A 72,089-nucleotide genomic window follows, 5' to 3' on the forward strand; every position below is an offset into this window, starting at 1 on the left:
ATGTAAATTAATTCCAAGGGCTAACAGGATATCCGTCGCTGCCAGGTTCCGTATTAACATGAATAAACTTCCCTTAAACTGAGCTGGAAATCGGCGAATGGCGATGAGTATAAGCGAATTGCCAAAGAACGTTGTTAGTGAGACAATAATGCCCACAATGACTGACGTCACGAAAATAGCAGGTTATCTGGTACACTGAATAAGATGCAGGTACTGGTTATAAGTACTATTAGTCACATTAACGATGCTGGTTGTTCCATTTCCTTTCTTTTGTTTCCTTCTGTTACATATAGGATTTTAGCAATCGACCTCAAACACAGCACGTAATTTGTCTTCAAAGCACTCTCAAAATGTCCAATAAGTCGTGTTATGGTTCGTGTATTGTCTCTTGTCTCTTTCCTACCATTGAGTAATTTAATGTTAATTAAATTGAATGCGTTTTAATATGCCCTTTTATTCTTGATAAATTTGAGTAACAATGCTATGAGATTATATTTTATTTACACTTAAATGTATCATGAATCTTGCTGGGCCAAGTGTGAGGTTGAGCGCTCTAAAACCGGTTTTAACCCCTAATGCTTTGCATTGACCGTTCTAAGGCGGTGATCCCAGCTTTATTCTTTTATGTGTTATGTACAATGTATGTGGTTTTGTATTGTGCTGTTTTGTGCTGATTTGTACTGTTTTGGCAATTGGTCACTTTCCTTAAATAAAGGACCAACTAATTGTATATAATGATAATTTAATACTGCTCAAGCAGCTTGAGTATCACTTCTATATACTTAATACAGGAACCATTATCTGAAATGCTTGTTTATTGCGGCATACAGACACCAATCAAAACAACTCAAACAGGCTCCAGTGACATATCAATTCTAGCCAGATTATTAATTGTGCTGTTAGTAAACAAGATAATCAACATTGTTATCGTCTAACCGACTGCTACTCAGGAAAAGGATCGCGTGATGTCGTTAGAGATATAAATCATCACTATTCATTCAGCTCTGAGCTCAATGGTCATCAGATTGTTTCGCACTCCTGATCCACAGACAATGTTTTCCATAAATCAATATCTTGCGGAGGAGTCCGGGAAAAGCCGATGTATCACGATTGATTGTTTCGCTGAAAGGCGTGATATTCCGAGTAAATTTGAATTCTATACTACTTAAAGTAGGCACATAATCGAGAATCATGTTGTGTCGCTGAAAGGCATGATATTTCGAGCTATTTTGAATTCAATACCATTAAAAGTAGGCACATAATCGACTATGATGTTTATTATATATTCTTTTGTTCAGATAATTTATAATGTAATTTTTCCCTTTATCATAATATTTATACAACTTCGTATGTACTGTTTAATCGGTCAAACGGAGATACTATTAAAGTATAACAGCGAATAACTTGAACTTATTCTTGTCATACAACGCAATTATAAATCGACAAATTATTCCAAAAGCTTTCCGTAATTCTTAAATGCCTCATTTATATATTGTGCATCGTTGAAAGTCCATTTGAATGCAATTTCCATTGTTTGTTAAATCACAAAAATATGCCGCTATGGCAAGTGCTTTCGTATGTGCTTGTATGTATGTAAATACTTATATAATGTTTCAACTATTCTTATTAGTACACAGACATGTCCGCATATTTACATTATTATCCCGCCATTCCGATAAAACCCATTCGCAAGGTATACGTTTCAATAATTTGTCATGGACCCCTGTATTTTTTCGGCTATCACATTTCATGAATGGTTGGCGAAAGTACACAAACTGGGGCAGAGTGTTACACCAACAGTATTACAATTGGCTCATTACCTGTTGCAAACCATACGGCCTTAACGATATCAAACATCGGCGTTAATGCTTTGGTTCTGGTGGTAAAAATATATCGGCCTATTAAGATAACAAGTTTTATTTATGTCAATTGTTAACAAATTTGTAGCGTCGAATAATTTGCATATCGAGGGCTGAACGGAAAACTGTCGTTTCTCCTTATTTATTTAATATGAGTTACAACAGTTTCCGTTCATATATGTTTGATAATAACCTTCCTCTAAAAATAAATTTTATTTTGGCCTGAATTTGACGGAATAATAACGAAATTGGCTTTTAAAGTTTTGAGCAACTGGGTCCTGTTACATTTGCTGCAATAACTGATTAGACTGCCCTGGTTGCGATTTACATATATATATGTTCATACTGTTTGCGTGTTTTTCTTAATAACAAGAAAATGCCATTAAGCAATATATATCTCTGAAGCTTTTTAGAACCACTAGTCACTGTTAAAGTGGGCTGCCTTTATTGAAATTTATCTTCTTTTGTCAAACGTGTATTACTAGTTTTTATAATTTGCGATTGCGATTGAAACCAGTAATTTATATGATTCTTTTGATAAACAAAGAGCTATGTAAAAAAACAATTGGCGTGCTTGTTTTTGATGACAGAATGCCGTTTCATACAACAAAACTCATTTGAAATTTCTCGAGATCTATTTCCTCCATTACACAGTATGCAAATCCATAGATTTAAAAATTCGAACTCGTCATACGTTTACAAATGCACACATTTTTTGGACTCAACATGTCATGTTTGTTAACATGAAACACAATATCAAATGTCATAGTAGCATTTAAATTTTGAAAAAGAAGCACACGAACGATTTTTGTTTATTCTACGTATTTCCTAGTGCCGTGGTATTCTGCATATACAAAAAAAAATACAGAACATATTTCCGAACAATTCAGGATTCTCAGAAATTTTCAGCAATTGCCTTAACCTTTTTTAAACCTTTTACATCACCATTTAATAACAAGTCTCATTCTTATTAACATAGATATTGATCAAGCAAGACTTTTTATACAGAAGTGCATTATATATACATCTATATATACATCACTGGGGCGCAAACAGTAGAACAATGAAAATATAAGCACACCAGCGTGTTATCTCTTCACAGAAAACTAGAAAATTACCAATATCTAATCAAGGTCATTTTAAAAACAATTTGAAAATAATTATGACGAATTATTGATATTGTACATATAAATCTAATATAATTTATCCTTTATCGAAAGAGTAAAACAGTATGGCTTCACCGTACACAGGTGAAGTTTCAGCTTTACTTAAAATGATTCCCTAGTTTAAAAAAAATAACTTGCCTTAACAATGATGCAGTTTATAATTGTATATGTTGCATACCCGTTCATAACTTTTCGTTTTTATATACAACTATAATACACTGCTTATTAGTGTGATTAACATGTAGTACATCGTTTGTAAAATCAAGAAGTCGGGTCTGAACTAATTCATATCGCTCAGTTCATATTGCTCACCTGAGTATTACAAGGTGTCCATATAAAATAGATAAATTTGGAAAACGTGTGTTAAAATATGAGAATTTGGTTAAAGTTAATACTCAATTTAAAATCGTAAAAAAAACAATAAATAAACCTGATGACTAAACATCCCTGGAAGGAATTACGCAACTTAACATTTGAATACTTAACACTAAAATGTCATTGTATGTGTTTTTAAGCACTATTGGGAATTGTCTGACATAATTATATGGCAAACAGTTCGTTTTTATTTAGTTAGTGGATATATTGTCAAACAAATCAACAACTTAATTGTACTGAGCAATCAAGAGTTCTTTCCGAAAAAAAGAGATTTATGATTGACTCGAGCGAGTATTTCATCATCTGATTAGTAATGTTTGCAACGGTTACACATTGCAAAGCAAAACGTTTTGTAAATTATTTTGACGCACTTGACAATCTGATTTTAACACAAAATGTGCACAACTGTTCAAAAGTGTGTTAAATTAGTGTGTATGATATACATGTAAATATGCATTTCAACAGTTTTATTTGAGCAATAATATTATTTGTAGTGCTTTGAAAAAAAAGAAACAGTTACGGGTTACCGTTAAACAATTGATATATGTTTACATTTCCTAAAATTATTAATTTACCCTATTCGATTGGCCTTGAATGTTTACTCTGCATACATTATTGCAAGAAGTATTGGTGATAGAGCTTAGGCAGCAACGCCGAAAAAAATCTACATGAAATAACAAATTCTAAATATATAACACGCTACAATGAGCAGGAACCTTTCTAACTTTAACCTTAAATTGTTTTAAGTCATATTGAGTATACATTTCTATACAACCTACAACACCGGCATGGTATGGTGTTCTTGTATACATTTTGGCCAATAAATTGTGATTGTAGTCCCTATTAGAGTGACTGAAACCTTCAAAATTCCCTGCCTTTGTGGTCTGATGTACAGCCACTAGTGTATCGGTAGCGTCTATGACAGTGTATTTCATTTTTCTCGCATTATACACAAGCCAGTTGTCATACGCCCTCCGCCCTATCACAACCTCCGCTACCTTATTCCATGAATAGGACGGCGTAGTAATAAAGTAGTCCTCCGCCCAACCTCCAAACAATTTGCCTCTTCTTTTTGAAATGCGGGTAATATTTTCCCAGTGTAAGCCTTCCTCAAACGTGACGTTTTCGACGTTAGTTCTCTGTCCAACAATTAAAACAGGCTTACTCAAATTTCCCGTTGTAGAGTGAATCATATGAGCTAACGTGCGTATCAATGTATCTGTGAAAAGTATATCGCCGTTACTGAACGCATAGAATGACGTATTGAAATGGTCCATTGCGTCACGAAACATATACTTTAGCACGGGAATGCCGTCTGCTGCAACATTTGAAAGCGGCAACGTCGTGACTCCCGCCTTGTTACACTCGTTGATAACTGAGCTCTCATTAGTAAAAACCACGGGAATCACGTAAGGGTGCAATGACCGCCAGTTTATGAGAGTAAGGTTATGAACAAGATGTTTTTCTTGATTTTCATTCCATGAGGTAAAGAGTGTAAGTAATGGCAATGTTGAGTTTGAGAGAATCCTTGATTTAAACGTCCCCAATAGAGTATTGTCGTCGTTTTCGATGACCAGTGAATGCTTTTTTGGTTGGGTCCAATTCGAAGCCCTTGAGGCGGCGGCGATGGTTTCATTGGTGGCAGGAACTTCCGTGACGCTGTCTGTTTTCTGGCTTCTGTCCTGCTTGAGGCTGTGTGATACGGACACGAACTGGTCATGCAACACAAACTACAAGCACACATATGCATAATGTTAATAATCGGTAGCGTCCCTAGTGAAGAATAATATTTGTATATCTCGAAGTTGTTGCATTTACAATCAATCACAAGGACGGCAGTTAAACATGTCTACATAAAATACATCGTAAGAAGTCTGAAACTGTCACTAGATACCTCAAGGCACATCCTGTTAATCCAAATATAATTTGAGGCTTACTAACGGAATTAAGAGCTAAATGTGCATTGTTTAACGTTATGCAATACATAATGAGTCGTTCAAAACAACTACTTTCTAACATACCGATGCTAAAAAACCCATGTGTTAACTACAACATAATGTATACATTACCTTCGATTCAACCACTTGAAAGTCTTGAACCGCTTCTTTGTATACAACGTTCCCTCGTATTGCTCCGAGGTACCCAGGAGCGTAGAAGTACAAGCAGATGTACATGGAGATACATATCAGTAGAAGATACAACATCTTCCAAACAAAGCATTTTTTGTTGCATTCCAACATTGTAGACCCTGAAATGAAAGTTCAAAAAAAAAATAATGTTAACGATATTCCTGCAACGAGGGGTGTAAACTTTAATGTTAGAGATAAATATGCAGTGAGTGTCATAATTTTATTGTAAAAGATAAAAATGCAATGAGAGTTTAAACGTTAATGTAACAACTATTCATAACATTCAGAGAATTAAAACTTAAATATAAGAGATTATCCTTCCATTGAGATACAACTTGTAAAAGTTAATCCTGGAATGGCAATAAACAATTATTTCTTGAAAAATGCCTGCAATTCGAGTTACAACTTCGATGTTGTATGTAATACTGCGACAAGAGCCTTAATTTTTCCCCAATTAATATTGTGAATACGGGTCCTGGGAGTTGTTTATCAATACTTACAATGTTTCTTCGATCACAATATATGTATCGAGATTAATTAAGTCGTTTACCACTTAATTTGTATTTTCTTTCATCAATGAAATCGTAAATCGTATTTCCTAACCGATCAAATGAATTACACTGTCTGAAAAGAATTCAAAATTGAAACATTGAAATCCTTATTTTTTACGGTCGGTATGATGTTTTATCAGAACAACATGTTGCTTGAGGGACCTTTTGTTTTATACATTTTCTGAGATTTTTATCAGAATAAAATATTGCTTGAGGGACATTGTTATGATAATTGTGTGAGATTTGTGATTAACTTTTGAATATTTACTTTAATACAGCATCAATGCAATTGAAAAGATGGTGAATGAGCCGAAACGCAAATAAGTGTGTATTTTGTTTCATTCATTTGTAATAAATACATTTTATTTTCAATGATAGAAATATATAAACAACATTTTAACCCCAATGTTATTTTTACTAGTCCAAATACCTTTCAATAGGTTATATGATTAAAAAATCCGTTAATTACTGATAGAACTAATTGTAATATTTCTTAATTAAAATGTTATATTTATTTAAGCGCTACAAGGGCAAGAAACAAGCATTTCAATAGAGAACCAGGGCGAATCGGTGGTTGATCAACAACCGATCCATTGACAGCACTGAGAGAAAATGTAGATTTTAATTGTAATTTGTCAATGTTTTACAACGAATTTTATTTTAGACAAATATTGCAAATCATAAATGTTGATACCATTAGATGATTATCCGATACTTCACATTAAAAAAACAAAATATATTTTGTCATGACTGTTTTCCCTCTATATTAAAGCAATTTAAGAATCTACTACTATAGATTACACATTGGTAATATATTATCATATATGTAATTGTATTGATAATTGCTTGTATGAAATAGTTATGGTAATTACAGGGTTTATGTTCTCAAACATGAAACATTCAAACAAGTAGTCAACCATTTTCGGGGTCTGAAGTTTAAACGTTGCGGCCTTTTTTGTCTCACCTCTAGTTCGCAAATCAATTTTAAACCTAAATTAATATCCTTTGAAAAGAGATTTTTATTTTCTATTGCAGGTATGCACATTTCTGGTGCTGACTGTCATACTTTCAATAATAGGGATCGATATTAACTTCACCATCCATTTTTTTGAACCGCACTAGTGCCACCAAATTTCACTTGTCACGGCAAAAAGGTTTACTGTCCTGACTGATATTGTAAACTAACTGGTTTCTCTACTATAGATCAAATAAACAATAATGTAACACTTGTCATACGGTATTACTAGTTTCACGGATTATAAAATGTCAAACAAACATTCTCGTTTCTGAAGAAACACATTTGAGTATTACTGTAAACATTGTATGCAAAACATCTTACTACAATAAACCGCAAAAGAGTATAACATTGTTTAAACATATAGTGGAACTAAATGCAACAATGTTTTGGATTGAACTTTTCGACTTTACTTCCTTGTTTACAGCACATTAAAGTGTATTTTAGTTCTTAATGCTTTGTAAAAGTTTGTTTGTAAATTTCAAATGGCTGGATTTGTTACTTGTTTTTATGTGTTAAGTCGGAACAACAGATAATTTTTTTACGTGTCCAAGTCTATATTTTGGTTGTCCAGGACAATCGAACTACCGTTAATGTCAAATGTCAATGTTAAACACCCCAATTCTAAAGCGGGCGCTTACTTCCTAGAGGTCAGTGTTGTTTTGTAGCAACATTAGGCATAAATATCAATTGTAAGGATTGCGTAAACAAGTCCCCGAGAAAAAACGTGAAAGGTTTGTGTGAATGATACTTACGACACCCTGAAATAAATTATTCCATCGATAATTTTTTATACGTTTCTGTTCATGAAGCTTTTATAACAAGGTATCCTTGTCTTGAATTGAAACCACTCTCAAGGAAAACGCACTAAACTAATAATGTGTTTTTTTCCAAATTATTGTCGGATTGTCGCGGTTTACAAACAGTTAGCCTAATGTCTTCAATCTAGTACTGTGCCTCAATATGTGTTTAGTGCAGTTTTCGCGTAGTTATCCTTTTCAAATGATGTTTATACCTTTTAGGCTAATTTATTGTGTGAATAAGTAATGTCCTTGGTTGTAAAAAACTTTCCGCTTACACAAATGGTTCATAAAATTCCTCGCTGTGTAAACTTTTCTTACTTTTATCGGATATATTTATGAACACAAAGAGCTAATTTAATGGTATCTTTATTTTAATGTGGAGATTATATTAATGAATCATTAAACATATCAATTCATCCAAAATTTGACGATAAGCACTGAATATTGAGAATCTAAGTCTAGTAGGAACGGAGGTCCGCGGTGCATGATTTGAGCTTTCTTTTAAATATGCTTTTGACGTTCTACATTGTATTGGGTAAAATATTTTTTGTTTCGAAGAAAAATGTTATGCCCACGGGGTCTAAGTCCAAGATGTCAGCCAAGATGGCCGACCAAAAACATAGGAAATATTTTTTTTTTCGCAAATGACACAAACAACATAAATTTTCCATTACTTTTGTAAGCTTTTTAATTTAAGCAATTGGGAGCATATTATTTTTATTTAACCAATAAGGTTTTTGGTGAATATTAAACACACTATGAAAAAATGACTATATCAATGAAAAATATGTACAAAACACATGCTATTTGTGCTTAAGACATGTTTCAAGCTGTACCTGAAAAACAAAGACTTAGATACAATTATCATCCCAACTATATTTATACATACCTATGGTACTAAGGAATGTAAATATATAATAAATCAAGTGAATATGATCAATAATTGTGATATATAAGACAAGAAAAATGGGTGGCGCAAATAACAAATATAATGAAAACTAGATATGAGTTTGTGAAACACAATGCCCCTTATTTTTGACAAAAATATATTTCAATTAGTAAAATGAAAGCAATTTCGATGTTATTATCATACAAACTACATTGATAAACAACAAAGCGACTGAGGAATAATATTATATATTCTTTTATACCTAATGATAAAATATGACATTTCTGCAGTGAAATAACAGCAGTGAAAATAAACAACGGAACTACTTTTTCTATTTTAAGATTATCATATCAAGATTTACTTCAAGATTTATATATATTTTTTATGATGACCAGTGCATTGAAAACAATATTACATCGAATCAAACAAATTTTCTTTTTATTTTATGCTTTTTTCACCGTTTATTTTAATTGTAAAAGAGTTTAGCCGGAGAAGTTTCGCTGGTAATGACGTCATTTTGCGTATTGAGATGTATTGAGGCACGCCACGGGACAAAAGGTAACTTTTCAGCGAAAGGGAAACAGCTGTTAATTATTTTCTTGAAAAAGGGGCATAAAAGAAACAGGAAATTTGTTCATGTCAGTGTAAGACCGTTTGATATTTCACTCGTGATCATAGATCGTGCGCCACTCGTGAAAATATATTTTCTATGATTACTTCTCAAATAACAAACGATCTTACACTGACATGAGCGAATATCCTCTCTTTATTAAATGTGAAAATTATTGTTATATATACAACTGGAAAAGTGGGTAAATGACAAAATTGAAATTTGATTTAAAAAAGGTCTAGTGAGTTAATTAAGTAGAAGTTATGGAACCGACTCCGGGTCCACACATTATTCAGCCTCAGGCGCGGAAGGACCTCGTTAACTTGAAAAAAATAACACACAAAAAACACATGCACGCACACAATGTTTTGGTTGCTCAACGTAATTAGATTTATAATTTACTTACTTGATTGAATGCAATATGTTTCCTATACACACATGGAAAGGAAATTATACGTTACAAGAACAATATAGAAACTTCATAATTAAGTAAAGCAGTTTTTTTTAATAAAAATAACAACGTTTATTTCGAAACAAGTATGTTTTATTTGATAATTTAATATCTTACAACAGTGTGTGCTATTTGAGGGTCTTTAATGCGCAAGCTAAGTGCATACAATTAGATGATCATGTTTTCCTATGTGTATGAACAATACTGTTATGATTTTGTGGAATTAGATTCTAATAACATGCAAGGTCCATGCAAGGTACATGCTCTTATCAGAACGAAAACAAATTAGTATATCCGTGAATATTTCAGGTTTAAAAAGGATCCATTATCTTAAAATATATCTACATGCACATTAGGCAATTTTTGTTCAGATTGCCATTTTACCGATCCACTTGTCTTTTCTTGTATATAATAATCATGGATGATATTCACATAAATAATATATCATTGTATTCTTAAATCTCTTTGTGGTTTGTAAATTACATGTCCTACGCAAAAAACAACATTTTTTTGTACCGATTTAACGTGTATTCAATCATTTTGTTATTACATTAATTATATTTCATCAAAAACAGTGAATTGTTTTTTTAATAATATGTTATACATTGCATAGATTTAAAAGCTAACCAAATGGTCGAAATGATATGTTGTTTATGCAATTTGTGAAAAGAAAAGTATTTGATAGGTTTATGGGCAGCCATCTTGTTAGCCATCTTGGCTTTATACCCCATGTGATCAATAAGTTTCGTGGGAACAGAAACAATCTTTTACCCAAGAAAATGTAGATTATCATCAGCATTTTCAAAGAAAATCTTAGAATCATGCAGCGCGAGCCCCTAATACTAGTAGAGCTCAATGCGAGAGATTTTATACCCGTCTTACCCTTATATCTTTCCTTTGACTAGTATACATGTAATTAAAAGAAATGTTTTTTAATGTTTAAAAACAATGAGCATGCACATTAAACTATAAAAAAAGATCCAAGCACATACATAACAAGCCTAGTATATATCAAAATATAGCAATATGCACATTAGGCTTTTTTCTTTATATATGTCATTAAGCCCACCCACTTTTCTTTTCTTACAAATCACAATTATTGATCATATTCACATGAAATATTATATATTTACATTCCTTAGTCCCATAGCTGTGTATAAATGTAGTTAAGATGATAATTGTATCTAAATTGTTTTTCAGGTACACATTGAATAATGTCATTAGCACAAAACACATATATGTTTTAAATTGCTCAAATTAAAAGCTTACCGAAATCATGGAGAATATATGTTTTCTGGGTCATTTGCAATAAATGATTTATAGATTTATAAGAATAAAACGGTGAATCAAAATTATATACGCCTCAACTTCAACCATTTTGCAACCTCTGAAGATTCCTAAAACATCATTAATCCTAACTTTATTCAATTGTTACCGGTATATTAAGTTTTGTTTAAAAATTCTACTCACGAGGTATTATCTTAGATATGATATTAGAAATGCGTATTACAGAATGTATGTCGGAAATTGAAAATGAATATTTACTACCTACATATAAATATACTTCAAGAACAAACGCAAAGTACATGAATCACTATTACTTTTCGCCACTTTACTAAATAGGTCATACATAAAAGCAAGTTACACTAGACACAACATCTCGATATAATGAAGATTCTGGAATGCGTTTTTGTTATGCAACAATCATAAGTATAAAACGCGACAGAAAACAGACACGTTATCAAACCAATTAAGCATTTATATAACTGCGTAAAGCTTTACAGCTAGTACATTATTCAAACATCCACTAGTAGGTCCCTAAACTTTAGAGTCGAACCACTAATTAAACTAACAAAAACATGTCCAAAGATAAAGCAATTACGTGTTTACACAATATCAACCAAGGCTTTACGCGCAGGAAGTCACACGAGATTTGATGATGAAAAAATGGTGTCAAATTTAAACGACTTTTACTATTCTTTTATGGTTTTGGTAGGACTATCGAGTTTGCGCGACTTCGTAAGTTGCTAATGTATTCAGTACGCGACATTATTATACATGAATGATCACAAAAAGGGCCAAAGACGCATAACAAAAACATGAATGGCCCGTTTAAATAAGTATTGACCCCGGATACTTTTGCGAACAGCTCTAAGTTATCAGTCCTCGGCCCTTCTGTCATCTTTTATTCATATTATTTTAAACTTTGATATACACTTATTAATTATTCTGTTAGATGTGTTAAATGCATAAAATGAAGAGACAGATTTAGTACATAGTAAGATGCCATTTCACATTTTACATGTTGTTTTAACTTTTACTTAATTGTATTTGTGTGCAATAGTACTTTGCTTTAACAGGTCTTTTAAGTGGAATTTTAAAGCGACAACGTTTGACACACGTAAACAAGTTTGATTAAATTTGATATTCAATAACAAAACTATATCAACACAATACTAATATTCATGCTAACGATATTTATTTTTAGCTTTCTCACTAAAGCTCTGAGTATACAAGGCCTTGCTGCTCTAGCTTTTTTTAAAGAAATCTCACGAAAAGTGTTGGAATCTTTTATCACACACATTGCATGAACTAAGATGTAACATGGCATGAAGTGTTTTTCATTCAAAAACAGTTTATGATGTCGACAATAGTATATGCAACATCCGTAATTTTTTTTGACTCGTTAACAAGCTCGTATCAAATCTTTGCCACACAACGTGATGATTATAACAATATATGACTTTAAATCGTTATTTGTTAGTTTACAAAATGATTTTGTACAGGTTAACAATGGCCAGTTTTGTTGAAAATTGCAACGGTTTTCAATAAAACAGAAAAACATGCAAACCATTAATCCTATCCATAATTTTAGAATTTACTTGTACTTATGGATACAGTTTATATCGTTAACCTGGTAGTTAACGCTACCATTGCGACAGGTCGCATGAAATGAAGTATGTTGTAATAATTCTAACTTTTCGGACATACTTAATTTTCGGACCCCAACTTTTAAGCCCAAGTTATTGTATTTTGTATCTCTTATTTGTCGGTCACACAGATTTCCCCAAAATATAAATGACTAAATTTTCGAATAGTTGCTTTAAAAAAGTATATTTGCGTTGATCCGTTGACACAATTTCTAAGTGTTTTTACAATCGGATGATCATAAAACCTGACACATGATTGCAAAATGTCAGTACACCGTTCATTTGCTTATGTTTTGGTATACAGTATATAATAAATGAAATCTCAAGTGCGAAAGGACCTCATAATCTTTGAAATTAAATAACATACGGAACATAATGTTTAATCCGTAAGTTTTCAGTTGAAATGATCGTTGTAAGGAACGTATAAGCTGTGCTTAATGTATTTCACAGTTGTCGCTGTGTATCGCTTAGGGAATAACTTCAAAACTTTATCATACGGATAGATGTTGGAAGTCATAATACCGAAGATTGAATGAAACTATATTTTGTTCTTGTTGGTAAAAGAAAAAACACTTGCTACTCTTCTCTTAAAAACATCATAAATATAGAATGGTTTTTAATCGATTGCAAAAATATCCTGAATAATTCAGTACATCTTAATGCGGTATTTACTTACACACGATCATATTTCAACACATGCCGACGTAAACAAGAATATTAAAACGTCGATGCAATATGTAAATCTTAAGGCGGGCTCCAACATTCCGAACTCTGACTTATTAGAACATTTGTATGTATATATTTTTTATACGTGAAACAATGTTATCATTTTGCACCGTCCAAAAACATAGAGAACGATAATTACGGTAATATGGAGAAAAAACAACGCAATATATATTTAGTTGGAAACAAAGGCTGGCTTATTTACCGAATTCTCGGACTCGTTTTTATAAAATATGGTATGAAAAAACAACTATTTTCACTTTTATATTCATATTCTTGTAACACTATAAGAATTTCTATCCTTACGTTATATAATGTAAAACTTTCAACTGGAGTAAAAAAATCAAAATGTTACCTTTCTCAAATCTATTTTTAAAGACCATTCTAACCTGAATGCATTTAATCAAGTTAAGTAACGTTATTTGTAATTAAGAACCCTGTACATATCAACGTTCACTGTTTTCTAACATTTTAAATGCTACTTTTGTTGATTGAAATCCATCTTCACGCAAGTTCCTCATTTAAGTCTCCGATCTCAAAACATAATAATAATTTCTAAGTGGCCATCCATTGTTTCCCTGCATACATGTAGAGAGCAGAATATAATAACGGTTGTAATAAATTGTATACATGTCTCAAATTAAATCAAAATATTTGTATATACCGTTTACCTTTGCATATATCAATTAGTTAGAGTAATATAACATATAGGCACACAGTAAGAGGTAAACTAATTGTTGTTTCCACTAATCCGACCGACCAAAAACTTTTAGTTTTGGTATTTCTTGTTTTGTTTTCGATAATGTTTGATAAAGTCGCTTATATTCACTATATTAGATTTTACGTATTCGATAATATTGGAAACATTCGATCGTATTCGCAATAAATAATTGTTATTTACAAAAAAGTACAAAAAAACTTAAACAGGACTATTCAATAAAGATTGAAACGAATTCTGCTTGCGTGTTATTGATATTCTTATTAAAAAGGGGACTCTTTAAAAAAGTCAACGAAAAAAAGTATCTGATTTACCAACCCTGTATGTTTTTGGTGATATTAGTGGAAACATATGTCCTATTTATTTTGACCTACTTTGCCATGATACACTCTTTATGTACAACTCAAACGAGAGTTAAAGCAAAAAATGACATTTCCATGTTATGTTAAGGCGGGTAAATTAAAACGAAAAGTGAAGCCTTACTAATACCTGCTACAATCATAACTATACCATTACATCACATGTAACGCCTCACCTGTTCTAATGATAATTGCTATTTTGGGTGTTTCATTAAAATATGTTGGGTCAAATACTATGATATGAACTAAACATATTGTGCTGTTTGTTTGCGATGGTATACTGTTTTTTTATGATAATATGCGTAGCGTGTTTAAGTCTGCACTATGTGTTTATGATAATATAATCTTTGTGTGTAATGGAACGATATATATATATGTTTAGTTTCCTGTGTTTATGATTAATAGATATGTTTGTAACTTTATGCTGTATGTTTAGTGTCATATGAGATTTGTTTGTAATGATGTGATGTTTGCTATAATTAAGTGATATAAATGATGAAAACATTTTCTGTGTTCTTATGATATGCTGTGCGTTTATGATACTGTTATTCGTGTTTATGATGATATGCTATGCGTTTGTAATTATGCTGTTTTTTGACGATTTTGTGATTATTTATGCTGTTTATACTTAAATGAAAAATTCAGATTGACTGCACAATTTAATTCGAATGTATGAATAAGCGACTTTGTAATTGACAAGTCTGTATACCAAGACGAGTAACTCACTAATTTCCGACCAAAACAAACCAGACCGGACCGGACCGGACCGGACCGGACCGGACCGACAGACAGACAGACAGACAGACACAGGCAGGCAGGCAGGCAGGCAGGCAGGCAGGCAGACAGACAGACAGACAGACAGACAGACAGACAGACAGACAGACAGACAGACAGACAGACAGACAGACAGACAGACAGACAGACAGACAGACAGACAGACAGACAGACAGACAGACAGACAGACAGACAGACAGACAGACAGACAGACAGACAGACAGACAGACAGACAGACAGACAGACAGACAGACAGACAGGTAGGCATGCAGGCAGCTAGGCAGGCAGGCAGGCAGGCAGGCAGGCAGGCAGGCAGGCAGGCAGGCAGGCAGGCAGGCAGGCAGGCAGGCAGGCAGGCAGGCAGACAAGGCAGACAGACAGACAGACAGACAGACAGACAGACAGACAGACAGACAGACAGACAGACAGACAGACAGACAGACAGACAGACAGACAGACAGACAGACAGACAGACAGACAGACAGACAGACAGACAGACAGACAGACAGACAGACAGACAGACAGACAGACAGACAGACAGACAGACAGACAGACAGACAGACAGACAGACAGACAGACAGACAGACAGACAGACAGACAGACAGACAGACAGACAGACAGACAGACAGACAGACAGACAGACAGACAGACAGACAGACAGACAGACAGACAGACAGACAGACAGACAGACAGACAGACAGACAGACAGACAGACAGACAGACAGACAGACAGACAGACAGACAGACAGACAGACAGACAGACAGACAGACAGACAGACAGACAGACAGACAGACAGACAGACAGACAGACAGACAGACAGACAGACAGACAGACAGACAGACAGACAGACAGACAGACAGACAGACAGACAGACAGACAGACAGACAGACAGACAGACAGACAGACAGACAGACAGACAGACAGACAGACAGACAGACAGACAGACAGACAGACAGACAGACAGACAGACAGACAGACAGAGAGTTTATTTATGCTTATACAACAGTACATCGTCTGCATGCTAAAATATACAAATTATTTTAGGTCACGTGAATAGGAAAAGCAACATAATATTAAAGTAACGATTACGCAAAAAAAAATAAACCTAATCCACACAAAAATCTTTGTTACTTTTAGCAAAATGCAACATTTCAACGTTAGATGTTGTCTGGTAACATTGATACAAACTGCTCGTTTTTTGTGTGTGTCACAAATAATTCCATTTTTATTTCTCGCGAAATATCCGAACATTTACGGGCGAACGCGAGATTAGATTCGGTCAGCGTCGGAAGCATGACGGCAGCAGATTTCTGAATTGCTTGTATAAATTATGCAAATGAACGCAACCCGAATGAATCCGATCCTGACTCAAAATCAACCATCAAACGAAAGTAGATGACGTCGTGAAACGATATTTAGATGCTTAAAAGTTGCCGAATGTTTGTAATTTAACGTGTTTACACCAATGTTACTTATTTAAGGGTCTTCCTATTGTAAATAACCATCATATGGTACTGTTTGTTGTTGAATTTTTTATATAGCATAATACAGTACGTATGTAGTATTGACGAGCGTGATAGTGGCTTTAAAAATAATAATGTTAGAAAAAAAATTACACATACAATAAAATTTTTACAGATACAATAAAGCCATATATGGAAGAACACGTAAGTTCTATCGAGCGATGGTTAAATCTATTTAATAGTATTACATAGGATCGTATTTCTTATAACTAAAGCTTCCTTTATGTATTTACAAATATTTGAAATAATTAATCAATCACATAAAACTAAAAATGTTTCAGCTGATAATATCTACCCCGTTTGCAAATAAACATTATTTTAGTTTTGTCAGTATTAAGCTTTAATCCCCAGCATTTACAGTAATTTGATAAAAGAACCAAGTGTTTCTGTACTTCCCCGGGTGATTTACCGATAATGGCCATATAATCTGCAAAAAGCAACAGTATCAATACAATGTCATCAATACTTAGTCCAGAATATGGGTAATTCTGTAAAACAATTCTAAGTCCTCTACAAAAAGGGAAAACAACAAAGGGGACATAACTTCACCTTGCCGTAATCCCACAGCATAGTTAAAATATTACGAGTAGGATGAGCAATGCGTTGTACATGACTTAACATTTACATACATATTTTTTTATTATTCTAAGTAATTTACCTTCTATGCCGGCTTCGTATATTTTAAACCATAATGCATTTCGATAAACGGTATCAAAGCATTGTATCATGTCAACGTATATAACATAAAGTCTTTTATTTTCATGTAGATATTATTTAACCAAATAAATTATAATGTATAAAGCGTCAATTTTGAGCGCCCTTTTCGGAATCCGAATCGGACGTCCAAAATGATATTAAAGTTACTACAAAAAATGTCTAATCAATTGTGAACAACTTAAGTAAATAGCTTATAGAAACAACTTAAGAGAGTAATGGAAAATGAACAGACTTCAGCACAGCATTAAACAAATCTAGTTCGGTGAAACGCGAATTCGGCAAACCATGTGAAATTATTTGTTTTAGAGTATTTCCCAAATTCTTTTAACCTACGATTCGTTAAGCTTTCAATCTCATTGGCCTTATTCCTTAAATTTTGTTTTGGAAACATAGCGACCGTGTGCCGTTTGACATTCCACATCAAACCAATTGGCATGCCTAACAGCGCTACACTGTTCAAACTTGGATATATTTGTTATTAAATATTCTTTAGAAAATAATGGATCAGCAACATTACGTATCACATCAGTAAATGTTATAGAGTCACAACTTGAACAATCTAAATCGTCTACAATTCCGGTAAACAAAGGTAGGTTGCGAATACTACCCGATCTAAATTGGTTAGGCAATTTATCGTCCCATTTAAACTTCGTTTCAGTGTATGACAATTGATCAACTGTTTTGTTGTTACAATATATTGTTAACGATAACGGTGTGTGGTCACTGAATTCAATAAAACGTGTATCACAAATGCTTAAATAAGTGCGAAATTTCGTTCATGGTAAACCAAATATCAATTGTAGATAAACCGTTATGAGAGAAGTATGCAACCTGACTCCTATAACCTATTCTGCCATTGTCAACACGACAATTTGAGGATTTACATTGATCAAGCAGTTAAATTTCGCGAATATTGTGAGATCTGTCAACGGAGGCTCTGACAGAGTACATATCTGAGTCATAATCAACATCATATATAAAACGTTTTACAACATCATGAATACAAAATAAGATAATCACCTAATCTTACCTAATCTTACTATTGAAGTCACCACAAATTAAAACACGTCCTTTATTTACATAAATAGAAATATCATTGTCGAGTAAATACAAAAATCTACACTTATGATATTGTATGCAGGTAAATCTTTGCACCAAACATAACATCCACAAATATAAATATCTTCATTCAAATAAAAAAATGTCGATCTAATTTTAACCAGATATTTTACTCATGGCGATTTATAGTACTGTAAATACCATCTTTTAAATATTCTTTAAAACATAAAACTACCCCACCACTACATCTACGTGCGTTCTTTTTCTGGAATTTTCTATACAAATTGTGAGAAATATATCCATTTAAAGAAATGTACTTTGAAGAATTGGTCCAAGTTTCGAACAAAAAAAAAAATCATATTTTAACAAAACATCAACAAATGAAGGATCGTCAATCCTTGATTGCGACAGAACATCCACATTCCACGACAGGATCGCTAGTTGTCATCCATCCTGCCCCTTTCCGTTTACCATACCACTCTTGTTTAAATTATCAACAAGTCTGCATCTAAACTCTCTAACAAAACTGTTTACTTTCACAACGTTTGGATTTTCAAATACATAACCAGATCCATAATTATTTAACATGTTCTAAACATTTGTGGCCCAATTTTTATAACCTTTCTTACAATCGTTTAAAGCTTGTTTGTAAACAGCATTGCATAATACTATTTTCATTGTATATAATTTTAAACCAAAACTTTTTAATTGTAACATACCTTTTTACAAACAATGGATATCTACCTATTTTTCCATTAACACAAACATTACATGCATTTATCTTAACCTGTAGAATGCGTTTGCACAATTATAAATGTATGCGTTCAATGTCATCTGCTGCATGAAATCCCATACTACAGAAGCAAAATCTCATATTGAACCAACAAATGAGTCAAACAACTGACATGATATGTTTGTTTTAATATCAAATTCATTACTTTTTATCAATAATGTATTCAATGCTTTAAGTATTATCCAACAAACTGTTCTTGGTTGAACAGAAAACGTCCAGTATATTTAACACCGTGCCTAAATAATTAAAGTTATCATCAACTTCAATATCATTACTATTGTATGATCATTTTTTATTGTCTTTTAATCCTGCTCTTTTCCGGAAAACCAGTATTTTAGGTTTTGCAGTGTCAACATTTAGCACCCAAGCATTGCAGTATAGATATAATTTATCTCAATGTGAATGAAATCGGCAGGTGACTTGCCTAAAATAGCCATATCATCAGCAAATAATAATACAATCAACAGAATGTCATCTTTACTAAAACTAGAGTAAAGGTTAGCATGTAGGTAAAGTTCAAGATCTTCAACAAATAAAGAAACAAAATCGGCGACATAACTTCCCCTTGCCTCAATCCAACCGCATAACTAACATAATCTGAATAACATGAACATGATTTTTCAGTGACTTAAAATTCGCATACATATCCTTCACTATTCTAAATAATTTACACCTTTATACCATACTTAAACATGTTCAGCCAATATGCATTGCGGTATATGTTATCAAAACATTTAAACATATCGACGTATATAACATACATACGTTTATTTTCAATTAAATAATTTGGTACAACCGACATTAAATTATAAAAAGCATTATTAGTTGAATACCCTTTCCTAAATCCGAACTGCGCATCCGAAATAATATTACTTTCATTGCAAAAAGTTCAATGCGCGTGTTTAAAATCGTAGTGAATAGTTTTGAAAAGCAACTAACTGAGGTAATCCCTCTATAATTACTAACATCGTTAACAGCACATTTTGTTATGCAAAGGGATTATAGTCCCTTCTGTCCTTTATCAAGAAAAAGACCGATTCACAAATACCGTTAAACACATCGCACAAATGTGAAGACACAATATATACAATACATTCAAGAAAATATTCATTCAATATACAATCACAACCCAATGATTCATTTCAATGCTTAATTGCTTTGCGAGTTCCCTCAACAGTTATAGGAACGTCAAGTTATGGGAATAAAGACTTTTCTAAATTGCTTATTATTTTAACAAAATACTTTTGCATCATTATTACAAAAATCAGAAATATTGCTACAGAGGTTTAAATAAAACCATTGTGGATACTTCTAAGGATATTTTATTTGTTAAGGCATAAGTTATAGATTTGAAAAATCGCAAAAGTCTCTTGGTTTGTGTGTTCTTAAGTTTTCAATCTTAAGCATTTTGTGACTACTGCAACATGCTTTCTTTTTGCGGATTTAGTCCTTATAATACTTTTTACGTGTACATCAATGTCATCTGTTTAACTGTTTTACTGTTTATAATACATAAAGCGTCGTGGTACAATGTGTGTGCATCATTGAATTCATGATAAAACCATTCTGCATTCTTTATTCAACTATTTACATGAAAACTAGGATCGGTTTTATAAACACATGTTTTTGAAAATAACAAGTCAGCAACACTGCGAACAGTTTCAGTCAATCTAATCAACACTTCATTTATTTACATTCTACTTTACTTATCAATATGTTGTACAATATTGTTAAAAACAGGTTAGCATACAAATAATCCCTGAACGAAATTGCCCACATAACTAATCATTCAATTTATATTTTATATCGATGTAAGACTGCTACTGAGTCGATGAATTGTTACATAATACGGTAAACTTTATCGGGTCATGATCACTAAATACTTTTAATCCGTGCACGGTAAAATCTGCTATAGATGAAAAGTTGTATTCGTTTGTTAATAAGTAATCAATGACAATAATACCGTTATACGAATAAAAAGTTAACTAACAGCTGTTACCAACTGTACCATTAACAAAACGTAGGCGTGTGGATTTACATAAATCAAGTAGAATCAAGGGAATATCTGGATAGTTATCAGTATCATCATTAAAGTATCAATTTTATCATGCACAATATAATCGCATTTATTACTAGCTCTACTATTGAGATCGCAAGCATCACACACTTTACCAAATTCAGAAAAGTAAGAAATATCATTTTCTTAAAATTCAAACAAATCTACATTGAATAACCATCTCAAACCTGATAGTGTCCACAGTTTCCTGTACAATTTTGAGGGCATCGCTTAGATGTTTCTCTGAATCTTCTCGGTGGTCTCAGGGTGACTCGTTCCCTGTTTCCGCTTCACCAGTAAATACAAGGTTATTCCTCATATTTTGAGCGTTCATGTACGTCAAATCGTTACGCTCAATATCGTGTAATCTTCTGGTTAACTGTGCGGCTGCAATATCCGTCCCCTCGGAGATACGTTCGTGCTTGGAAACGCGCTCTGTAACTGTTTTGACACTAAGAGCCAACTACAGAGTTTTCATGTCTCCAATTCTCCAATACTGCCATTCGGTGGTCCATTGCGTCTAGACATTGTAGTTGGTGTTCGACTGCGGAGAGTCGTCCACCTATGCCTTCTAGCAGACTCATTACGTCATGTAACGTTGGCTGCGCTGTCGCCATGGTGTTTACCTTCGGCGGATCGTGTTTGCTCGCAAAAACACTAGTATTCGTTACTTCACCGTCTTCCTCGCCGTATAACACAGAGTTTGTAAGTCCGAGTAAGTCTTAAACGGAGAAAGAAGTGTTCGAAATCTTGCTCTTACTGGACGGGTCTTTTTGTTTTTGTATCTTTTAATTTTTCGTATTTACACTGTCATTTACACTACTGTTCCTTTATTTTCGTTTACTATTTCTATTTCTCATGCAACGGTACATAAGACATCGTATACTGATATTTTAATGTCTTGATTGCCGAATTAAGTTATTCCAAAGACGACTCACCACATACGGCGCTACATACGACATCGACTAATCATATTTTTTTGAATACATTTCGCGGATGTGTTGTTTAACTGTGATGCGCTAATTTGCAATAAAGTACAGCCGTTTGAACAAATTTATGTCACAGATCTTTCATGTTTTCATCAGTCGCTGATCACTACGATCAACAATCTAACACGTAAGACGCGACGATTCCGCGATATTATTTTCTAATATAGAGTCGTGAGTTGCTTATCAGTGCCGTGTGTCGCGGAATTGAGTCACACAGTGTGTGTTGTTGAATATTGCCGTATTCGAAGCCATTATCGACCCTCGTCGCCATGGAAGCGCGACAGGCGATGTGATGAAATACGTTTATAGACTCCATTTGCACGTCCCAGAGCAGTGCAAAGCTTAAATTATAGAGAAGAGAGTTAGGGCTCCGAATTTTGGAACAATAACAAGCATTTCGAATTAAAAAAATATCAAATAAAAGGACAGCGAATGAAGTGATCTGCATGTCGTTGCAAAAAGTAATCATGCTAGCGAGACTAGCGCGATTATAAGTAAAACAACAGCGAAATGTCGTAACAACACAGCTGTCGATTATACAAGTACATCAACAAACTAAAATTTACTTATTTTTATAAAAACAGCATACTACTATAATAAACACAAATTATGTCATATTTAGCACACACAATATATTAAACACACGGCATTTTTTTAAATCATACATCATGTTAATTAAATATACTGCATATAATCACAAACACAAAGGATATCCTCACACATGTAATAACACGGTGTGTCTTAATTATTTATAAACACACAGCATAGTATTACAAACAGACAGCATTTCATAACGAACACTTATCACGTCATTAGGAGCATTTATCATAATACACACTATAATAACACACTCAAATGTTACAAGCGATCATCATACTAGTTCCAACACGCACAATGATATGATAAGCACTCACCCTACAGTTACGAACACACAACATACGATTGGAAGCTCAAATCAAACTATTGCTAGCACTCAGATAGCTATGATAAACTCAGATCATATTTTTGAATCTTTACATCATTTCCATTAAACACAGTATATAAACGATAAAACAAAGACAGTCGACGGGTCCATTTACTCTTACAATCCATAACTCCACACTCTTTGAACACCTGGGATATTGCGTCTCCTGAAATATTGACATCTTGCCTAACAACAACTCAACATGTTCAATAATATATATTAGACAACGTCAGACCCACTTTTCTTTTATATATTAAGTTATTGAGTTATTAAATCAAACTTCAAATAATGGCTTATTTGAAAAAAATACAACAAAGAAAAACAACACAACAACGCAAGCAAAACAGGAAATAATCTCCATCAGGGTACACTGAAGTCGCAACTTGTCGCATAGACGGTTAAACATTAACGTATATATGTCCACACAGTTTTAATTTTAATTTTTGTTGCTATTTAAACTTAAACACAACCGTTTTTAAAAGTCAACATAATAGTTCATCAACAAGGATAGATGCGAGACCCTACACGGACCTCGCCTGCGACAACAAGACATTGTTGTCTAGCGTGTACTGACTTTCTATTTAATACATACAGTGACTGGTTAAATACCCATGATACAGTAGTATTAAAGATCAGGACAAATCAGCTAAATCGCGAAGGAGTTTAAGTAATAAATTGCATTTTCCTATTGGATTGATAGTACATCTGGAAGACATATAGGTAAAATATTAAATAACTTGAAATAAGGCAACCTTGAGGGCATTAGGCCAAAACGTAAAATTGCTAGTTTTTGTCAATAAATTATTTTCCACAATTTTAACTAGATTATGCTATTAAGTCACAAAATTCGTTATCGATGTATTATGCAACATGTTGTTAAAGCATTAATTTACAATTGTTTTGCGTTTATAACCCGCCTGGGATGTCAATCGACGTAACCGCATTGCATTACTTCGTACTTCGTCAAAATGTAATACATACGACGTGATTTTATGGAGGTAGTTTCAGATGCCCTTTTTAAGATCATCTTTGGTCTGGTAGTGAACCTTTTTTGGGATTATATATTTCTTAAGCTTTTGTAAGAATTAAATACCTGTTCAATAAAGTTTCTCCGAATTCTATCCCAACGTTTATTTGATTTATTTTCTTGATTTCAAATCGTATGGAGTAATGAACTGACTGTATTTATCTCAGGTTTTATAACGTAGATGGTTGCACTATTTTCACATTTCCTATCCCATCTTCAAAAACATTCGTGGAAACCCCCATTATGTCTGTATAAGATCTAGGCCCTAATTGAAAGGGGTCCACGTCCATTAAGGTTGCTAAACGATTAACAAATGATGCGCGAATTCTTCACTTTATTTGTCAACTTATGAATTGTTAAATTAGCGTTATCAAAAATGAATAAAGACATAAAGATTCCCCATGCATTTTAAAGCTATTTAATTGAATTAAAAGCGCCCACTTTTTACATGCCACTAATTTCCTATTTGGATTGTTTGATTGTTCTTGGTTGATAATTTTAAGTAATTTCCATTAAACAACGAACTCATATTACTACATACTGAGCATGAACGATTACCTGCATATACTAGTTATGAAATGTATACATGTAAGTGCACATCAGTCTTGTCTATTTAATGTAAATTTGCATTGATTATAGTCAGTCGATTGGAAATGCAGTCGAAACTGAGATGCAGGTAACAAATTTAACATATTTAAAATATAAGTTTAAACAACTAAATCTTATTCTTGTTGAAACATTTGATGTACTAGGCATGCTTTCTTTTTATATGGCAACACATATTTTTGTATATTTTATGATATGGGCTATTTCTTTTATCTTAAGGAAAAGTAGATACATTTTATACTTAGCATATATGACTTGCTACTTGTTAATACTCTAGTAAATTCACTTATAATTATGTTGAAAATAACCATATGCTAACTGGTTTTTATCGTGTATATAGCATGCAAATTAGGCGAGACAAAGTGAAAATCCAGAAACATAATTATGAGATAAATTATTGTCCGCTCATCTTTGATGTAAGGCTAATGACCAATTGCCTATACACTACACGACCATACGGTAATGAACATAACGTCGAGTTATGCTTTGTCACCGCATTGGATCGGTCGAAAACAATTAGGAGTTTAAACAGGTTCATGGAATGTTATTAATAAATACCAGTGCAACATAATTTCAACATTTAGGCACTTTTAAGAAATACTTATCCGTATTAGCTGAATGCTTTTGTGTTAAATACCCCGTTACGAAGCTAAGACGTATATGCAAAATATTTATATAATCCGAACCGAACGTGTATTTAATAGCGTACTTAATAGATAACTCTGAACAAATCAAAAGGACATCACAAAGCATCGTGCATTTACCCGCTATCTAAAAATTCCAAATATTCTGTGCAGATCTATTCATACGACACATTCATGCATGCAAAGTGTTTGTACGCGAAAAAACGATTAAAGTGCAATGGAGTATGTCGTGTTTGGTTTATGCGTATCGTAATGGTACGTATTAAAGTATTACAGATGTTTCGCTACCACTTGATTATTTTCCTTAATTAATGGTGTTTACTTCTCATGAACAGAGAAAGCATAGCATATGAAAATAATCAAGATAAACAACTTTAAGTCAAGAGTATTATTAAGTATAGACGAGTTAAACCCTTCGATCGTTTTAAATGTAGCAGTTTATCAATAACGTTTTAGTATCCGTTTTGGCATATTTATAATTTTCAAAATATCACTGTAAAATGATGGATGAGAGATACCATTTAATAATAACGATGTTTAGGAAACATCATATTTAAAAACCAAAGTATCGTATTGGTGTAAATCTTATTACACTTTCAGCGTAGTTCATGGGAACGCAGCTTATTTGCATACAATATTGTGACATAATGTTTGCTTAACAGAAAGGCTTGTAAATATAACTGGCATGTGAAAGCACCATCTGTTGTTTTCCCGTTAATCGCATATCAATCGAGCATGTTTATGACAGAACAATTTGTGTAAATAGTAAAAAAATGTTAGATCAATCTAAATGCCCTCTACATGGTGATGTTTGTATAAGCATACAACTGTCTTGGTTTAAAGAATTTCGCTCCGCATTATGTAACCTTTAAGCGAACCCAGAATTATTCTTGAGAACAACAAGCTACACGATAATCAATTTTATCTAAAGAGACAAATCTATTAGAGATAAAGAATTTCTAAATTAACATTGTTAATTAATCTTACATTTTTTATTATTCTATTCAAATTGCGATGAGCAGAGGATATACAATTTGCAAATACATCAACTGCATTTGATGTATTCAAAAAATCCAACAAAATGATATCAATATCGTTTTATTTTGTCTGAATATAACTTAAGGACGTGTGTTTACTAATAAATAAACATATCACGTAATTAGTCTGTAAGGAGAGCGAGATGCCTTTGAAACTGCACAACGCAGAATCTGTTTAAAAGCTTCCCTAAACCTGTTATTTGCCAATCCATAAACAATCCAATTCAATCCGGAATTGATAAAACCCAGATGCAATGAATATTCTCGAATGCAACTGTATCGTATTCTTTTCTCTATTGAAACATCTGTCTCGAGCAGGAGCGTGGTGGTTATGAAAGGAAACCAGCAAATTGCAAATATAACATACACTTTCGCCATCAGTTTTGACTTTGAAGAAATTGTTGAACCTTTGGAATTGGTTGTCGCGTGTTTTTTGGCAATCCAGATATCCTTTTGTTCGTTTGAGTAACGCACCTTCAAAATTACGGCGATGAAAAGTACGGAGTTAAATATCACCTGTAACAGCAGAAACCCCACTGCTCCAAGCGCAGCATCTCTAGGTACGGTTGTACCAAATCTACACAGCACCGGACCATGTGAGTTCGTTACCATACTGTTCATGGTTGGAAAGGCCATTGTTGCTATAGAAATAACCCACGTCATACTGATCGCGGTCCATATCTTCTTACGCCGATGCCGTATCATATGACGTAACGGAAATACGATGGCGCAAAATCGATCCAATGATACCAACATCAGCGTTAAGCCGGAGCAAACCAGTGACGAGGACACAATGCTTTTTTTGATCGCGCAAAATATCACATTTTCACTCGTATTCCATGCATTGAAACATATTCCGACTAAATGTAAATTCATTCCAAAGGCTAACAGAATATCCGCCGCGGCCAGGTTCCGTATTAACATGAATAAACTTCCCTTAAACTGAGCTGGAAATCGGCGAATGGCGATTAGTATAAGCGCATTGCCAAAGAACGTAGTTAGTGAGACAATTATGCCCACAATAACTGACGTCACGAAAAAAGCAGGGTATCTTGTACACTGAATTAGATCCAGGTCCTGGTTATAAGACACATTCGTCACATTATTCAAGAATGCTGGTTGTTCCATTTCCTTTCTTTTGTTTTCTTCCTTTTCATATAGAATTTTAGCAATCGACCTCAAACACAACACGTGATTTGTGTTCAAAGAACTCTCTAGAAACGTCCCAAAGTCGTGCTATGGTTCGTGTAGTGCCCTTAATAAAGGAACCATTATCTGAAATGCTTTTTTATGGTGGCATACAGACACCAATCAATACAACACAAACAGTCACAAGTGGAATATCAATTCTAGCCAGATAAAATGAAATGTGCTGTTAGTAAACAATTACAGGTATTCAACATCGTTATCGTCTAATCGACTGCTCCTCCGGAAAAGGATCGCGTGATGTCGTTATTGATATTCAGCTCTGAGCTCAATGGTCATCAGATTGTTTCGCACTCTGAAACCGAACACGATTTATTCCTTAAATCAATATCTTTCGGAGCAGTCCGGGGATAGCCGATGTATCGCGATTAATTGTTTCGCTGAAAGGCGTGATATTCCGCGTTATATTGAATTTTATACCATTTAAAGTAAGCACATAAATTGAGTAATCAAGTATCATGTTTATTATTTATCCCTTTGTTCAGATAATATGTTATGTAAGGTTTTCCTTTATTATAATATTAATACAACTTAATCGTATGTACTTTTTAATCTGTTAAACGGAGATACTATTAAAGTATAAACAGCGAATTGCTTGAACATATTCATGCCATACAACGCAATTATACATTGACTTATTCATAAAAAAATTATTCGTAATTCGTAAACACCTCATTTATATATTTTGCATCGTTGAAAGTCCATTCGAATGTATTTTCCATTGTTTGTTATATGACAATAATATGCCGAAATGGCAAGTGCTTGTGTATGTGCTTTAATGTATTTAAATACGTATATAGTGTTTCAACTATTCTTATTAGTGAACAGTCATTTCGGCACAGTTACGTTATTTTCACGCCATTCTGATAAGACACATTCGCGAGGTATAAGTTTCAATTCTTTTTCCTGCAACCCCTGTATTTTTTCCGGCTATCACATTTCGAACGAGCATCAAAAGTCGGCGAAAGTACACAAACTGGGACAGCTTGTTACAACAACAGTATTACAATTGGCTCATTACCTGACTTATGTGAAGTTAGCCTATTTAGCCTATTTAGCCTATTTAGTACATAGGTGGAAACAAACATCATATTTAGCCTATTTAGCCAGTTTAACAACCTCTTAAGCCTTTTTAGTCTATCTTAGCCTATTTAGCCTATTTAGTAAAAAGGTTGAAACATACATCCTATTTAGCCTATTTTACAGCATTTTCAGCCTATTTAGTACATTAGTTGAAACATACATCCTATTTAGCCTATTTAGTCAATTTAACAGCCAATTTAGAAAGTTAAGTTCATAGGCAATGTGTTTAGCCTATTTTGCCTATATAACAGCCTTTTCTGCATATTTAGCACATGGCTATTTAGCATATTTAACATCCTTTTCAGCCTATTTAGCATATTTAGTACATAGGTTGAAACATACATCCTATTTAGCCTTTTCAGCCTATTTAACTTATTTAGTACATAGGTTGAGAAATACATCATATTTAGCCTATTTAACAGCATTGTAAGCATATTTAGCCTATTTAGTACATAGGTTGAAACATACATCCAATTTAGCCTATTTAGCCAATTTAACAGCCTCTTCGACTTTTTAGCCTATTTAGCCTATTTAGTAAATAGGTTAAAACATACATCCTATTAAGCCTATTTAACAGCATTTTCAGCCTATTTAGCCTATTTACTACATTAGTTGAAACATACATCCTATTTAGCCTATTTAACAGCCTTTTCATCCTATTTAGCTTATTTAGTACATAGGCTGAAGAATACATCCTATTTAGCCTATTTAAAAGCATTTTCGGCATATTTAGCCTATTTAGTACACAGGTTAAAACATACATCCTATTTAGCTTATTTTATCCAATTTAACAGCATTTTAGCCTATTTAGGCCCTTTAGCCTATTAAACAGCCTTTTCTGCTTATTTGAGTTCAAAGATTGTAACATACATCCTATTTAGCCTATTTAGTCTTTTTAACAGCATTTTCAGCATATTCAGCCGATTAAGTACATAGGTTGAAAAATACGTTCTATTGAGCCTATTTAACAGTCTTTTCAGCCTATTTAGTAAATAGTTTAGCCTATTTAGCCTATTTAACTCCCTTTTCAGGCTATTTAGCCTATTTAGTACATAGGTTGAAATAGACACCCTATTTAGCCTATTTAACATGCTTTTCAACCTATTTTGCCTATTTAGTACATAGGTTGAAACATACATTCTATTTAGCCTAGTAACAGCCTTTTCAGCCTATTTAGCCTATTTAGTAAATTGGTTGAAACATACATTCTATTTAGCCTATTTAGCCTATTTAACAGCATTTTCAACCTATTTAGGCTATATAGTACATAGGTTGAAACAGACACCCTATTAATCCTATTAAACAGCCTTTGCAGCCTATTTAGTACATAGGTTGAAATATACACCCTATTTAGCCTATTTAACAGCCTTTTCAGCCTATTTAGCCTATTAAGTACATAGGTTGAAACATACATTCTATTTAGTCTATTTAGCCTATTTAACAGCATTTTCAGCCTATTTAGCATGTTAAGTACATAGGTTGAAAATACATCCTATTAATCCTATTTTAAGCCTTTTCAGCCTTTTTTGCCTATTAAGTACATAGGTTGAAACAATCAACATCCTATTTAGCCTATTTAACAGCCTTTTCAGCCTATTTAGACTTAAAAAGGTTGAAACATACATCCTATTTAGCCTATTTTACAGAATGTTTAACATATAAGCCTATTTAGCCTTTGCAGTACATAGGTCTTAATATACATCCTATTTAGCCTTTTTAACAGCCTTTTGAGCCTATTTAGCCTTAGTACATAGGTTCAAACATACATCATATTTATCCTATTTGGCTTATTTAACAGCTTTTTCAGCCTAATTAGCCAATTTAGAAAGTTAAGAACGAAGGTTAAAAATTACATCATATTTAGCCTATTAAAAAGCCTATCTGACAAGTTTAGTTCATAGGAAGAAATATACATCCTGTTTAGCCTATTTAGCTCATAGGTTTAACATACATCCTATTTAGCATATTTAAAAGCCTTTTCAGCCTATTAAGAACATATGTTGAACATAATATCCTATTTAGCCGATTGAACAGCCTTTTTAGCCTATTTAGTACAAAGGTTGAAACATACATCCTATTTAGCCTATTTAAACGCCTTTTCAGCCTATAAGCCTATTTAGCCTTTTTAGTACAAAGGTTGAAACGTACATCCTTTTAAGCCTATTTAACAGCCTTTTCAGCATATTTAGCCTATTTAGTACAAAGGTTCAAACAAACATCCTAGTTAGCCTATTTAGCTTATTTAACAGCCTTTTCATCCTTTTTAGAAAGTTTAGTACAAAGGTTTCAAAAATTCATCATATTAAGCCTAGCCTATTAAGCCGATTTACAAGTTTAGTACATACGTAGACATATACATCATGTTTAGCCTATTTAACATCCTATTCGGCCTATTTAGTCTATTTAATAGCCTTTTCAGCCTATTTCGAAAGTTTAGAACAAAGATTAAAAAATGCATCCTATTTAGCCTATTTAACAGCCTTTCTGCCTTTTTAGAAAGTTTAGTACAAAGGTTAAAAATACATCTTATTTATTATTTAACAGCTTATTTAGCCTATTAAGCAAGTTAAGTACACACGTACATATAAATATTCTTTTTAGCCAATTAGCTAGCCTATTCAACATCCTATTATTATAAGCCTTTTTAGTCTATTTAACAGCCTTTTCAGCCTATTTAGAAAGCTTAGTACAAAGGTTAAAACATACATCCTTTTTAGCCTATTTAACAGCCTTTTCAGCCTATTTAGCCTATCTAGAAAGTAAGTACAAAGGTTAAAAAATACATTTTATTTAGCCTTTTTTAGCAATTGTTGAAAATACGTAGACACATACATCCTATTTAACAGCCTATTTAGCAAGGTAAGTACATACGTAGACAAATACATCCTATGTAGCCTATTTAACAGCCTATTTAGCAATTTTAGTAAATACCTAGACACATACATTCTATTTAACAGCCTTTTTTGTAAGATTAGTACATACGTAGACTCATACATCGTGTCAAGCTTATTTAGCCTTTTAACAGCATGTTTAGCAAGTAAAGTACATACGTAGACACATTCATCCTATTTAGTCTATTTAACAGCCTTTTCAGCCTATTTAGAAAGTTGAGGTTAAAAATACATCCTTTTTAGCCTATTTAACAGTCTTTTTAGCAAGTTAATTTCATACGTAGATATACATCCTTTTTAGCCTATTTATCCTATTTAACATCATATTTAAGCCCATTTAGACTATTTAACAGCCTTTTCATTCCATTTAGAAAGTTTAGTACAAAGGTTGAAACATACATCCTATTCAGCCTATTTAACAGCCTATTTAGTCTATTAAGCAAGTTTAGTACATAGGTAGACATAAACACCCTATTTAGCCTATTTTACAGCCTATTTAGAAAATATGTAGAAACATTAATCCTAATTAACTCATACATCCTACTTAGCATATTCAGCCTATTTAACAGCCAGTTCAGAAACATTTAACAGGTTATTGGGCCTATTTGGAAGTTCAGTACATACGTAGACATATTTATCTTTTTTAGCGTATTTAACAGCCTATTTAGCCTTTTCAGCAAGTAAAGTACATACGTAGACACATGCATTCTTTTTAGCCTATTTAACAGCCTTTTTATCATATTTAGCAAAGTTAGTACATAATTAGACACATAAATCCTATTTAGCCTATTTAGCAAGTTTAGAACATACATGCATGTAGACTCATACATCCTCATTAGATTATTTAGCCTATTTAACAGCCAATTTAGCAAGCTTAGTACATACGTAGACGCACACATCCAATTTAGCCCATTTAACATGCTATTTAGCGTATTTAGCAAGTTTCATTCATAAGTAGACACATACATCCTATTTAATAGCGTATTAAGCTTATTTAGCATGTTTTGTACATATATAGACACATTCATCATATTAAGCATATTTTGCCTATTGAACAGCCTATTTAGCTTCTTAATCAAGTTAAGTATAATTGAGCCATTTTAGCTTATTTAACAGCATTCTCAGGCTTATTATCCTATCTATTAAGTCAAGTACATAGTTTATACATACATCCCATTTAGGCTCTTTATTAGCCTTTTTTAGCCGTTAAGCCTACTAGTATTTGGCAAGTTAAGTACAATGGTTAATGCAGGCATCATATTAAGTATATTTAATGAACTTTTCAAGCTTTTCAGACTAAGTTTAGTACAAAGGATTTCTCAAACAGCATGTGTAGCCTACATATTAATCGTTATTGAGCATATTTAGTAAGTTTAGTAAATAGATTCAAACATACATCGCATCTGGCTTATTGTATATCCATTTCAGCCTATTTACCACGCGTAGTACATAGGTTGAAACGTACAACCTATTTAGCCTATTAAACAGTCTTTCAGCCTATTTATCATGTTAAGTATATAGGTTCAAACAACCTAGTTAGCCTATTTAAATGCTTATTTATCAATCTTTTATGCTTATTTAAAAAGTTAAGTACATATGTTGAAAAATACATCATAAAAAGTATATTTAGCCTATTTTAAAGCCTTTTCTGCCCATTTAGCAAGTGTAGAACATAAGTGCAAACATACAACTTCTTAAGCCTATTTACACAGCTTTTAAACCTATTTAGCAAGTTTAAAGTACGGTTATTACATACTGGGCACGTGTTTTTCCCAGAGTACACCAGTCCCCCACACACACCATCCACGCCACAAACAGATGGAGACCAAATCAAAATTAAATGTAATCTTTGTAAAAATTTAAATATCTTCAATTAAAACTTAAGTACATAAGAATTGACACTGTATTACTACATTTGTCCAAACATTTGTAGTCTAGTAAGTTTATTATTAAGGAGTACATGGACACAATTTTTGTACTTACACTATGCGACTACAGGTGGGGAAAGTCTTTGAACACGCGCATGTAAATGAAACGAAGTCAATACAAAAAGTTAAGTTTTGTAGTAACATGTGTGCTTTTTTAATGTGTTATTGATTATTATTCACGTAAAATAATATGGTAGTTGCAGCTAGAATATCAGCAGAAGTTATAACAATAAATGCGATCATGGTGATAGTGTAATATTATAGTTGATTGTGGTGTTCTTGGTGTTCATGCTGTTAAAAGAGTTTTTTATTTAAATTTTTGTTATTGCTTTTCGTGTGTTTGGGTTTATAATACAATTGTTGATGTTGATGTATTTAAAAACAACATCAAAACCATTTGATGAAAATAATTAAAATATGTACGGGAAGGATACACAAAAAACAAATTCCATATGCTTGACAATTGTATACACCTTTTAATTGAACTTCATTTAACTTAGATACTAATTATTAGTCATCATTAAACATTTTTACTTTCACAACATCACATATATATATTTAACAAAATAGCACATATATGTATGACGCGACATCAAAGATCAATTTTAACGTAAAAACTGACTAGATTTGTATGGCTTTTCAATAATTATCTACCTGAGTAATATATGCACTTAATTGTTAAGTACCAAACTTTATTTTTGAGCAGAAGGATACACAAAAAAGAAATTCCATATGCTTGACAATTGTATACACCTTTTAATTGAACTTAATTTAACTTATATACTAATTAATAGTCATCATTATACATTTCACGTTCACAGCATCACATATATATATTTAACAAAACAGCTTATATGTATTACACAACATCAAAGATTTATTTAAACGTAAAACTGAGATTTGTACGGCTTTTCAATAATTATCTATCTGAGTAATGTACTTATTTGGTAAGTACCAAACATTATTTTGAGCAGAAATTATTTTAAGAATTCATTCAAATAGTAAACAAGAGCTGTGTTTGTGAAACACAATGCGCCCTACGGCGCCCGTTTGAAGCCATATATTTGACCCCTGACCTTGAAGAATGACCTCGATCTTTCACCACTCAAAATGCCAAATATCAAGTTGCTATCTTCAATACTACAAAAGTTATGACCAAGGTTAAAGTTTTGGGACAGCCACACACATACAAAAACAGACAAACAGACAGACAGACAGGCCCAAAACCAACATACCCCCGATCATTCGATCCGGATGCATACAAATTATCCCTGTTGCCAACAATGTTTTTCAATGACTACCAAATAATTAAGGTCTCACAACAGAAGGTTGCATCACATGTCACTAGATGTTGTGGCATGCATAGTCTTTCTTATCCGTATTTGATGTCGGTCTTGCTTTTTTATATTAATGTCACACTTGATTTAATGTTAAATACTAGATTAATGAAAACTATTATACACACACCTGGTTGTAATGTTTATAAACGTATATCAGAACAAACAGTACTCAAAATAATTATAAGTTAATAAAAACAACACAAATATTAATACTCACAATGTTGAGCAAAAATTGCAGATGCATTAAGATATAACAATAAACATAAAACAAGTAATGTCCAAAGGCAAAATTCGTTTACAACACTCTCGCTTTGATAGTATAATGTACAGTTTCTCTCATTCAACTACACTATCAACTGCAAAGACACATTTTATAATTTAATAAATAAAAAACAAGACTATTGCCGGCAATATATATATATATATATATATATATATATATATATATATATATATATATATATATATATATATATATATATATATATATATATATATATATATATATATATATATATATATATATGTTGCCATAGCAACCCAATTTTTTGACGTAGGAACAAAATGAAATGCCCATATTGCCATCTATTCATGTTTCAAGTTTATTGAAAAAGTATGAAGAACAAGTCATTGCAGGATCCAGAAAACCGTGACCGACAGACAGACAGACGCATAGAGCGCAAACCATAATTTCCCTCGAGTGAAACCGGTAGGGGACAATAATTCTATGATACTGTAAATACAAACTCCAAATGGTCTTTTTTGTTGTCTGTAAAGTGATGCATTATGTTTTTGTAATAAATGATAACCCGAGATTAAATTGAAAAGTAACTTGACTTTGTCAGATATAATATGTTTTGCAACATGCGTGAAGAACTGATATCTTGCAACTTAATAAATATTTATAATTTAAATTATTTCTCACAAGGCTTTTTTTATAAAACAAGTCACATTAAATCATAACATTTACAGATAAAATGCAGCACGTGTTTTTTGTTTCTTATTACAATACCATATTTATATGCTACTGTTGGCGCCTTATTACAGACTTCCTATTTAAAACAAAAAAATATAAAGGCAAAAACTATAAAATAATATACAACACAGAAATTAATATAAACCATTCAAAATATAGTTTTTAACCCCTTGTTTCAAACTATCTATCCAAAACCAAAAAATAGACGGCCTTTAGGCTTACATTATAAAAAGTCATATATTTGTACTACTGTAAACGCCTTACTAAAAATACTTACTTTGGAACAAAAGAAAGGCAAACACTACACAATTATATACAAAACAAAAAGTAATAGAAACCATGCAAAATATAGATTATAAGGGCCTTGTTCCAAACTATCTATCCGAAATAAAACAATAGACAGTCATTATGCTTAACCTTTTACAATAAAATATCTATATACTCTCTCTCCTGTTAACGCCTTATTAAAGACTTCCTTTTTGGAATAAAATAAGTATTAATGCCGACACTATGTAATTATATATAACATTTAAAAAGTTAATTTAGCCACTTGTTCTGAACAATCTGTTGGAAACAATACAATCGATTTTTATCGATTGATTCGGTCATCATGCAACAATTTGGAAAGTATAAGCTATTATACTTTAACAATAGAAGTATACTTTCATGTTCCTCATTTGTTAAACCAGCATTGAGTCTCTGTTTAAATACACCATTATTTCAAGAGCAATCAAATATGTTTTTGGTAATCTAAAAAAATTCAAAGCAATTTATTGATCAAAACTAATTATTTGATTATCTTTATCACTGAAACATCATCAGGTGTATAGAACACATCACATTAATATTAAACAAATTAAACATCTATATTAAAGCAAAGCTGACTAGACATTTATGACATTGCACCAATAATCTGTGCTAATAATATATGCACTTAATTGAAAAATAAAAATAAAATCTGCTGGTATTTCGTAAGCTTCTCCCGTCAGTTATCACAATAGTGTAAGTGTGTTCCCAATTATAATAATATATGCCTCCAAATAAGATTCGAATATTACATGCAATCAGAGAAGAGCATACTCCTACCATGCTCTGTCTTTTATATCTGGGTTTAAGCCAGTCTTGGTATTTTAAATGTGACCCAATTTAACATATTAGAAATACCATTCATATTAAAACAGATAAAGTTCTTATATAAACAGAAATGAAATAGAACTAACATATTTACATAGAAAATTACGTAGATTAATCCAACAAAAGTATTAACAATTATGCACATATATTTAAAAAGAAACAAGAAAAACAATACTGTCAAAACACTCATCATCAATCATGTTAAATAAGTTAATATATATTAAAATCCTTTATACATTATCATATTAAAGTGAAGACAATCCCAACAGTTGGACCTTGACTCATTGACTTTGATGGAAGCCATGAGGTATTTTCACACAACACACTCATGGGTGAGCTTTTGTGTAAAGCTATACAAACATCTTTAAATGTTACATTTCTACCCAAGTTAATTTTAACACAGACAGAATGACTAGACATAGTAAGTCCTATATAACTCCCCCATCCACCAACTTAAAGGAGGCTAGTCTGTCAATTTATGAGTAATGCCAGATAAAAACAAGAGGGCTGAAAGGCCCAAAGTCGCTCATCTGAGATAAAAGGAAATGACCTTTTATGTGAAGCCAAAGAAAAGCGAGATATTATAAAAACAAATGTTTTAAACAAGTTTCATGAAGAATGGACAACAAATGGCCCCCTGGATATTAGGCCTGTTTAATTTTTTTGACTCGCCATAGAAATCATTGGTACACAATTGGCATAGATTCATGAAGATCCGACAATGAATGTGGCTTCTACAGTGCTGACAAGGCAAATATTCATGACGCACAAGGGAAGATAGACAATTGAAAAAATGTCATCACAAAAGTTCACCATGAGCAATAAATTTTATGCTCATAAGATTGTCACCATATTTGAAGATGATATTATTAAAACTAATAGAGTAAACAAAATGAAGATATGATAACAACATTTGTACAGAGCAAGTGTCATTCCGATTTAACTAACAATGTGACTAAAAGTTTTCACAATGTTTCACAATAAGAAACTGAAGACATAAAACACTACCAACCCCCTGAGAGCCTTGTTTTTTAACAAACACGAACTAATTTCAGACTCACCTTGCAATTTTATTTGCAATTAAAAAATCAATAAATCCATTTTAAAACAAAAATCTTTGATAATCACACAAACAAATTCAGACCTCATCAATAAACTGTGTGCCTCAAAAATTATATCTTCTCTTACCTATGGTGCCACACATCAAATGAATAGCACAACAAGGTATCAAGTTTCTGATCTTACTAAAACATCAATGTTCACTCAGAGATGTGTATTGATTTGTGCTAAGGAAGCTGATAAGGGAAAGTTGGAGTAAGAGTGCACTCCTGATTGGAATTCAAACAATTATAGCTATTAACAGTTGTTTTCTTCCTTTAGTAATTTTCTGCGAAATAAATATATCTACATTAATCTTCGAGAATATTTAACTTGAGTGTAAACAAGGTTTTACTAAAGCCATATAAGGAAACAATGACCGACCCCTGGTGGCTATGCTTTTCAACCAACCAAAACCATTTTCATCCAAGATATAATTATGATGAACCATCTGATAACGGTTTATGAAGATCGAACAATAAATGTGACCTCTAGAGTGTTTAAAAGGTTTTACAAACGCCATATATAGCCATATAAGGAAAAATGCTCCGCCCCCTGGTGGCAATGTTTTTTTAAGCAACCGGAACCATTTTCCAACATGTCCAAGATATCATAGGGACAAATCTTTTGACAAAGTTTCATGATGAATAATGGACACGAAATGTTCTCTCTAGAGTGTTAGCAAGGTATTATAATAGTAATATAAGGTAAAAAGCCCCCCCCCCCTTGGCGTCCATGTTTTTCAACCAACCGGCACTGTTTTCAAACTCATCAAAGATATAATTGGGACAAATCTTCTCATCAAGTTTCATGAAGATCTTACAATAAATGTTGCCTCTAGAGTGTTAAAGCAATATATAACCATATAAGAAAAAATGCACCGCCAACTGGTTGCCATGGTTTCAAAGCAACCAGAACCTTTTTTAAACTAGTCCAAGATACATTAGGACAAATATTCAGACAAAGTTTCATGATGATTTGAAAATAATTGTAGCTCCTCTAGTGTTTTCAAGGTTTTACTACAGCCATTTAAGGAAAAATGCCCTCCCCCCTCTGGCGGCCATGTTTTTCAACCAACTGGCATCATTTTCTAAATCGTCCAATATATTATTGGTATGAATCTTTTGACAAAGTTTCATTAAGATTGGACAATAAATGTTGCTTCTGGAGTGTTAAAAAGGCTTTACCATGGCCATATAAGGAGAAATGCGCCGGCCCTTGGCAGCTAAGTCATCCAAGATATCATTGGGAAAAATCTTCTGAGCAAGTTTCATAAAGATCGGCAAATAGATGTGGCATCTAGAGTATTAACAAGGTTTTACTATAGCCATATAAGAAAAAATGCCCCGTCCAATGGCGGCCATGTTTTTCAATAAACAGCATCATTTCCAAACTCGTCTAAGATATTATTGGTATGGATCGTCTGACCAAGTTCCATGAAGAACAGACATTAAATGTCGCCTCTAGAGTGTTAACAAAATTTTACTATAGCCATATAAGGAAACCCCCCCCCCCCTTGGCAGCCATGTTTTTCAAGCAAAGGTAACCATTTTCAAACTCTTATTGGATATTATTGAGACCAATCTTCTCACCAAATTACACGAAGATTGGACAATAAATGTGGCGTCTAGAGAGTTAACACGGCAAATGTTGACGGCGCACAACACACGACGGACAAAAGGCGATCACATAAGCTCACTATGAGCACGTTGTGCTCAGGTGACCTAAAAATTAAGTTCAGTAAAGACACTCAAAAATTATATCGCCCTTTTTACTGGCTTTAAAAAGCACAGTAATACAAACACGATTTTTTTTAATTCAGTGGCCAATTAAACAGAGTTTGGGCAAGAAACAAATATTTACAAACTTAACACAACAGGGAGATCCTTTGTGGCAAACATGAATGCATAACGTTTAACCACAGGTCTCTGCCTTGATCCACAAATAATATTGATGCTTTTTTAGCATGCATCAAAATTTCTCAAGCAGTTTGAACATATGTCATCACTTGATCTATGGTCAAAATAGTGCGTGATCTACAAAACTGTTCGCATTATTCTCTGGGCATCAATGCTCCAGTATGTATCTCAAATGTCATCGCCTTCCGGATGGCATGAACCTTGTTCTGGAAAAGAGAACAAAACAAAAGCTTACACATTTTTTAAGTTTCCTATTAACTTCAATAAAAGTATGTAATGTTAACAAGCCAGTTAAAACAAGACTATTGCCAAACAATAAAAGACCCCTACCGGCTCCACCATTGTCAGAAATTCCACCATTGTCAGAATATTTTTTATTTGTTGCCATAGCAACCAGAATGTTTACGTAGGAAAAAAAATGAAATGACGTGCATAATGTCCGTAGTGCCATCTATCCATGTTCCGAGTGTCATGAAAAAATATTAAGAAATTTTAAAGTTATCGCAGGATCCAGAAAACCACCATTTTCAGCAGTATATCTGGTCTATATGTTGCCATAATAACCATAATTTTTGACGTAAGAACAAAATGAAATGACGGGCATAATGTACATATTGGCATCTATCCATGTTCCAAGTTTCATGAAAAAATATTTGTAATTCTAAGAAGTTTAAGTCTAACTCTAATAATGGGTTGAATAATATGAGCCCTATTATTATATTGAAGCTGGTAAAAGAAAGGTACATGTTAATATATATTGATTAGATTGTGGCTTATTGAGGATAGTATATTTATATGAGGCTCCAGCTACATTCTCGCAAAATATTAATTAAAGGACGCTGTATAACACAGTACGAGGTAAGCAAGAAGCGTAGCTTGGCAAACGTTGGGTACCATACATTTATTCTATTGTGTTAAAAGAAAACAAAGACAATTAAATAAAATTCAGCTGGATTTTATTGCATAAAAAATATTTCCTTAAAATAACATTAAGGTCATTCAGCTATGAAATATTGAAATATATATATGGCAAGAAGGGAGTTCGGTACAAAAATCAAAATAAGGTAGGGCTTATAATTAGATTCTTATTGGAAAGAACAGACAATGGCCATTATTCTGCTGTGAAAGGTCCATGGGGCTATAAGTCAGCAAGAATTGTTTGCAAACATTATCAACGCCTTTCTAATGGATATAATCCACAGCTGTTTAAAGTTTCAGCAAAATCCAGCAAGCAGTTAAAGAGGAGCATATAAACACAATTGATGGATAATACATATTTCTCAGTGAAAAACCAGAAATGGCCATAATAAAGTATGATCTTTCTTTTCTTGACAATTGTCTTCACATCAAGTTGATTCAACAGCGAAAGTTTGGGCAACAATATTATGTAAAAAAATGAAAACAGAAACTACAGGATCGTATGGGTGGACAGGTGCTATTTTTAGACCTCCTTAACTACTCCAGAGAATAAAAATGTCAACTTGCAATTCAAAAGGGCCTTTTTAGACAGAAAATGCATCGGCTATCTATGACACTAGGTCTGGGTTTATTATTTATGGATATCATATACGGCAAAATACCTCTCTTATATTTTTTTGGCTTCAATCCCCAACATGTACTATAGAGAAGCAAGCGAAAAATCACTATGTGAGATGAAAATTGCTGGATCTGTTGTTTTCTTAACACCATGTTGGATCACAATTGAAAGTCTACTTAATGGAGCTAGTCATAGGCATTAACAGCAATTTAAATAACTACTTGAAACAACTGATGATTAAATGTACCGATTAAATTTCTTGTTATGAGCCCCTATTACCTTTGACTTCTGAATAAACAGGCTTCTTCCTTCACTTAAAAGTAAACATTACAACTTGCATACTTTATGTTAAGGAGTTTTGTATATATCATGGGGTAATAGATAATAATAAGTAATAAATGCCAATTCAAGTTATGGGTTTTTATTTAACATATTTTCGATCGGGCAATTTTTTTGGTTGTTTAATTTAATACTTGAGAAATAGATTTTACCAAATGTCTGAAGTAAAAGCTCCGTGGAATGGTTAAGCAATCTGGAGAGGAATATATTTTAGTAACTTTGTTTGTTTTAATGAATTAAATTAAATGTTGTTTAGACATACCGGAGAACATGAAAACGGCAAGGCATACGCAACATCCGCAGCATTTTGGCATATTTTGACTTCACAGTCGTAACCATTTGTCTGCTTGGCCACCTCCTTACGACAATAAGCATTTATTGTTATGTTAACTTCGAATAAGGAAAGCAAAAACAGAGATCATATTCATTGCTGTTGGTGTAAACATTGTATAATCATGTGGTCACACAGAACATATTTTCATGAGTAACGAGTAGTGTTATGCTCGCTTTTTGCCTTTCTTGTTGCTTTAGAGTCTAAACACTTTATTGATTTACACCAATCTTTTAAAAAACATCAATTTTATTACCGCTAAGAAACAGTTTATTTAAATATTGATGATAAACCTCAACAGTGGAAACATTCTTTTATTATGAAGAAATTGTGTGTCTTTGGAAAGGCAGACAATGGAAGATGTCTTTGGTTTTTCCAGATTAGCTCAATCTACTTTGTAGCAATAGGTAGAAACTGCCACTTATAGAACTGCTCACACAGTTTCACAATAGCCATATACAAAACAGTAACAGACATTGGAAATTAAGTTTGCAACAGATCACAACAAACTATTGATAGAAATTTGACTTAAAATACGGTCTTTGAGTCCCTTCAATATTGTGGATGGGATCCCTTGAAATAAGCAACCTTTGTCTTATGCTACCACTTTGAATTTCACCCTAGGCATTTTTACTAGGTCAAATTTGAAAATTTTAGCGATGATTTATCGTTAGTTTGATTAAATCAAAGGAAAGCTGCTTCATGTCAAGAAGCCTTAAAATAACACTTTTTCGCCAATAAAATTTGCTTTCTTTGTCTATTAATCAACGTGCTAAACGTGAGATGAAACGAAGAATAAATGTATCTTGGCTTTCCGCAAGAGTCCATGTAGTTTTGATATACCAACTTTCTGTACATTTCAAACAAATGGCAAAAAGTTGTGTTTACACAATTTTTAAAACACATTTATCGTCAAAAAAGGCATTAGTCTTTTGTTAAATTATTACTAGATATAAACCATGTTTTGTTGAATAATTACTTGTTATAAAACCGCAAGGTAATTATATGTTTAACACCTAATTGATTTTATGTTATTTAAATGTTAGACAAGATAGCCTAGTCACAGAATCTGTCTATGATTTTGATACTGATCGTGATTACATTTTTTCCCAAAATTGGTCTTTTTTAAGGGCAATTTCATCAAAAGACCAAATTTGGTTACTTCCATGTGTAGTCTCTAATACCAAGATTGACTGTATTCAAAAGGTACATCTTGACTTAACATTACATTATTGACTAAAGTGATTACATATAACTTTGTGGTCAGGTCTGCAAATGTTTCAATTTAAGATATACAGTTAGACCTTATAGATATTAATAAGAGAACGGTAGATAAAGGTTTGGCTTGATAGGCTATCATACCTTGCTATGTTGTAAAGTCCAACTGTGAGGCATTTCGTCCATGGACTCTAAAAAATGACTGAAATATAATAAATTTATAATATTAAAAGATTTTTAAAACTTGTTTATAAAATGTCTAGTTATATTTAAATGACACCGAAACTGCCAATACAAGAATTATTGGGGAATTCTTAAATATAACACAATTCATAACAGGGAATATTAAATCTAGGAAGAGTTATATGAACAAATGTGACCTGCTACGTAAGAACAGCCATGCCCATGTGTAACTAGTATTCAATTTTATAAGAATAAATAAAGGAAAAACAACGAGAGCCACTGTCATGTGTAGACCCTGACAAAATTGTAGGACGAGATTGTGATCTTCATCTTAAACCAAGGGACCCGGTTCTTTTATATGACAAATCATATTCCACAAGGTAATTTAAATCAATCAATGATTGACAAAGACATACTCCAGCTTTCTGTGAAATTATCTTGTTATGTTGTTACCTAGACCCTCTTGATACTTAATATGCTTATAATGTCAACCAAATTGAGGCCGTGTATTGTGACTCGTCATTAAATGGTTTATGGTTTATGAGTGCGATGCTTATCATACTTATAATTACAACACCCACCAATGCTGGACAACACGAGAAATTAGTTTATTGAACTATTACATGCTATGTCCAACCTGCCCTTCTCTTAACCACAACACCATTGAATGTCATCATATCCATGCATACATATCTTAATTATCTCAAACAAGAGATGTCACCATAGGATGACATATGCCCACTACTAACGCTTTGCTAAAAGTTATGAGCATTTTTCTAGACCTAAACACAGATTTCGAAACCTAACCAGGACCTAAGTTTAACGGCAAGGTCACAGGGGTCAAAATTTTTAAGCGTATAGAAAGGCATTGTCCATATACAAATGCATACCAAATATGAAGGTTACATCTCAAGGGACATAAAAGATATGAGCATTTTTCTAAACCAAAATGCAGATTTTGAAACCTAAACGCGGACCCTAAGTTCAAGGTCAAGGTCACAGGGGTATACATTTTTGTGTGTACCAAACGGCTTTGTCGATATGCACATGCATACCAAATATGAAGGTTATATCTCAAGGGACATAGAAGTTATTAGTATTTTTCGAAACCTATATACAGATTTCGAAACCTTAATGCCGACCCTAAGTTCAAGGTCAAGGTCACAGGGTAATTTTTTTGTGCGTATGGAAAGGCATTGTCCATATACACATTTATACCAACTATGAAGGTTATATCTTAAGTCATGTTCAGTTTTCGAAACCTAAATGCAAATGTGGTGGAAAGACAGACAGACGGACAGTCCAATCACTATATGCCCTCCTTCGGGGGCATACAAATAATATCATGTTTCAACTCTATGGTGTGAATCGAACAATGCTCCCAGCTTGTCTGATGTCCTGATTAATTGTGCTTATATATTTTGAAAACCCATCATGTACCATAACATTCAAGGCCAGCCAGGACATGTTCCAGAACTTAAGCTATTATCATTTTTATTCACCAATTTGTCACATGCATAGTAGCCATTCCCATGGTTGAATTCAAAGGCACATACTTGATGAACATATGAATCCCTGTGCATAGAAATAAATCATAAGCATATAAAGTTCATTGAGATGACATACATTTTATTACATTCAATCTCTTGAGAAATGGCAAAAATAGTTTGGTCCACAAGATAAAAACATGTTATGCTTTTTCCATAAAAATGGTTCCAATAAAGCGCCTACACATATGGAACATGTGGATCAATGGGAATAAAAGGGTGTCCTGTACATTTTGATTTCATATTTAAAATTTATTTTAATTTTTAATTCAATCTTAGTACATTTTATGCCTCCGTGGAAAAAAGCAACATTCAACAACAAATAGCTCATTCAACTTGAGGATCTCCAGGCATGAAAAGTAATGTACATTTTATGGTGATGACATATAATATATACAGGATTATGTTTAATCTCATGCAAAAGGTACAGATAGCATGCTCAACAGACTTGCACATATTAAAATGGACGGACCAACAATTCAACCAACGGACCAACCTACACTTAGTTTTAATGATCTAAACTCCTTTGCCGGGTATACCAACAACCAAACTGACAGTAGTCAGTATTATCTACATTAAAAGTACGTGAAATATTTACCTCACCAAAGTCAAGCCATTATCTCTAGCATTTCCGGAGTCAACTAATGTCATAGTCTTGCCGGCAACGTCAATCACCTGAAGAAAAATATGAAACAATACAAGCTCAAATTAGGCTATTAAATTAAATTCACAGTCATTGAAATGTTAATAAGCATGGAAGATTGGAATTGATAAAGTGAACATGGCAATAAGCAAATTTATATTTTTAAACAAACCATTCAATAAACATTAGCGTTATTGCACCTTAAAGTCATACAAAAGTAATAGTGCCCAACCAGACTTATTGGGCACTGGCTAAAAAACGCATATATTGTAGTCTAGAGAATAATTACATTTATTAATCAAGTTCATATTGATATGTGAATGCCTTCCTCTTGAACAATTTAGCTACAGATGGGGAAAATGTCATACTCAGAGGTGAACAAATTGATAAACCAAGAGTCATGATTTTAATAATCTTTGTTCTGGTCTTCTACAGAAGATTGTTACAAATTTTATTATTTACATTATATTTAATGGTGATATCTTATACAGTTTCAGAAAAATAGCGATGAGAAGTTTGTCAAGCACCGACAGATGGAATAACTGACAAAAGTCTGATGCCAATTGTATATCCCTTCGCCTATGGCGGAAATAATAAGAACATTTGGGACATCGGTTAAAACAGTTTAACTCTGCTGAAAAGTATTTCTATAAATATCATCATTAAAATTCATAAAAAATAAACACTAACTGAAGGTGTGAATTATTTACTTATTGAATATAATTGGGCTAAACACATTGATGTTTCTAAATATAAAATGGCCTCTCTGAGAACAGGTAAGCACAAAAATATAACATACGATCAATACCCAGTGGCCTTCTAAAACACAAGGTATTAGACCTTGGTTAGCTTGGAGGTGCTGTGGTGTCAGGAACGTTTGGCAGCTGATGATCTCCCCTCGTTTAGGGCAGTGATAAACATCGGGTCGACTACGGAGATCCATGAGCAAGAAGCATGAATAATTCGGAAGTAGATGTAAACAACCTAAAAAAGTACTTTTATTCTTTATATGTACAAATAAACCTGCCATCAAAGGTTAATCAACAATGACTAATTCTATATAATCAGTTACATCAGGCATTATGCATTATAATAAGGTGGTTATGCACACTTCAGGTTAGAGTTGTTGGAAGCTAAAATTATGAAAATGCCATCATTGCTTATAAATAATCAACTGATATATACTTTTTTTCTTACTTTGTCATTTAACCTGTTAGTGTCGACAAGTGTCTTGATGTCTGAGGCATTGACCATCATGTTGAAATGTGCTGCCACAAAAGTATTGCCATCTAATCGTCTTATGCTTCCCAAAAATGTGTCTTCAGCATCATCTTCAAACAAGACATGTTCTTGATGTACTAATTATATACAAGTACATGTAGTTTGTGTTTGTAGTTTGAGTAAGTAGCAGAAATTCGGAAGGATGCCTGGACGGAAGGACAGACGGACCCCTACCCATTCCTCTGAAAGTTGGGCTGTAAAACGGCGTAGAAAACTGCCGCACGTTAATGCAAATCTAAAGTTAAAAACGCTATAAAGTTGAACGAGTTATTATCACGGTGCCTATACCACGTGACGTTTTAAGATCTGTGTTGGGAGAATAAAGCGCGACCCAGTTAACATTTTAAATGTTGTCTTTTAAAATACTTCACCATTTTTAATGGGATAAAGTGGAGAGCCCGCTCATTCGTGAGAGTTTTCTATAGGTATCATGATCTTTTAAACAAATAAGTATTTTTTCAGTAAAGTGCAACCGCGCGTTTGTAATATGTAGTCCCCTTACTGATCCGACATTTGTCTAACCGTTCAAACGCGCGGTTTCACGTTTAATTTACTGAAAAAATACTTATTTGTTTAAAAAGATCATAATACCTATAGAACACTCTTACAAATGAGCGGGCTCTCCACTTTATCCTTTTATAAATGGTGAAATATTTAACTGGGTCGCGCTTTATTCTCCCAACACAGATCCGAAAAAGTCACGTGATACAGGCACCGTGTATTATAAACGTGAGCCCGTCGATAGACGGTTGCGTTTAACGTTTCAACGAGTAGAAACCCTGAGTTTAGTTACATGTTTTATTTCGACGGCTATTTCGACATTTTCGTAATTGTTTTACATGATTTGTTTGTGTGCGTATAAACTGTAAATTATAAATAACTGATCAGATTTCAAATGTGTTCAAGCAATACTAATTCCTCTTTTAAAAATGCAGTAAAATAAAATGTTTGTCTATATAAAACATAGAATCTGTCCCTTAAGTTTGTCATAGGTAATCAGACGATGAACAGCTTTGCGACATCTGATAACAATCTAATGTCCGACTTTACTTAAAAGTGTGTGACTAGACAAAGCTGCTTTTTCAATTTTAAAATACAATGTTTCGGCTTATGCAAAACATGTTATAGTCTTTTAACTGGTGCTTATGATCATATATGCTGAATATCTAAAAGCTTTTACTTATAAATTAGCGTTATTGTTTTGAATTATGTGTTGCGTAATTAGCTCTACTAACAACATACATGTATGCAAATTTAATTTGTGTATGAATTTTGTTCACCCCACCTTTGCTGGACAATTTCTTGAAATTGCAATCTAGCGTCACTTTTAAATGCTGAGAAATTATCATCTGACTTTACACATCAGGGTTAAAAAACGAGTTTTTTTTTCCATTTACCCAACCTATCATAATATTTTATACTATCATAAACCATTCGAACCGTTTTTGTTTTATTGTAAGTTGAGTTTTATTTAAATATGTTTTTGATAATTTTGATCATATTCTCTGATTTAAATATTTAATTTGGGATAAGTTTTGCTACATTCGGTCATATTATATGTGTTAATTTAACAGCAAACAAGATATTGAGACGATTTTGCAGGTATTTTGCATATTCCTATTTCACAATGAAATATTAAAACAAATATCAAAGCAAAGTTGTAATCGACCAAAACATTTCAATTGTGATGGCGTAGTTTTGTGGAAACAAAATTAATGTAATTTATGTTTGGCCACACCTTTATTATGAATTCACGCACGTAGACATTGTTTTCATTTTATGTTCGCAAAAAACAAATGTTTAAAGATAGTACTTTTTAAGTTATATAGGGAAACGAAAACAAATGTCTGTTAAAAACAAACCCTATTAATTTTATACCAGTATCGAAGCAACGTAACCATTTCAGCAATTAAAATACGACATAAATCAATTTGCATCTTATTTACATAGTTAATGTCTCTAAAAATATTTTATTAAAACAATCCTATACCAATACAAAGACCTGACTGAACATGTGATCAATTGAGGCGTTAATTATCATATTATATAGTTTCATTAAGGCATGGTTTTCACCGATACGATGCATTAAAAGGTGTAATATTATTGGGCTTATTCGTGTTTGTATGATCTTAATATTAACATAAATAAAGTGATAACGAGCGTATTAATGAGATTAACTATATTGCATAGAAAGGGATTCAAGTAGAGTTTTGTAAAATGCTGAAGAATGTCAATCGATGGTTTGACTTTACAAATTTATACACACACACACACACGCACGCACGCACGCACGCACGCACGCACGCACGCACGCACGCACGCACGCACGCACGCACGCACGCACGCACGCACGCACGCACGCACGCACGCACGCACGCACGCACGCACGCACGCACGCACACACACACACACACACACACACACACACACACACACACACACACACACACACACACACACACACACACACGATTAATTTGTATTGTGCAGGTTTGAAGACAGGTTTGAAGACAATTGACTAGCTACTGGATTAAAACTCAATCAGAGTTTGGTACCTTTTGTTGTAACCCTTACGTTGGTAACATTAGCATAACACGGCTTTATGCAAACTCTGTTTCCACTTTATAGTTTAATTGCATATGACTGACAAGTGTGCCTATTAGTAATTATACTTGAAACTGTATATTGGGCTTATTGATTAAATGATAAAAGTTAATCAGCGTGCTTTAAGGTAAGTAGATAATATGGAAGCAATACATAATTTAAGGTGTTAAGGATGGTAATGTTTAATAGTTTATCACGATCTGTAATAGACAGGTGCAAACTTGATATTCGCTGATTCAATTGGGTATTATAATAAGAGAATGTCGTTCACACCAACGCAATCATTAAATAACTGAGTCAAACAATTGATGGTTATATTATGATAATGTATGCCACTTAGAAAGAAAATAAAGCTTCCTATACTTATCATGGATATCATAACATGATACAGGCAGTATTCAAACAGCATGTAAGAGCATGGATGACTGCCCTACAGAAAGATGCAACATACGGGCCCATAACGAGCAGGACAGGTGATTGAAAGCTGGTATAATACAGAAAAGCGCCATCAGCGAAAGGAACTATTCTTGGGTAAAATTTGTAAAATTACAGGCCACCGCAAATTACAACAATCTATATACCAGAAGAAATTGAAAACTTTGACCGCAGTGATTGGTGATGACGTTTTATGACAGAAGATGCTGTGCGAGCAGTGGATCGATGAGTTCACATACAGTTTTAATGAATGAAAAACGCTTCTAAATGATTTATTATCCTTAGGCGTCCGTGATCACAAATGTATATTTACTCAATTAAACTATTGCAGCTTATGTACTGGCTGTGGGTAGGAATCTTAGAAGTATGCCGTCAGAAAAACGAAACATTTCATTCATAAATAATTCAACGTTATGTTCGAATTTTTGCTATTATTATAAGTTGTATTATTATTATTATTATTATTAATATTATTATTATTATTAGTTGTATATTCTTATTATTCTTCTTCTTCTTCTAATTATTATTATAAATAATAATAATAATATTAGTATTAGAAGTACGTAGTAGTAGTATTAATAATAGTAATAATATTATTATTATTATTTGTTGGTATTATGATTTCTATTATTGTGATTCATATTAATATTATTTGTATAAGTATCATTATTATTAGTATCGATATGTTTTAAAGCGCTCTTGTTCCGTTCAAGGTATTAATATGTGCATTTATCTTGAAACATTCATCGAGATTTGTTTAATTTTTTGTAACACGCGTTGACAAAAGTTGGCAAATTAATCACATATTGTGACAGGTTCAAAGCGGAGCTGTTTTCTGTTAATTTACAAGGAGTGCAAACTCTTTTGAAAGTTTTCTATCATCCATCACAGTGGTCTCCCCCTACTCCTAGTTACCCTATATAACGTTATCTACTCCAAATACAAGACGAGCTGAATAAATAATCAGATACAGGTTTACAATAGTTATCAGAAACCATAAGCATAATATGTATACATAGTTTAATATAATTTATTTGTTACTCTTCGTCAGCGAACAAACGATGTTAAAATCGACATTATACAAAAGTAAACTTATGTACACATGTGTTTGAAATATTATTTATAGGCATACAATTAAATCGAATTGATATTGTTTATGGAAATAAATCTCATAGAGGTCAATGAAAACAGTATTCATGTTGTATAAACATTGAATATATAATATAATAGTGCACCAATTTATAAGGCAATTAGAGGATACGCACATCCACATGTATTATCAAACAAATGCTGATAAAAACAAATGCGGAAAAAGTCTGGTATTCTATGTACGAAAACGAAATTCTATAATAACTTATGTTTACTGTTAATGAAGTGATAGCGTTTTGATCGCAACATAAGAAACAGACTGGTAATCAAGTTCCGAAAATGAAATTCTATAATACATTCTCTTTAGAATTTATGATCTCGGTGACAGAGCAAGTTTGTTTTATTTTAAGCGCATTCCTATTGGCACACCATGTTAAGCACTTGTGACACTGTACCGCGTATAAACTTTTTACTACCGCTCTAATTACGGATATTTCTCTGGATGGGATTCCGAGATTGCATAAGATACATATTGGTTACCGTTCTTCGGCATTATCTTGAATAAACCAGGGATGGTATTCCAGAAACATCTTAAGTCATTTCTTAAATAATTTCACTTAAGTTCAAAATTACAATGTTTTGTATTTATTTACTAAATAAGGAAACACATGTTGTTTGGGTATTCCTAAAATAACATTGGCAGTATGATGTTATTTAAATGTATATCTTGATGCCAATCTATTGCAATATGAAATGGAACACTTACGAAAATTTCCCAATTTAAGGATAAGAATAAAATTTAACTTAAGATTCTTCTGGAATACGAACCCAGGTCTGTGCATGCATATTATCGAGAACATGGCTTCTCTGGTCGCATTTGTCACGTGTTGCCGGAGAATGCTCTTCCACTGCATCTTTAAACAAAGGTCTCACTGCTCAAGTTCATATTAAGATACTCATTCAGATTGTTCATATGAGGTTATCTAAATAAAGCACTGATAAATCATTGGCGTGCATAATCATTGTTAAGAAATCGCATCAGTCTATTCAGGAATACGTATTTAGCCAAGTGTCTACAAACATCTACAATGAAGATTACACAGCTATCCAAAACATTAAAGCTTTCTTGCGTCAACACCTGTTTCGAGTGACTTAACATCTAACACTGCGTGTGAAAAGTCAGTGCTGGTAGACATTTACAATAACTATATGGGTGTAGTATCGTATCATGTTATGAGTATTCAATGGTCTAAGGGAAGTAATTATGTTATACCTATTACAAGGATTATTGTTAGAGTGGCATCCCCTGATATGCACATGTTTAGAGGGCGCTTATTAGAGGGCAGTCTATAGTTTTTCTTGAAAATCCCCAGGCCGACAACCACTGGTCTGCAAAACACCCTCAAAACAAGGCCTTCAGTCCAACCTGAAAATAGATTCAGACAATATTCAGTGCAGCTCATCAACAGCTTGCAAATAAAGCACAAAACAATGCAGAAAAAGCACTTTAAACTGGTATCTGGGGTAAAATAGACCTTTCGGAGGTCTCGGAACTTGCCCGTAAAAACCCCATTTTCAGATAAATCCGGCAATCACATTTATCTTTCCGGGTAAGAATACGCACACAGTGGACAATATGCTTTGCACTATCACAGCAAATGCTTTCAAACTGAGCCAAACAAAATGGGTCATTACCATTGAACTTTTTAGCACTGCTAACTTATTTAAATCAACCGCTGAAATCTATCAAATGCCGGCTGCTTTAAGCAGGAAAATGCCGGCTGCTTTAAGCAGGAAGTACATTTGTTTACATCTCACTGAGCATGTTGTTGTTGTTGAATAAAATTCAGGTACATTTGTTTTAAATAATTGAAAACATGTGAAATAACTAGAATATTGACCATTTATACTTACATTTAAGCTCCTGGAGTCAAAAAAACGATTTTGTTTAGGTCATACACCTTATGTTCAGGAAATTGACCGGGCCAATGCGCAAATAGGGCTACAAAACTGTAGACTGCCTCCTTAATTAGATTATGGAACCTTCAATGGTGTCTCGTGTTGTTTTGTGTATGGTTATTTTAATCCAAGTAATCGGCCTCGAGCCGGGTTTGACACTACAATGGGTTAAACGCAACGCCTGTGCGCTACCTCAAGTCCTTTAATATCCGTTTGAATGTATTCCAAAATTCATATCCGTAAAGTGATAAAGGTATAACCACTGCGTGGTATAACGTTCTAAGGGTAAGCGGGTTTAAACCTCCTATATGTAACCCACTATTCAGTAGGTTTAAGAAATAAAACGTTTTTCGCTAGCGTCGTTCAGTGATTTGGTTGTCGAAAGTGAACCGTCGCATAAAAGACCTAGGTTGTTGTACACAATCCTTCCAGTGAATATTACTATGGTGGATTTCAATAGAGAGTTACAAGCTGCGAGAAGTTATGACAAGTAGCGACTTTGAACAAAAACAGCAAACGTTCTATTTCATTAATAAACAATTCATTGTACAATTACATCAGAAATATTTTAATATCCGCTTACTTGTTGCTAAATGAGTTAAATGGTATACAATAACTTTATGTGAATACACATTCGGGCGTAGTTTTGATCTCGGAAGTAATTTAACGGTTGAATAGTTTATATAAACTCCTAATATACACCTAATGCACAGGCTATTTAGTACTTTATATTGCCCTTAATAGGATGTAACATATCAATACTATTCTAATGTTCAGATCAATATGCGAAATACTAAAGTTCTTACTTTGCACTAACACCTGTGTATGCACTAATTGTCAAGGTATCCGGAGGGGTTTTTACAAGTACATCAAGGATTAAAATGTTAGTGTAAATTGGTCATTAACGAAATAGCTTTTTAAACACGCACTTCATAAATGCCTTGGGCCAAAACAAAATAATGTTGTGGTTCAGGTTACGGGCCAAAAAAAAATTAGGGTAGGTAGGTAGGAAAAACATTTTATTTTTTTATTTTATTTTATTTTGTAGAACGGCTTTTTTCCAATACATACATAGGCAATCTAGCACAAAAAACATTTTAACTGATGATAAGGATGCATGGTTAATTCATAGCTTCAACTTGGCTGTAGCCATGCATTGACTTTTTATCCATATCAGAAACGAACTTCAGAAAACCTGAAAAGTTTCCCTAGCCTAGACATTTCTTGAAAAAATTGTGCCTAGTTTCTTTTAGCCTTGGCATGAATGGATTTTAAATAGAAGCAGGGACAAGAGAAGTACTGTTTTAATTTATGGAATTTGTCGAGAGTTTTGGCCTTGGGTGTTTCATTTATCCTAATGAAAACACCGCCACTCCTGTGCAGAAATGTTAAGATATGTAAATAGACTAACCTCAAGATGTGTACATATACAAAAACAACCACCTTTCCAATGCATTTTTCAGTGAAAAAAAATACTGTTTTACCCCACCCACCATGAAGAACATACCTTCAGTCGCGGCAAAAGACACCTCCATAAACCCATCTTGGTGACATCTTAAGATAGAATCGATTTTGTTAAAAAAAAATATTTTTTTTTTTTATAGATTTCATTTTGAATAAAATGTTGTAGGGTCGCAGTAAAATAATAGGCTCGGTCGGTAAACCGTAACCACGCCATTATTTTGTTTTGGCCTTACAATAATTTAATGGAATTTCATACCGTGAAAGCTTACTCGGTTATATGCGATGGTCTAAAACAAGGTTATCCAAGTTTTAAAGCGTGATTATTAATTTAAGCTTATAGTATTTTCCAGTGTATTTCTTACGTGAGGTTGAACAATTACCGGCCGTTGGCATAATTAACGACACGCAACCCATTCTGTCAGTTATGTGTGGAAGAATAATTGTGGACAGTATTGAATCGATAACAATAATGTGCCTTTCAAAAACATTTCAATCGTTCGCGTGTATAACTATACAATAAAATCGTCATTATCTTGCCTACATAAATGGCTTCATTAACATTCTTATAATTGTAACGTAATGTACATATACTATATATAATATTAAGAATTTATCTCATTGTACATTATGGTATTGTTATTGTCGTGTTATTGTTGTATAAACTAATTTAGGAAATAGAACTTTGAAACTTAGAAATTGATTATGTAGATGTGTAATGTAATGGGTTATAATGAATATATCATTATTATTAACAAACTAATTTAGGAAATAGAACCTAGAAATTTAGAAATTGATTATGTAGATGTATAATATAATTAATATATTATTCTTATGAGTTTATATTTCAGTAATATGTATATGAAAAGTTAAGATGAATGTATACATGCAATGTTAAGATAAAGTCTGAACAATTAATAATACAACTTGGGAGATATTTACAAAACTGACCTGGTTAAGATTTATTTAAAGTAAGAAAGCAAACACACTCAGGGTGGGGTATAATTGGAATCAATAACATAGAAAGTCAGACCTGATTAAATCCAAACAAGAATACATTGAGTCCAGAGTCAGCATATAGATACGAGATTATAAGTAACAATCATGGTCAATAAACAGCACAGATGAAAAGGTCTGCTATTGTCTGGAGTACAAAAGTCATAGTACTGACGAAAGTAACAGAATTACTCTATACCAATAAAAATTGATTAGTACCAATATACATTGATTAAATTTTAGTATATCCGCCAAGCAAGTGAATACATGAAAAAAGTGTTCCTTCTAGAATATTCTGACGAATCAACCAATGAATAATAACCATACTAGCTGAGGACCAATCAAAAGTTTAAAAGAAAAATATGCAAATTAAATTGGGGACAAAATGGGGATGTTTGGAAGGAGAGCGGCACTCTGCGCTTGGGTTAGGAAAATACAACAGATAGACTTAGAAAATAATGTTTGAACTATAAATACAATTTTGATGTTAGAGAACAGAGTAAAATAAAGAAATATTTTAGACATCAGAGACTTGTTTTATCTTCATTACGTGACACGTGTTTAACTGGTGCGCGGTGACAGGATCAACCAGAAGTACCACTTCTTTCACGGGCCAGAGGGAAGAAAACGTGCCGGACCTCCACAACGAACGGGCAAATATTCGGTGAGTGACTGACTTATTTTCCTTTGGTTAATTATCTAAGATGGCAGATCAAGCGATTCCACAATTCTTTCAAAATTTAAGCGAACAAATTAGAGGAGTAACAAATGCTATCGGAACTCAAAGCGTCTCACAAGTAATTCAAACTTATGACGGAAATCCTAAAGAATACAAAAATTGGATCAAAAACATAGAGAAATATGGGGTACTTTCACGTTTGGCGGGGGATCAATTGAAGTTAGTAGCTTACCAATCCAGTAGGGGACTTGTTAGCGATTACATTCAGAGGTATTTGACTGATTTTCCTGATGAGTCATGGGCAACCTTAAAAAATGAACTTAAGATAAGATTCGCAGAAATCCAGGACCCTCATTATGCTCTTGCTCTCTTAAAAACACTCAAACAAAAACCCGACGAAAATGTCCAATTATTCGCGGAACGACTTCTGTCTTTATCTAGTGAAGCGTATGAAAATGTTGAGGATAACCTCGAGATGATCGAAAGTCAGTTAATTGGAACTTTCATTGACGGCCTGAGACATGATTATTTACGCCTTAAATTAATGCGAGAAAATCCGACTACTTTAGCGTCAGCAGTCAATTCCGCATTAGCCGAACAAAATGTAAGAGCAAGATTCGAATTAAGGTCACATTTGAGTCATAATCAAGTTCAAACACCACTTAATAGACCTGTTCCCATGGAAATCGATCATTTGAGACCATCAAACACTTGCAGGTATTGCAAGAGACAGGGTCATGTTATACAAGACTGTAGACGTAGGAAAAACGAAATAAATGCATACGCCGTAGGTCAAAACAATTACGAACGTAAGAACGAATATGACAAAAATTGGAAAGACAAAATAGACTGTTGGAATTGTGGAAAATTGGGACACTTCAGTAGAGAATGTACTCAAAGAAAACCATACCTTAATAAAAAAAACTAGGAACGTCGTACCAAAAAGGGGTCTATGGTAACGACGGAAACGTAAAGACGTATAATATTGCTTTGTGTGGAAACCCAAATTCTTGCCTCATTTCAATAGGAAATTGTAAATTTAGGAGCTTGATAGATTCTGGTGCAGAACTTTCTGTAATTAGTAAAAGAGCTTATGATCTATTAAAACACAAACCACCACTTAAAATGACAAAAATTAATCTAAAAGCGGTCGATGGTAACTCGCTATACATTCGCGGGAATGTAAAATTAAAATTTAAAATAGGGAGTATATATATTGAACATACATTTTTTGTCGTTGAAAACATTAATAGGAACGTAATACTAGGGAGAGATTTCTTACAAGACAACGGTGTCCGTGTATACTTTGATCTAGGATGTTTAAGAATAAAAGATTGTTATGTACCTCTGGAAGAAGATGTACACCTTTCGGTAATAGCGAGGCTAACTAGGCATACCGTTCTTAAACCACAAACTGCATATAGACTCCTTGCCAGGACGAAAAGAAACAGCTTACGCTCAAATCAAAACTATGACTTTACTGGAATAAGTAATTCTTTCTTTGATAATGAACCCGGTTTAACAATCGTTAACTCAGTAGTCAAGACAACGCGTGATCGTAAATTCCCTATTCTAATTATAAACAATACCCATAAAACGATTAGACTAAGACGTAATTGTCCCATAGGCCAACTTCAAGCTATCCAAGATAATGAAATATGTTCTATCGAAAGCGTTATCAAAAACAATACACCCAAATCAGGCTTATCTAAAGATGAGATTCTATCAGATTTACATGTCGCTGGGGATCAAAAAGAAAATATCCTTCCAATACTCTTAAAACACAGAACTCTCTTCGCAAGAAATAATTTAGAACTAACACAAACTACAGCAATGGAATTTAACATCGATACAGGGGACCATCCTCCCATTAAATTAAGGCCGTATCGAACACCATTAAACAATAAGGTATTCATAGATAAAGCTATTGACGAAATGTTAGCGGCAAACATAATAAGCCCATCGCGAAGTCCGTGGAGTTTCCCTATTGTTTTAGTAGACAAAAAGAAAAATAACCTTGATTCAAATAAAGATCAAAAAGAAGAGAAAAGATTTTGCGTCGATTTCAGACAGCTTAACAAAATTACAAAACCAATTGCATATCCATTACCATTAATCGATGATATATTGGCGTTATTAGGGAAAAGTAAATATTTCACCAGTTTAGATCTAATATCGGGTTATTGGCAAATACCTATAAAAGAAGAAGACAGAGAAAAAACGGCTTTTGCTTCAGGGTTTAGGGGTCTATTTCATTTTAACGTTATGCCATTCGGTGCGTCTGGGGCGGGATCGATATTTCAAGAATTAGCTAATAAAGTACTTAAGGGTTGTGAAGGATTCGCCGTAGCGTATTTGGATGATATTTTAATATTTTCACCTGACTTACAATCCCATTTATCACACGTAGATACAGTACTGCAAAGTCTCAATAAGCATAACCTAAAACTTAAACTATCGAAATGTCAATTCTTGCAAAGAGAGACTAGATACCTAGGCTTCATTATAGATGAAAACGGTATAAGGCCAGATCCGTTAAAAGTAGAAGCGATCCGACAATTCCCTAGGCCGAAGTGCGTACGCGACGTACGATCTATCTTAGGTGCTGCAGGATTTTATAGGAGATTCTGTCCGTCGTATTCAGAAGTAGTAGAGCCTCTCATTAATCTCACGAGAAAGAATGTCCCATTTAAATGGTCAAAACAATGCGAAGATAGTTTCTTACAATTAAAAGACTCGTTCACACAAATTCCTTACCTTTCCTATCCAGACCCGAATAAAGGTTATATTCTGTATACAGATGCTTCGGATAAATGCATCGGATCTTGTTTAACTCAAAAATGCGGGGATAATGAAACCGGAGATTATGTAGGGGAAAAACCGATATTCTTTCTATCGCACCGATTAAACCCGACGCAATGTAAATATAGTACTATTGAGAAAGAATGTTACAGCATATTTTACAGTCTAAATAAATTACACCATTATTTACACAACGCCGAATTTGTTATCAAAACGGATCATCGCCCGTTAAAATTCCTTCTTGAATCTCCGATGCAAAACAAGAAAGTACAATTATGGGCCTTAAGTATAGCAGGTTACAATTGCAAAATTGAGTATATATCGGGAAAAAAGAACATAATTGCCGACTTTCTAAGCCGACCACCAAACACCAAAATAACGAATGACCGAGACGAACAAACAGAAATAGAATTAGATATTAACGATAAACATTATACAATTAGTTCGGAAATAAATGGAAAAAACCAGACGCGCGAAATTAATGTAATTGACTCTACGCATATCGATCACAGACAAGTAATTGATCATAGCACGATCCCACAAACGGTTATAAATAACGAGACAATCGAACCCGATAAAATAAATGATTGTAACATGGAAATTGAACAAGGAAAAGACCCACACATATCTGAGATTAAAACGAGATTAAAATTAGGGAAACTAAACAAACACGAAGATGGAAAATTCATTATGGTTGATGAGATATTATACTATATATCGAGCGTCGATGAAGAACCTACCTTTAGGCTTTTTGTACCTAAACACCTGACAGGTTTAATTATTAATCAATATCATGACGAAAATGGACACGGTGGTTCTCAAAGACTTTTTCATACCATAAAAGAGAAATATTATTGGCCTAAAATGTTCAAAGAATTGCATGATTACGTGTCGAAATGTATTGTCTGTCAAACTAGAAACTTGAAAGCAATTAAAGCTCCCGTATCATCAGAAACCGCAATACCACCATTCCCTTTCTCGGTCGTTTCCATAGATATATGCGGACCATACCCAACAACGCTTTCCGGAAATAGATATATAATATGTTTCGTGGATCAATTTTCCGGATATATAGAGGCTTTTCCGTCGCCGGATAAGTCATCTGATAGCGTAATACACCTGTTAGTAAACGAGATTTATTGTCGTCATTCATGTCCCATAAGGATAATTACCGATAATGGTAAAGAGTTTACTAGTACGGCGTTTACAGAAACATTAAAATCCATGAATATCCAACACGTCAAAACGTCCACATATCACCCAGAAGCTAACGGTAAAAATGAGCGCTCTCACTCGACTATGAACAATATACTATCAAAACGCGTTCAAGAAAACGTACAACAATGGGATTTACATTTAAACATGTCTTTGGCAGCTATGCGATTTTCCCATTCAGAGACATCAAAACATTCGCCTTTCTTTTTAGTATTTAACAGAGACCCCATTCTACCAATAGACAATTTGTTAAAACCTAGGCGTAAATATCACGGCGAGGATTATCATAAAATAATATTAGAAGAACAACACAAATCATTTAAAAAGGTGTGTGCTCAAATTCAAAAATCTAAAGATAAACAAGCCGAATATGCAAATAAAAATACAAAAGATATCAAATTTGAGATTAACGACCCCGTTTACTATAAGAACTTACATCGTACAAATAAATTAGACAGTAAATGGAGACCATATTATCGTATTATCGAACAAAAATCACCGTTAACATACATAATAAAGAATCAATTAGACAACTCAACTATTAAAGTTCATGCTGACCAAATCAGACATGCTAACATAAATGAGTGGCCTATATCAAATACTAATATGGGACGCCCCATAAGGAAAGCAAATTTAGCTTTTGCCGAAAATAGTGAGTCTGATAGCGATTTAAATAAGTCAATACACGGATTACCTATCATAACTAGGCAAACCCGCCAAATTCGGGACAATTCTGATGAGGAGGAAGACATCCCCTTAGCAGAATTACAAAAACATTTACGGAAAAAACAATTCAAAGACAATGCGTCAAACTCTAGCGAATCCGACACACATCAATACGATAGGGCTGAACAACAATATCCACCCCCGCGTCAATCGGACACCGATTCGACCGATCATCACATGCAAATTGATGAAATAGCTATTAAGCACAAAAAAAGAAAATCCATACGACAACGTCAAAGATCTAATAAATCTATTAAGAAAGTGATTTTCACGTGCCTAGAGGCAATAGCTGATCATATGTAATATTTACCATAACGACCACACGAGTAAAGTTGACGTCTATACGCTTAAATGACCCCAAGTTATGTAAATAGCATTTAGTTAGTAACCAAATCGGATAATATACTTCTTCTTTGTAATATTTCAGATGATGTTGCCATCATTTGTTTTGATATTATCGTTGCGCATGATCGGAGGACTTGAGATTAACGAAAATGTTATATTTCAAAAAGTTAACGAAGTGTCTGTGACCAGAGCTCATTGGCAAATAGCCCTACTTCTCGATACCAACGTCTTCTCTACATTTCTTACCCAACTTGAAACCAGACTAAACGATATCACGAATACCACGAAAGACATGATGTTCCAATTCAAACGTAATGATCTACTTTTACAAACAGACGCATTTGAACAATCATTAGCACAACTCCATACGGAAATCGAATACATCCGTTCTGACCATGACAACGTACTTGACAGCTATCTAGATTATAAAACGCTCAGTCATACCCAGAAACGCTCATTGTTACCCCTAGGCGGATTCTTTAAATTTCTTTTCGGCACAGCTGACGATTCTGACATCCGTAATATTCAAACGCACGTTAATCAACTTCAAGAAAGCCAGAAAACTATTATCCATGTGTTACAAAATAGTTTATCCATTCTCAATGTTACCCAACAACACATAACTGAGAATCGCCACTCCATTAACACTCTGATATCTACCCTCAGACAACTTGACGAAAAAATCATGCACACACATGAACGTTTACAGGCGATGACCCATGCTGTTCAAGATTATACGGTTAATTACAACTCCCTGAAGGTCATGGTTGATGAATTACGTCAGGCTGTTTTCCACGCATCACTATATCTAGAAACTTTTAAAGGACAACTTAATATGCTCAGCACTGGCAAACTTTTTCCGTCTCTTATTTCACCTATTCACCTGAAAGACGTCCTCTTAGACATTGCGACAAAATTGCCTAATAATTTACAACTACCAACTAATCCCACGACCGACCTATGGCATTATTACCAATCTACCTCAACGACCGTCATAATGTCACCTACTACTATTATCATTACAATGGACATCCCTCTCCTCGAGATAGGAGCTTCCTTCGAGGTATACGAAGTATTCAATTTCGATATGCCCTACTCACCCGCTAACGAAACTATCAATGACAATAAGATCCACTATAACATGTCCGCTAGATACGAACTTGAAACTAAGGGCTTCTTGATTGATCAAGCGCGAAATCACTACTGCCTATTGACAAATAACGAACTGAAAACTTGTCAAGCGCAACGTACGTGTGACGTACAATCCCCATTCTACCAAGTAGACATGTCTAAATTATGCGTCATAGCCATTATGATTAACAACACTCAGCACATAAAGGATTATTGCAAGGTGATCATACACCCTAACACCGTCTTACCTGCTGCCAAATATTTAGGATCTGGTAACTGGGCGATAGTCTCTAGACAAGACCTACGCCTCGTGACGATATGTCAAGATCACTCCCAAAATAAAATATCCGCTCGCGCTATCGCTCCCATAGACATTGTTAATGTACCCATGAACTGTCGCGCATACAATGAATACTTTACATTAAATGCCTGGTACATTAACTCCAGTCAAACCCGGCTTCAGACCGACAAACTCGACATACCTACCTTTAAGGGTTCTTCCATTTGGAAACCATTCCATACCTCTCTCGTTAATTTCACTAAAACCGAAATGCCTCATGACCTATCAAACATCAAAGAAATACCTATGGAAGCTTTAATAACAAAACTGCAGAGTATCAGACAATTAAATGACATTGACACGACATCAGGTGACTTCCCATTATGGGGTTACATTATCATTGGTGTAGCGACCGCTCTGAGTTCTGGTGCAGCACTCCTTATTTACTGTAAATGTAAACGTATGACCCGATCTAATCGTCCCATAATTGCCCAATTCCGATCTGCCAACGATGATATGCACCTGGGAGAAATCAGTCCCCCGGGTTATGTGGGCGTGGCTTCCTGTGATGTGGCGCACGAACCTCTCGTGTCTGAGGTCAAAAAGCCCTCAGCACCCCCGCAACGACCGAGAACACTGTCATCCCTATACCCGTCTCTACGAGGGTAACAAACCCTTCCAGACGACAACATCAGGATGATCCTTGACGATAACAACTTGTCAACAACCAAGTTGTGAACCATAAACAGCACCATGGGCTGTTTACTGGATATTACCTACTATCGTCAATAATGAACAGAACGATATACTTGAAAACTAAAATCTACGAACAATTGTTTAGTGCACTACCACATCGATCGATATATCACCCGTATTCGTCTATTGTGACTGTATATATGTGTTGAACACTCGTATAATCTTCAAAGAATGTTTGGAATATGTATTATTAGGATGTTGTCTATAATTAACCAAGATGCGTTGAACACTCGTATAATCTTCAAAGAACGTTTGGAATATGTATTATTAGGATGTTGTCTATAGTTAACCAAGATGCGTTGAACACTCGTATAATCTACAACGAACGTTTGAAATATGTGTTATCGCCACATTGTATATAATTTACCAAGACTAATGTCAACACCATGAACTGTATCTAACGATGATTTTGATTCCACGAGTTATTCTACCGCAGAGTGACTCTACCGGAAGCGGCCACCCAATCTACCGGAAACCCATCATCCGCGGGAACCAACCCTACAAGACCAACATCGCGCCCGATCTACCGGAAACCCATCATCCGCGGACAACAACTCTACAAGACCAACATCGTTCACTGACACCAAACTTCACAAACTTTATCGTCTGCCGACACCCAGTCTGCAGGAGCTCCAATATCAACCAGTCTACAAGACCTACATCAACCGCTGACGCCAACTCTACAAGAACAACATTTTTCCGCCGACGCCCAACTACACTAACTTTATTGTCCACTAAAACAACATACAAGAACTGTGCTGCCCACTGACGGAACGGATATAAACATTTCATTATTTTTATAACTATCTATTTCATTTATTAACCATGTACCTCGTTGACCTCTTTGTACACATTGCCTTTTGGATTACTAATTCGATTTTCTTTCAATCATTTTTTAGATTCTACAAAGAATTTAATTTTCAATTGCCAGTTTCCATTACTTTACCCATTGAAGAAACTCAATTAGAAGAAATACATTATTTTATAACTACGTTTGAAAAAATGTCCACCCTTGAACAAGAACATAATGTTTCAATTTTTACTTATATGATGAGATCTGGCGAAATTCAAGTGGATACATTGATTTTCTTGATTACGTATTTCAACATACCTCTTCTTCATCAACAGATGCTCATTCATTTAACAAACGAACAACACATTCTCAATTATCAAATTTGCAAAGCAATATTCACGTACTACGACATTGACTCTTTAGAATCACTACAAGCATTCCGTCGATTAAAATATTCAACATCCATCCCAAACAAAATACGCAACATGTCAATCACCACATTCGCTCAAACAGATAATACTCAATTGCATAACCGCATCCAACAATATTTCACTCAAGGCCACCAACGGCAAAGACGTTATCAATTTTTATCAAAACTTTTATGTAAGTTCTGTTCAAAACATAGTATAGCAGCAGTACAAACACCTTGCTGTAAACTTACATATCATCCAACATGCGGCACACCATACAGAACTTTGAACAACGCACATGTATGTACTTTTTGTTTTACACAGTTGACATTACCAGATATAGCCCTCATTCATGAATCACAATCGGTTACCACACATACAGAAATACAGACAAATACTACTAGAACACAAACAACGCAAACTTGGTAATAGACAATAACAAAAAAAAAAAAACAAAAAAAAAAAAAAAAAAAAAAAAAAATTATATTTTTTGAATCTTATCTTCGTCCAGATCTCAGGATTAGATTTTTGACATCATCATAATTTTTTCATATCGTGAAATAAGAAAAAATTCAATTGAAAGGGTGAGTTGTGTAACGTAATGTACATATACTATATATAATATTAAGAATTTATCTCATTGTACATTATGGTATTGTTATTGTCGTGTTATTGTTGTATAAACTAATTTAGGAAATAGAACTTTGAAACTTAGAAATTGATTATGTAGATGTGTAATGTAATGGGTTATAATGAATATATCATTATTATTAACAAACTAATTTAGGAAATAGAACCTAGAAATTTAGAAATTGATTATGTAGATGTATAATATAATTAATATATTATTCTTATGAGTTTATATTTCAGTAATATGTATATGAAAAGTTAAGATGAATGTATACATGCAATGTTAAGATAAAGTCTGAACAATTAATAATACAACTTGGGAGATATTTACAAAACTGACCTGGTTAAGATTTATTTAAAGTAAGAAAGCAAACACACTCAGGGTGGGGTATAATTGGAATCAATAACATAGAAAGTCAGACCTGATTAAATCCAAACAAGAATACATTGAGTCCAGAGTCAGCATATAGATACGAGATTATAAGTAACAATCATGGTCAATAAACAGCACAGATGAAAAGGTCTGCTATTGTCTGGAGTACAAAAGTCATAGTACTGACGAAAGTAACAGAATTACTCTATACCAATAAAAATTGATTAGTACCAATATACATTGATTAAATTTTAGTATATCCGCCAAGCAAGTGAATACATGAAAAAAGTGTTCCTTCTAGAATATTCTGACGAATCAACCAATGAATAATAACCATACTAGCTGAGGACCAATCAAAAGTTTAAAAGAAAAATATGCAAATTAAATTGGGGACAAACTGGGGATGTTTGGAAGGAGAGCGGCACTCTGCGCTTGGGTTAGGAAAATACAACAGATAGACTTAGAAAATAATGTTTGAACTATAAATACAAATTTTGATGTTAGAGAACAGAGTAAAATAAAGAAATATTTTAGACATCAGAGACTTGTTTTATCTTCATTACGTGACATAATCAATTCTGCTCTCCCCTGCGTGAATTAGATCAAGAACGTTATGACATCTCTCATTGCCAGTATTCATTCTTCTCTTGTGTTTATCAATGTGGGGGACGATACCGGTACCTAATTTGGGCAGTTAGAGACACATGTTTTTGCGTGTCACAGTTACACCACACGGTGATCATTTTAGATTGTATTCTGATTGTCTTATAAATTGTTAACTTAAAGTGAACTATGGACAAACCGTCACCGAATGGTTTCCCTAATGCGCAAACAAATCAACGAAGTTCGGAGAGACGCACAGTGCCGCTTCTTATCGATAGTTCACTGAGCTTATTCTTGTTCTTTACGTTGTGATGTTCATTTTGCACTCAAAAGCACGTCAATGATATTGATGAGGCACTGTCCAAACAATCAAATACAGCACAAATTGCAGATCTGATCAAGTTTTCTCGCAATTAAATAAGTAGGACAACTTATATCATAGTCGACATTCCGTATGTTTACAATCGGCGATTGCAGCGAGGATTTAACTTACATCGTTAGACGGGGGGCATAACTTGCATTCTTCCTAATGTATATCTGATATCCTCCACGTATCAACTTCTTAAAGCTCTGTGCTCTCATTTCGGATGATACAATATTATAAAATTGAGCTCCTTTAGTTTTCTAACATGTTTGATTATCGTCAGTGGTTTTTTACTTGCAAATATGTGCTGTTCTTCTAACACAGAGGTGTACTTACAACTCAACATATTATATAAAAGTAATACTTATTGATTTAAGAGCTTTATATTATAAAGGTAAATTTCATTTTAAATATCAGTTGTATCGTGCTTATATTATCAACGACAACTACAAAATATATGTGAGTATGGCAAGGCTCACAGACTGTACGGGCGGATGAAATAAAACACATCAACATTTTGTACCGTTTTATAGACAAATTCGACCTTCTTTTTTAATATAATACGTACCCTGATCTCAGAAATATCCGAGTATACTATAATCGCCACCGAAGTAAGTTCTAATGAATTGCACTATTTTGCAACAATTTTAGTGTGTGTTTTTTTATAAACTTTTGCTGTTAATATTTAAACAGAGATTTTCATATGAGAAATATGTTTAGTCTAGATTACTTATGATGATGATGGTGATGATTGTGATGATTTAGATTAAAATGATGATAATAATCATGATGCTGATGATATAGATGGAGGTCGTGGTGGTGGTGGTAGTGGTGGTGTTGATGATGGTGGTGGTGGTAGTGCTGCTCCTACTGATGGTGATGATGATGATTATGATGATGATGATGATTATGATGATGATGATGATGGTGGTGGTGGTGGTGATGATGGTGATAATGATGATGATTATGATGATGATGATGATGATGATGATGATGATGATGATGATGATGATGATGATGATGATGATGATGATGATGATGATGATGATGATGATGATGATGATGATGATGATGATGATGATGATGATGATTAAGATGATTAAGATGATGTTGATGTTGATGATGATGATGATGATGATGATGATGATGATGATGATGATGATGATGATGATGATGATGATGATGATGATGATGATGATGATGATGATGATGATGATGATGACGATGACAATTACGATGACGATGATGACGATGACGATGACGATGACGATGATGATGATGATGATGACGATGACGATGATGATGATGATGATGATGATGATGATGATGATGATGATGATGATGATGATGATGATGATGATGATGATGATGATGATGATGATGATGATGATGATGATGATGATGATGATCATGATCATGATCATGATGATGATGATGATCATCATGATGATGATGATGATGATGAGGAGGAGGAGTATTTGGATGATGAGGAGGATTTAGTATATAAGAGTAATATGATCGTATTCTGAAGTAACTTACAATTAGAGATTAATAAGAGTGACAAATCGGTTATATATAAACGGTATGTAGATATGTTGTTATTAACGGGACCTTGGTTCTCCTTTATTTTTACATGGTATTGATGGCATACTGAGATAAACAGATTTGTGATTTGTGGTTGTGTGTGACACCCAGACAGGTTTATGTAGCACGTTGTATGGTATATAACGTTAATGTTGTATAATTGTATAATTATATAAATTAAGTTATTTAACTTATGGAAACCGATTTTTGGATCTTATTCGGCATACAGACTTATAGCGTTCGAATTGATCCATTAATATTTTTTTTTAAGTCTCAATACAATTTTGTATTTACAATTACGGGCTTCACCAAAAAAATTATAATGTAATAATTGTGTATTATGTGTTTGTCATAAGGCACTAGTGAATTGGCTAAAAATGTATTTCGTAATATAATGACACAGTTTTAACTGTAATAAACTCGCCTTGAGAGATTTACACTGAGTTGTAATAGTGCTTACTCTCATTATTATTCCAATTTATGAAAATAACTTGTTCATTTTAAAACACATTTCAAACGCTTTTCACAGCGCCAATAAAACGGATAACCAAAAAAGCGATCAACATCTCCCAACAAAGTGCGGGTTCATCGGCTTTTAAAAGTACATATCTTTAGTAAAAGAAATAATCGAGCCAGCACGTCGATAATGCATTTAACGCAATGATGTTGGTGAAACTTAGTTTACAAAGTCACGATGTGTTGGTCGCATGGTAAAAAACTCTGTAACTTTTGCTGTTTGGAGATTTAATTTTGGAAAAATATGGTCTTTTATGTTTAGTTGATTTCCGATGATAATGTAATTTGTAAGAATCATGTGATTGATTGGATACTTAACATGAACAATTTAACGACACTTTATTGATAACGATATTATAATGTATAAATACGTGTTAAGTATTTTGTATAGTGTTATATCTATACAATACATAAAATAAAGTGAGATTGAGTTTTTCGGTAATGAATTGTTTTTCGTACCCAACAATTGCATCATCAAGTAGGGGCTTCCTACAATGGGCGTTTCCGGCGCATCCCGCAACGTATGTCACCGACACAGTTTATCAAGCTTGGCCTATAACTGGATGACTGCGTCATGTCTGTTTGAATCATATCTATATTAAGACCGCTGCCGCTTCTGTTTTGGGTGATGACAAAAGTTTTCCTTCTTGTTGTTCCTATAACGTAAAGAATATTGAAGGGTGTCTACAATTCCTTTCTAGTAAATCATTGACACCAAAATGTAAGGCATGTACTATTTCTATCATCCTCTAGGATGGAATCCATTTTTTCAAGGGTTGATTTAAAAGCATTTAATTTCAAGCAGGCAGTGAGCGCCAGCAGTGTGGTTTTGTTGGTGGTTCTGGATGTGCTGTTTGATTCTGACCACCTGCAGTTTCTGAGTACAGCATCTCCGCTTCAATAATACAAATATTTTAAAACTATAAATGAGTATAATAATTACTGTTACAAATATATAAAAACCACAACGTGCGTCGTCTCCTGTAAGCGGACCTCGAATGACGCTATACCCGCCAAAACTCACGAAAATATCGTGAATAAGTAAACACACATGTTTATTGAACTGTGACGAAAAGAATAGCATTTCCGAAGCTATTTGACACTTATTTATTAAAAAACGAGGCACTATAAGTTATTTTATCCTACAGCTAAATGATTTTATAGAAAAAATACGACTCATAAAGAAAAGATAAGGTTTTCTTTATTGCTATTTTTAGATCCGGTTTTAAGCAGTTATTTTTAGAACATTACGTAGGGACTAGTTTTTTTGGCCTTTCACCACTGCTTGCGTCATTTAGGTCATTGGGTACGCAGTCGTTTAACGAGTTTACGAGTGTGTGTGTGTGTGTTTACGATTGATTACTATAATATTATGAATGTGAAAACACAGTGTTTGGATATAAAACTGGAATGAAACGGGTGAGACTGCATTTTCGATTTAGTTAAAATGTCGAATGTACTCGAATAACGCGATGTTTTGTTGAACAATTGATAGATTAAATTTAAGAAAAGTGTCAGTGAATTGTTCTTTAACTTTTCGAAGGAAATCGATGTCGAATTAAAATGGTAATTTCTTTGATGGTTTAGTCGTTCCTTTGTCAGTCGATCAAAGAATGTCTATCCACAAAGAATTGCCTGCTTACATCCAGTGCTTTAAAATGGAAAAGATGGATGGCGATGAAGACATTTGTCTAGAATTTTAACTCGTCATGGAAGCAAATTAAACATTACGAAAATAAACATGGACGTGGTTATTATACAACTTTGGTGAGTAGAACAATAATTTTATGTAAGTAAGTATAAAGTGTGTAAAAAGAAGAATTGTTTAAAGACTAAAATTAACAATATCGGCGGGAGTAAATGCTGAATCAAGCTTCACGTAGCCACGGTATGTGTCTACACATTTTGTAAATTTCAAAATGGCGAAAGCCATGTTTGTTTTTTGTTTTTTTACAGTGGTGAAACAAGAATTGTAGTTTGAACACAACCGTCTGTGTTCTATTTGAGTGTGTTACATTTGGAACGCTGATTAAATTTAAATCGAGGCGTATAGCGATATTTTGTCTCGTTACTGTTCTTTTGCGTGGAATTCTTAAGGACTGTTTCGATTTCCGTAAACAGGAAAGATCACAATAAATATTACTACGCAATGTTAGATTCAGTTAATTTAATGTGTTTTTGCTTTTATTTTAGGAATAATTTAAATAACACAATATTGTATGATAAATAGAATCCTATGTAAGTGTGATTGTGTACTTAAATATATCCCACTCGTGTCGGAAAGGCTTACAAGGCTCGGCAAGCCTCGCCATGTAAACCTTTCTTCACTCGTGGGATAAATTTAAGTACACAATCACACTAACATAGTCTTCTCTATAAACTTCTTTGTAGTATACACCCCGTTAAGAAGAAAAAGGGGTACACCCGGATCCATATGTACATATATCCTTGTTTTAATCGAGTTGCATACGAAATGTTTTAGTGTGACACATGCTGTAGAATATGGTAAAGTGCATCGTTTTGATTCACTTTATTCGTTAGTTAATAACAATGCTTAACGCAAGTAATAATATTTTATTCTAGCATACACGTATTAATTGCATTTGCAATCAATAATAAAACTATTATATTAAATTTATTTTATCAGGTTTAAACACATCAGCATATAACACATCTTCTGACATAAGACCCCACTTGCATTCAATATAATGCATAAACCTGAATCAATCACAATCCATCTAAACTTAATACATTTATTTATTCCAAACAAGTGCTAATTTGCAGGTTTTTCACATTTTATAATGTAAAAAATGTCGTATTTAGTTTATTAAATATAACATGTTGAAACCATGTTATGCACGTTACATGTAAAATGGATGTGTATGATACAAGCTATAAGATAACCTGATTCAATGC

The 72,089-nt window shown here is 33.5% G+C and overlaps 1 protein-coding gene across 1 annotated transcript; it reads right to left on the minus strand.

Annotated features, from left to right (window-relative positions):
- Positions 1–4,034: 4,034 nt before the first annotated feature.
- Positions 4,035–27,404, minus strand: LOC127845964 (uncharacterized). The gene is made up of 3 exons (XM_052377142.1): positions 27,176–27,404; positions 5,470–5,648; positions 4,035–5,130 (listed from the first exon to the last, which is right to left on the minus strand). The coding sequence occupies exons 1-3, from the start codon at positions 27,402–27,404 to the stop codon at positions 4,084–4,086; spliced, it is 1,455 nt and encodes a 484-aa protein (XP_052233102.1). The 3' UTR covers positions 4,035–4,083.
- Positions 27,405–72,089: the final 44,685 nt, after the last annotated feature.

This window comes from Dreissena polymorpha, chromosome 9, assembly GCF_020536995.1.
Source record: "Dreissena polymorpha isolate Duluth1 chromosome 9, UMN_Dpol_1.0, whole genome shotgun sequence".
Classification (NCBI taxonomy): Eukaryota; Metazoa; Mollusca; class Bivalvia; order Myida; family Dreissenidae; genus Dreissena; species Dreissena polymorpha.

Coding starts and splice junctions, on each gene's coding strand:
- LOC127845964 (XM_052377142.1), bottom strand. CDS start 27,404: ATGGCCTTTCCAACCATGAACAGTATGGTAACGAACTCACATGGTCCG. Junction 5,649..27,175: donor CGCGACAACCAATTCCAAAG/GTTCAACAATTT, acceptor CTTTCATTTCAG/GGTCTACAATGTTGGAATGC. Junction 5,131..5,469: donor TTCAAGTGGTTGAATCGAAG/GTAATGTATACA, acceptor GTGTGCTTGTAG/TTTGTGTTGCATGACCAGTT.